The following is a 69,485-nucleotide window of genomic DNA, read 5'->3' as shown; positions in this document are numbered from 1 at the left end:
TTTTTGTTTGGCCAATTGTGTTAGTTGAGGACTTTTATAAGCACACTCTCTTGGGATTTTGTCATATGTCAGTTTTCAATTCTCCAAATTAAGCCCCACATTCCACCTCCCTACCGATTGGCTCATTGATTACGTTGAAACTTCAAACGTAAAGTTAGAAAAAGATAAAGGTAATTCCACCCAACCTTTATGAATGCTCTTGATTGATTCTTTCTATATTTTACCTCTTTTTTTAAATTTTTTTTATTTTATCATTGGGCCGCAAACGAGCCGAGCCGAGCCGAGCTGAGTTTTGTCGAGCTCGGCTTGTTTACTAAATGAGTCAAAAACTTGAGATCGAGCTCGGCTCAAGCCTTAATGAGTTGTGCTTAGTCATTTAATAAATGAGTCTCTTGAATCAAGCCGAGCCTCATTTACCGAGCTGAGCTTTCGTCAAACAAACCAAAAACTCGAACTCGTGAGCTGTTCGGTTCATTCACAGTCCAACGGTCATTGTTAGTGTGCTAATGCTTTTTATATACTGAAAATATAAAAGTTTGTGTAGAAAAATGTAATGAAAAAATGAAGACATGGTTAAAGATATTTTTCTTTTCTAGGTCCTAACGTAAGGTCTTACGTCACTCAGTATCTAGATAAGGCATCTTATTAGTATATTGGAGTCATTGGACCATTGTTGACTCTTCTGAGTAGAGATAAGAACCATGGTGTCTTTGGAGAGAGAGGTTGATGTTTATCATGGCTGGGCAAATGAGCCGAATGGAGTCAAACTGTAGGGTGTTCAAGTTTGTTTAATAAATTATTAGTAATCTCGAGCTCGAACTCAATAAAAATTTGATGAGTTAAGCTCGAGCCAAATTTGTCGATGCTTGAGTCAAATTTGTTCACGAGCCTTAACAAGCCCGAGAAAGCATATATACTTGAGCAGGCATATAGGTTTAGAGATGCAAATAAAACAGTAATGATGTACTTAAAAATATCATACGTGTTAAAAATTATAAAAGCGCAAACATATACAAATTTGTCGTACGTGTAAGAATGTATGCATGTACAAATAATGAGTGTGCACATTGCTATTGGAGCATCACGTGGCCTTTCTCCAATAGCACTTGTTTCCTTCTACCGTATGAGATAAAAAGAAGTTGATTTATTTTCCTTTAACCCTCCTTCCATAAGAAATAATTTTAACTTTCAAGTGTCAACTAAAAAATCAAATAGGACATCAGATGAGATCAGCTTATGGGAAGGATAATACAGCTTGGGTGTTCTGAATAATTATCTGCAATGAATTCTCTTTTTGTCTGTCTTTATCCTTGTCTTTTCTTAATTTCCTTCCTTACAACCGAGGACTATTTATGATTGCTTTCCTTAACTGCCCTTGGCTAGTTTATTCCACCTCATCTATAAATCACAATCTGCCTCTCGGAGTTGTAACATTGAATGATCAGAATTCTGCTCTTCAACGGCTAGCATAGTTTATTTTGGACTACCGACTCTTGTTCTTTAACTCACAGAAGTTATCTTGAAATCGTTTGCTGGCTTTTGGACTGATATATGTAGGGGGATTCACTTGCCTATGCTGACTTCATTTGGATATACTGTGGCAATATCTTTGTGCATCCACTCCAAACTACAAAAGCAACCTCTCCAAATTCTTGGCTGTCCAACAAGCAGTGATGTCAGACATGCATATTTTGCCAACTCTTTGCTGAGGTCCTTCATTGGTTCGTTCAGAGATTTTGTTTTTAATTGATTTTGGATTCACCTTGCCAGTATTTTAACTGATATTTTCATACTTCTTTCCTTCCATTCGACTGTCATCCTTCACACATAATGGGGCCCACTTCATATGCGGAGGGATGCAGAAGATTGGAATTTGACTGCAGAAATAGCAAGTTTCTAGCTTAATGAAATGGGTAAGTTACTTAAATACGACTTTCGTTTGAGCCAAACCGATTTAGTAGTCCTACAGAGATAAAGTGGGAAATGGATAACACAGTATGCAGTGCGATCAATTGTGTTATCTACTTTTCTTAAGCCTGTGAAATAAGATTAGAGTGTGCGGCCTATCGTATGCCAGTGTGCTGGGTGAGGGGATCTTGTTTTTATCCCCATACTGAGACAGCAAACCATAGTACCCAATCTTAGGATTATAAAATGGTGCAAGCGGGTAGGATAGCCGATAGCTTTTCAACTCTTAGAAGTTGGCCCTTGTGGAAAGCTATAATAAGAAGCCAAGGCCCAGCTTATTTCACATTTTCAAACTCAAAAATAAGATAAATAAAAATTAATTTTTTAAATTTTTTTTGCATCGTATAAAAGATCTCATCGAGATCTTCCAAACAAGATCCATATTGCATATTTTTAAATTTCAATTAGCCCATAATTTTTGAGCTTGAAATTGTCTTCTTAAAAAATAAGGACTTATTTTCGGTTCCGGAACAGAGCCTCGAGCCTTTTGAGGTCATTCAATGTCGGATAAAAAAAAAAAAAAAGGTCATTCAATGTGATCTGTAAAAGTCTCGACTTTAGTTGGTGCAGCTTGAGAGAGAGAGAGAGAGAGAGAGAGAGAGAGACCAATAAATAAGAAAAAGGTGGGGGAGTAGTTTAATAAATAAGAAAAGGTGGAGTTGTTGGTTGGGGAGACGTTTCAATTGAGTAGTTGTGATTCACAGGACATGAGCACTTTCCACAGGGATTTCTAACCCCTTTTTGGTTTAAAGAATCCAAAAGGTTACTTTTTGCTTGGCATCTTCTTGATCCTCTTCATGTGACCTTTTGCCCCCGGAATTCTTATATGCAAATTCCGAAATTTTTATGCTTGGCTCCTTCTTGATTCTCCTCATGTGATCTTTTAATCTCTTTCTCTCATCCTATATTTTATTCCCCGGGTTACATCTGTATCTCATCAAATTTGTATGTATATGCATGATTTTTCACCAATTTTCACACCGTTAATCCAATCCATCCTTCAATCTATTGTTCAGACGAATCAGACCGATAGGTAAAACCGTAAAAGTCATCCATTTAATTGTAGTTTCTTCTTCCTCCCTAGTATATTAGTCACCATTTTGCCAAAGACATTTTCCCCTCTATTCTCCTGTTCATAGTGAAACATCTAATGAATGACGATTGAGCGCTTCATTCTTGTGTTTTTTAGTATTTTGGGATAGAATAATTAGTTTCTTTGTTTATGAACCTTTTATCATTGATGATCGATTGCACATGCCTTGTCCATGGTCTCCACATGGAATAAATAATTCAGCGGATTGTCAAGTGGCATATGTTGTTGATGGGGCATATAAATCTGTAACGATGCCTGAGTGTATGTATCTAAACACATACTAGTGGAACTCTCAGGTAGACAAGAGCTACATGCCAAGACATGACAACTAATGTAGGCCTTTGTTATTGTAATAATATAGGTAAGAAGTTGGATTTATATGCATCAAAAGTTGCAAAAGTGTAAGAAGTTGGATTTATATGCATCAAAAGTTGCAAAAGTGTAAGAAGTTGGATTTATATGCATCAAAAGTTGCAAAAGTGTCCAAATCCGTATCCGTGTCTTTTCATAAAATTTACTGTTGATTCACTATGTACATACACTCTGTATGTACAGGTGTATGTATCTCTATTCCGACAGGCTCACCCTAGGTAATATATGAACCCCAACCAGTTCCATCTCCGGCGGCGGATTTACAACCCAAGTTCTCGGTGGTCTCACCGCCACATCCACCACCACAATCCTCCCACCGCCACCACAAACCACGCAAACCCTCCCCCTTCCAGCCACTATGTGCTCAGCCCCTTTCAACAGCACTGACTCCTCCAACACCACTTCCCACGTATCGTTATCAGCGTCATACCTCCTCAGTTCACCCCTTTCCTCGTCCACGACAAACATCTCATCCTCTCCATCCACGGTGGCCGCCACCGCTCCACTCCACCCTGCCAGCATTCCCTCAGGCATGTGCTCCCACTGGTCTTTTGCTACGTCGTAGACGCTGCCTTGTTTGACGCTTTTGCCCTTCACATTCACCATGCAGAGCTTCCCTCTATATCCTATGGCTTGCACATCTTCTCTACTAAAGCTACTGTCTTTAAGCGGCGCCATCTTTTCCCATTTCCACTCTCTATCCTTCTTGTTCATGTCCCATTTCTCCATAGACCGCGCCACCTCACTCTGGTAGTGGGACCCGATCCCACTTGCCACGTAGATTGCGCTTCCCATTGAGCCGGCAGCGCACCACCTGTTGGAACCCAACAGACGTTAGTGGGAGGAAAATAAAAGGAAAATGCATAAAAGAAAATGCTGATTGTTGCGAAAAATGATGTTAACTAAAAAGTATCTGAGGAAAAAATGATGCTGATTGTTTTCTCTGGTTTTTCTTTTCTTTCCATAAATTCAGGATCCAAATTCAGTCTACTGTTTGGGCTTTTTCGGTTCAAGTTATGCATATATGAAGGCCGAAGAGATATAACTTTAATCACAACCTGCGTGGGGTGGGCAGTGGTGGGCCGTAGAACCAGTGATACGAATTGGACAGAGGGTCGAAGACCAATGGGCTAGACAGAGCCGGCAGGAACTGGTCGTCAGTGGCGGCAATAAGGACGAGTCGGCCAGCAACCGTCAGGGATTGGATCGGGAGGGTCCGGGATATGAATGACGGATGGCGGTGGAGGAGGCAGAGAGGTGGTGGAGGGCCCGGCAGCCTCCGCCATGCCGACGAGACAGGGTCTAGAGAAAAGAACTCAATAGATTTAGAGTACTGCTGGTGGTGGTGGATTGTGGGGGAGAGAAGGGCGTAGAGAGAGAAGAAAGGAGGGAAAGAAGGAGAGTAGATGAGGCGGCGCCACGAGCGGCACACGGCGTGGAGGAGTGAAGGGTGGAGGGACGAGAGGCAGAGCTGGGCAAGGTGGTTTGGCAAGCCTGGAAGGAGTAACATGGACTCGTGATCGTTTTCGTTGTGGTCGGAGTTTGTATTCTTGAAATACTTTGTGGGGTTGCAAATGGATATGGCTGTGGAAGTGGCTTCAGCCGTGGCCATGGGCAGATTTTTGGGGAAAACTCTTCTCCAGTTTAAATTAAAGGGTTCTTGGGGTGGTACTCCTTTTATCCAGTTTGATTGGGAACTTCTCCTGTTTGAGGGAGATTGCTTCGCTTCTTGGTTAAGTCCTCGTGTTTGTGGGACCGTTCTTATGCAATTTCTTTTTGTGTTTCAAAAGTTGTTTGTGTTTGGACGGCATAGAGCAGTCAGTCTGTTTAATCTCAATCATTCAAAAGAGTTTTTAATGGATAGAATTTGATAGAAAACTCTTTTCGGAAAGAGTATGTTTGAAATTGTGACCATTAATTATTGAGCTGAACGGTTGAGATAGGATTGTAGAGGCTTTCCTGTTGCAGAGAAGCCGTTTTCAAAAGTACAGTATATGGTTTGGGATACACTCCAATTAAATACTCTAGGACTCGCAATCTGGAGGAGGTGGGGAGGTGTAAGGACCACAGTAGCCTGAGGAAAAAAAGGAAAATTTCCCTCCTTTACCTTTTTGGCTTTTTCTAATTGGCTACACCCTTGGGTCAAAATGGACCATTTATAGTTACCAATTTTTGGGTTATCAGGTTTGACATATCTCTTCCCCTAAATGCATTAAGAGCATCCATAATGGTAATAATCAAAATCAATAATCAAAATATGTCACGTCAGTATTTAATTATTTATTTAGTTCATAATCAAACTTAATAACATCTACCTTCACATTAGTTATTTTTGCATCTCTAACAAAAAAAAACCCCACAATACATAATACATATCTGTCCAATCGCAAACGAGTTCCAATCACGCATCTGACCACACCAAATTATTCGTCTCGATGAGACGATTCCAATGTGGAGTGTTTTTGAGTTATTGAGTTTTGGTTATTGGTAAAAGTTGTTAAGTTTGGTTATGGAATGAATGGAATTTGGTTATTTATTAAAAGAATTACTCCCTCCGTCCCAAAATGCTGGTCCGGTCCGCAAAATGGAGTGTTAAAATTAATACATTTTTTGCAAGAAAAAATCAAAAGTTTTTTAACAACTTACTAGATATCAATGAGTATTTTTAATTTGTGAAAAAAGTTTGAATTTTTTCTTGAAAAAATTGCATTATTTTTAACACTCCGTTTTGTGGACTGGACAAACATTTTGGGACGGAGGGAGTATAACTTTGCTTATTACAATGTAGGGTTTTTTTTGAGTATTGTTATTAAATTTGCTTATCCACTCCCATTTGCTTATTACAATGGAATGCTCTAATAGCTCCTAATTGGCTACATATCTCGTGTGATAATGCATCAGTAGAAGATGCTTCACTCGTCATATCTCTTCCTAAATGCATCACTATTGATATGAAAAAAACTGTTGGAATTTGTAAACATCTCTATAGGACGTGGTTGACATCCTAAATAGTAATGTTCAGTTCGATTGGTCGCACACTCGCACTATTAGTAACACATGTTTAATAACATAGGACGAGTGATGTACCGGTTTAATAGTCGATTCTTGTACATTACAAACTTTATTAGATTATTGGTCATATGATACAGAAATAATTTATTCACCAACCGAGCTAAAGAAAATTCCAACATAAACCAAAATAATCCTGGCTTACTTTTTTCTCAACCTTGGCTTGAACCATAAGGTTGTGACACTTTTAGGGCACTACCACAGAATGAGTAGGCATGCATAACGTTATGATGCTGCCAAGAGTATTCTTTTATGTCTCTGTTTCCACTTTTTTCAGTTCAAAAGACAACAGTTTCTGTCTCCATAGGCGCATGCGTGGGGGTGAGAAAAAGGGTGGCTTTGCTTCTGTCACCAGCTATTTTTTTTTAAAAGAAGTCATTCATTCATCATAAATCTATCGGACAATACAGATTTCAGAAAAGATACAGAAAAAAATCAGAACTACCTAAACTTCGATCTCAGGCACCTACTATCGAAGCAGGCCCCCCCGATATCGCCGGTACTTAAGAACCAATCTAGGTCTAGATAACAGATGATCTAAAAGATCCACAGTTCAAACCTTAAAAACTAAGCACTGCTAAAATCTGAAAGCAAACAACAACAATATCAACTACAAGCTAACTACTCTCATGGACTAATCCACAAGGGTCACCGGCTAGAACTAGAGAGCCGAAACACCCGAACCAGAGTAGTGGAGAGACTCCAAGGCGAGCCTCCGTTGACATAGCGAGCTCCGAACACACCGACCGTGATTCAAATGCGCTGTTATGCCCACGGCGACCATAGACCAGCCTACTTCCAGCCGAACTGTTGCGTAACCAAACCAACACCACCGGACTACCACCAACCCCTGTTACATCATCGAACCACCATCAGTCCCAAACAGAAAAAAACTTGGGGAAAAAAGAAAAAAAAACAAGCCCTAAACCAACCGCACACCTTATTACCTCGTCAACGACCCCGAGCAAGACAGATCTGGACCGCCGTGAGGAACCAAGGACTATGGAATCGCCTGACAAAGCCGCCGCTAGGGGGAACCTTGCCTGACCAAACAACAAACGCACCCAAATCGAGAGCACAGAAAGCCAATCGGCGGGAGACTACTGAGGTGAGGAGGGCGGGGGAAAGAAAAGGAGAGAGGGGGGAGGGGGGAGGGAGAGAGGCGGAGGCCTCCCAGCGGTGGTAGCAAGGGTTTCTACTGTTGGGAGAGCTTTTTAGTATTTACTTTTCTACGAATGCAGTATTCGTACTATCCTTCTGTCACCAGCTACAATCATAACAATTGGCTACCATCATAGAAACAAATTCCATCATAGAAACAATTTTATTCAAAGTACTCTGATCACTTAATGATGATAGAGTAGTTTCCTTTCCTAATCTTGATCAATAGATATGAGTACCCTTTAGCTTGAAACGAATGGTCACCAGCTGGCTCATCCAGCAGCAGTTAATCCTGCGTCGGAGGTTCCTCTTAGGATCAAGCGCTTACAAAACTCGCAGGTAGTAGTAAAGACGCAACTCTATTTTCTTATACTAAAGTGTAGCAAACCCCAAGCGCCACGGTTCGACCCGTAGGATGCTTGCCCGCGGCCTATATTTCCGAATTTAAATTGACGGGAGAAACATTGACATCCTTAATACTAGTAAGCTAGCACGCTAACTTAATATAGACAAACTATCAATGAGAAGGCCACAATTAATTAAGGAGGCCGATATCGATGAAGATTTGTCCCACAAACATAATCTTTGTGTATAATCTCATCTAACATGCATGATGAGGAATATGCATTTGTAAAATCAGAATATAATTAAGTCTTCAATCACATAAACTTCACTGCGCCAATCATCAATCCAAGCTAATTCATTCATACTTATACAGTAACATTCCAATCTCAGTGCTTAATTGGAAGGGTGGGAAATGATATTTCCAAATCTACTGTGATATAAATGCACCATAAATTTATTTTCGTCGTCCAAAGATCATATTTTGAAGTTTCAATTCACTGGACCTTGTGTAAACAAACTATATAACGTGCATTTATAAGAAAGTGGAATAGAAATATGATCTCATTTTCATCGAACTAATACCACCATTTCTGTAGCCATCACAAGTTCTGGGTGATTGATCCATGAAAGGCTTCCCATCATCTCACACTTTCCTGCATAATGGGTCTGTTTTTCGCCAGAAATAAAACGCATCTTCCCAGATGGAAGTATTTTCAAGATGAAGCCGATAGGGTCAACGGCATTTCACATTCCTTGGAGGAGGCAACCGATACATCACCGGCACCGCCGTCGTGGTGGCCATCCCGGCTATTACCGCCACCTCCCTCGTCCATGACAACCACCGCCCCGAACTGCACTTGCCGCTTTCCGGTGGGAGAATTCACCGGAGAGTCTCGCACGGACGATGACGCGCGCTTTGCGGTGGCGGCGGGCGGTCTTCTGCTGACGTCGCGGTTGACACCCCGTCCGTCGTCCCGCCGGAAGCAGGGTTTGATGAAGGTGTAGATGTAGGTGAAGAACCAGAAAACCCATGGGAAGCTTATCAAGATCAATGCCAAGATTGGAAACCAGGGCTGTGAGCCGTTCACATCGGAAAGCCACATAATGAGGAGGATTCCACCGGTTATAGAGGAAACGAAGAACACCCCAGATATGATGGGGACTCTAAGATCTCCATGCCCTTCCTCCTCCATTGTTGTTTTTTCATGCAAGACAATATATCCTCTCTCTCGCTCTCTCTCTGACCTCTTTTCTCTTTCTCTCTCTATCTTCCTTGGAAGTTTGTATAGGGATCTTTTTCTCTCTGCATCAATTTCTTTCTGTTTTTTTTTTTATTTATCCTCTCCCTTGTTTGTTTCTCTATCTAGGGTTTGAGTTGCAGAAATCCAAGGACCCTGCAATGAGGTGGATGAACTCCCAAAAAAGAGCGTTTGAAGCGGGTGGTTTGTTTTGCATCCCAGTGTCTGGCTAAGATTTTATGTAGGAGTTCTATTTTGAATATCAAAAGTGCTACACCTTCCCTTCCAGAATTTAGTCCATTTTTTTTTTTAAATAATGTTATGGATACGTCTACCGGCCACTTTCCAATCACTCATCTCTCACATATGTATGGGCCCATCCCACAATTAAATGTGTTGGACTGACGCATATGTGAAAGAGAAGTGATCGGTACAAAAGTACGTAGCATTGTTTCTTTTGGATGTCATAATCTCGTCTATTTTTTCTAGTCAAGGAGAAAATAGTCAGTCATTTCCCTATGCGCCCTTCCTCTAATATTCAAGTTCTCACACGGAAGTGGAGGGGAAATTACGCGTTGGAAAAGATGGAAGGGTGATTTTGGCCATTTATGTTATTCTTAAAGGATACTTATGGCGCTCCGTTAAAATGTTGGAATCCTAAAAATGGACGAAAGGAATAATAACAATCCCCATACAATTCACCTCAAGATTTGTATATTTTGATTTTATTACTACCATGTCAGAAGTACATTAAAACTAAGAGCAAAATTGAAGATAAAAAGATACATAGCCTTTTGGGCGTGTTTCTTGTCAATTGCATCACACCGACCACTTAGCAATCAGATGTGAACTAATTCTTTTTTTTTTTTCCCGGGTAATGCAAAGTGTTCCAAGCTAATTTGCGCGCCCCTCGAACTAATCCTTACGACCCGTCTCACAACCGTTTTACATGCTTACACGTGCAAACGAGGAAAATCGAATTTGAGACCTAAAGTCTTAGGTCAAGACCACTTAACCAGCTGGGGATAACCGGATGTGAACTTTGACAAAACAACACCACATAAAACACAATCGCATTCGTAATGTCTGTAGAGTCTAATAGTTTACATATATAGCACTCAACAAATCCTTGTATAACAAATCTTGTTATCATAGGTCTTCTGCGTTTTCTTCATTCGCAAATACACGAGTGCTTTGCTCATTTACGAGTTTACGTTTCTTCATCGACTACTTTTTGACTTAATGTTCATTTGATTTGAATTACGGACAAATACAGGGAAGGCATGTAAATCTGAAGTTCTATATCTACAGCAATTACAAGAGCTAATCAAGCCCAATGATGGTAAGCTGTTTTAGAGCATAGTTACAGTCTCAGATTAACAAACACAAGGAGTGCAACATAATGCTAGCGCAGATAATAAAATACCCAGAATTGGCTGGTATACCGTTCACTAGCACTGTTAAATTGGTGACAATGAGACAAGGCTCCAGGCATAACCATGGGAGACGGAATGCAGTGAATCCAGGTAGCGGCTTCCAATTAAGAAGGTCGCTCCAGTCTCGACATTGTGAGCGATAAAGGGGCCTGGGTTGTGAAAGAGACGGAAGACTACCACTTGCCCATTGTTCACCCAAGCTTTTGGCAGGAAACACATAAAATCAGCACGCCGAGAAAACCAGCCCTTGAACATGCCGCTTGATTTATATTTCGGAACATCAAAGTCAAACGTGTAGAGCTTCCTCCATCCGCCACTTATGGGATCAGACAATTCCCATACATTCAATATGGTTCCAGATTCTAACCGAACTATACAAGAAAGATAGTTCCGCCTAACTAGGTAAGAGACAGCATCTTTATCACTGCTATGTGGAACTGTTGGGCCAGGAAACTCATAAAATGTTTCAGATTGTACATCCAAAGCAACAATTGAAGCATACCGGTTGTAAATGAGATAAAGAAATCCGACAGTAGATAGTCTAATATTAGGAGAGTAATTTCGACCAAGATCAGATAACTTTTTACTATCAATCAGTCTCCATGCTTGATCTTTTCCAACAGTAACTACCATCCAATCGAAGAATTGGCACCCGTGGGACAAACAGGTGAACACAACCTTATATTCTCTTGCTAAATGAGAACATGCTAATGAGTAATAAAAATGAGCCGGACGGCAACCAGGTGGAGGTGGTGGAAGAGTTACCTTTTGCTTTGTGAGAGGATTAGCAACACATACCGCTTGATTATTAGTAACATGATTCCCATGAACCATCCTGTTCTGCCCTTCTGTAAACAGTACTAGACCATCACATGTAGCATCAATCCGACGTCGAAATGGATATCCCAACTCTATCGACCTCGTAGCATTCATTTTCCCCACCTCGAAGTATTGAGTACGCGCACTACCATTGTTGTCGACGATCAGGCCAACACTAGAATGAATCAGCTGTTCTTGAATGAAAACAGGGTCACAGACTATGTTATACCACTGCCGACAAACATACCTCATTGAATTGTAAAGAATATCGGCCGGAATCCAAACAAGGATGTTGAATATGATCTCTACAGGAAGGGAAAGTATGATGCTTCTCTTCTTTTCCTTAGTACATTCAGCGGTCTTATAATGTGTGTGACCAACTCTCTCAATTGGAACTTTTCCTCCGGTCATCTAACAAATTATGATACATAAACCTGCCAGATCAGACAAAGTCTTGATCCAAAATTAGAAAACTAAAGCCACTAAGGAGACCAATGATCCTAAACAAAAAATCACCAGCAACTGAGTACTAAATCCATTTCATTGGCAATTAGCGGTCCTTTGAAGATTACTTCACAAAGGTTTGCTAGTTTAGAATGCTTATCAATGAAGTACGAACAAAATGACAAGTTAAACCAACATGATTCTAAAAACCAAATAGTTTTACACATTTAGACAATATGGGTTTCATCCGGTTAGTCTGTGCCAACTGAGAACCAAACTAACACATGCTTCAAGAAATTAGAACCACATCGGACAGTAAAACATCTGGAACCTAACCATAAACTGTTTGGTTTCACAGCTCTATCACTAAATATCTATCTAGTTGGCCATAAATGATTCCCTAGGGCTGCAAATGAACCGAGCTGTTCGTGAACTGTTCGAGAAGCGACTCGTTCAAGTTCGATTCAGGTACCAAACGAACCAAACCTAAATCTCAATTTTAAGCTTGTTTAATAAATGAGATGTACCTAAACCTAATAGTATTCAGCTCAATTAGGCTCGCGAACTAGGAATATATGTATGGATCTCATAAATTTCACTTATAACCTTGAATCCGTATAAACTTTTACATTCACATAATGATAATTTTATTACTTCTACATGTATAAACTCTTAAACGTACAATAAACATAATTTTTTTTTATGTTTTCATAATGTTTTCATAATATTTTTGACTCGTTAACGCTCGCGAACAAGTTCGAATTTGACTCAAATCTAAGGAAGCTTGGCTCGTCAAATTTTCATTGAGTTCAAGCTCGGCTTGAGTTTGCTTAAATACTTGATGAACGAACCTAAAGCTCGGCTCGGTTTGGCTCATTGGCAGCCTAATTCCTACCCAATTACAACCATTCCAAAAGTCTACAAACGATTTCCCAATATTTCTACCAGTCCATACAACTAAATACAAATCGCACGAATTTCTCTAAATTCGTGCTTTCACCCCTCTTTTTTGGTCGGGAAACTAGCGCTCTTCCAAATGCCTACGTCAACGAAAAAAGACTACAAAAGCATCGAAATCAAGATCAACAAGTCGTCATATCCCCTCCCGCATTCAAAACCCTAGCTAGAAGCAACAAACTCAAAGCCCAGCAAACAATTAAGCAAACAATAAAATGGCATTTTCAATAGTATCAAGCAACAAACAGGTGATGGGTTTCTATTACCTTGTTCGACTTCTTCCGCCTTTGGGGGTTTTAATCTCTCTCTCTCTCTCTCTCTCTCGCTCTCGGGAAAAGAATGCTTGGGAATAAAAGGAAGGACCAAAGTGAAAAAAAGAATTCTTCCCAAATCTATGCAATTTCTGAACAAATCATACATTTTGACATTTTGATTAATCAGAGTGTTTAAGATAAAAAATTGAGAAGTGCCCTAGCTAGAGAATGAGGATTCTGGGACCAAGTTGATGCCAAGCTGGCCTCTTTTTCCTTTGTTCTATTATAGCTGATGTGAGTTAATTAAGGCTGCTCTTCTTCTTTTTTTAACGACACTATTCTGTAAGTATATTTTTTTTGTGTGTAAAAATACACTTACACTTGCAGGAGAGTGGCGTTAATAAAAAAGGGAGTAGCAAAATCATTTTCCTTAATTAATGTGCATCTTGAGTCCAGCATATACATCTTTTCGTTTTTTTGGATCACACTTTATACATCAGTGGAGATTAGCAAAGTGTTAGTATGTTTGTCAATCAATGTTTTGTCAAACTACAAGTTTTACGAATTAGTTTTTGAAGATTAGAATCCAAATCAGCTTTGAAAAATAGTTGTATATTTTTTTTGGGAGCGGGGGGCTGCTGTCCCCTTGGGGCAGCTGCGTGCTGCTGTCCCCGAATTCGGGGCTCACTCCGGTCTCACTCTGATGATCAGAAGCGTTCATTTTGTAGAGCTTGTCGAGTAGAACAACTATGCAAAAAATCAGCTTAATTGGTTATCATTAAGTTCCTGATCGGAGCCCATATAACTCTCGGTCCATGGGTTACAGCGGATTTGATCCAGTGTTTCGGATCCATTCTTTTCAAGATAAAAAGGTTCCGATCAGGCACTTAATGATTTCTAATTAAGTTAATTTTTTGCATAATTGTTCTACTCGACGAGCTCTATAAAGTGAACACTTTCGATTATCGGAGCGAGACCGGAGTGGGCCCCAATAGCAGCACGCTGCTGCCCCAAGGGGACAGCTGCCCCCTCTCCCATTTTTTTTATTCTCAAAAGACAAAACAGAAGCAGAAAATGTGTAACAACTACACACTTGTGCAGCCGCCGATGCACCAGAATCAAAAATAGTACTCCAAAAATATCAAAAACACCTTTACATTGCAAGTTGCGGGGTTCTCTATCTCTAACATAGTCCTAAAATAAGCAGCACTACTGTTACCAATTTTTTAAGTTCCAAAATTCTGATGAGTCTCCAGAATAATACTACAAACCAAACTTCGGTGGATATGGAGGTAAATAAACTTTAGTATCGGTCGAGGTCTGACTCGATGAAATTTAGAACTTCTTAATTATATACAAATTCTAACTGTGTATCTTCTACTATTCGTACTTCCTTATTCTTACAAGTAGTAAGAATAACCTTTCTGGATGATTTTCGATCGAGCAACATTAATGGAGTCTGATGAATTATGCTTAGGCCTGGGATCTCGTACTGCAAGACTGTGGTGCGCAACGTGAGCCGTCCATATCTATTTACAATACTTATCAATGATATATTCAGATTCTCACCTTATTGTAGGTACTTTTAGGGCTATGGGGCTATTTCATTTGATTTAATTAGCCCACAAAAATTCTCTTTGAACCGCTCGGATTGCGCACTACACTCTTCTAGTGCACCGACGGGGTCCTAAAACGCCTCTTACTATGTGATGACTGTTTTGGAAGAGCTTTTCTGTGTTCTAGTTACGTGTGTTCTTGTACCTTTGCTCTTTAACTTTCTCTATCGTTGGCTTCAGCTGGGTAACATTTTTTTCTCTATCCAGGCTTGCTTAGATTTTGAGCTACTAGTTAGTATCCATCCCCCAATCTTTCACTTTCTTAATCAGTTCATTTCTCATTTCCTAAGCTAAAAAAAAGTACATTTCTCTTTTCTGAAAAATCAAGTCTTTCTTTTTTGTTAATTTGTTTAAACTTTAAAGTAGGTTATCGATGCAATCAACTATAATAAAAAAAGGTTACTTCGTACTCCAAGTTATTTCGGCCCTATTTGTAATTATCTTGAGAAATATGCTATTAGCAATTTTTCCACTCGATAGATATTTAGCCTACTATTAAAGAAATGAAAAATGTGTTCCGATAAACAGCATACGGGTAGAGCAAGCCCAAAAAGCAATTTACCAAAGTCAATCTTTAATGAAACAATCTGGATAAGAAACCCAGACCATCTTCCTCCAAGTCTAATATGTCATTTCAAAAAAAAAAAAAAAAAGAAGAAGAAGATTTATTTCTGAAAAATTGTCCCTCTCTCACAAAAAAAAGAAAAAAAAAGATATAGAAGTATTGAGTTGTCTGCCAAATGCATCAGTTGGCAGTTTGATTAAAAGACCTTTTTTCCGGTGGAATTCTAAAATTGGTTAATCTTTCACAATTAATGAACTCCTCGTTATCGATCTTTCGCTAATGATCACTTGGCAATTTCAGTGAAAATCTCTGGATAGAGAATTTCCACACAAATTGTGTTTGATCTTTCTGTCAACTGTCCATTAACGACTCCGACCTTAGGATTTGAACTTCCATCTCACCTAGCGGGAAAATGAAAGGAAATTAAGCCCAACACGTCAGTGATTTCTTTCTTCTTCTTCTTCGTCGGACCCCTCTACAAATTCCCCTCATTTTGCACTCTTGTTACAGGGAATTTGAGTTTTTGTAAAGAAGAAAAAATGTTGTCTGGCAGTAAGAGTACTTTCTTCTTGTATTTTTTGCTACTACTAATTGATGGCATTCTCCACTGCCATGCTTGGGGCACTGCCCGCCATAAGTTTGTCGTAAGTGTTCCCATTTTCTGGCCTAATTACTTCTACTTTTCGATACGAAACAAAAAATATAGCGGATGATCACACACAACAATGTGTGTAAGTAACGCATCCTTATCAAACCTTACGTCGAAACATATGCTCGTATTCGGCCTCCCGCACACGTCTTTACGTGTGGCGTTGCGTAATTCAGCATGGTTAAGGAAAGGTTAATTAATTGACCGATGTTGGTGCTTTGAGAGTCTCTGCCACCCCAAATTTTCAAACAAAGCTGCCTTGTGCTAGCAAGCATCAACTAGGAGTAATAATGGAGTATTAGCTAATTTAACTAGTCAACGTTCCACATTTATACTAGTATAGCTAATTTTACCAGTCAACAAGGAGTAGCTAACATAGCTTTTTCGGTTTTTTCTTTGCATTTTGTTTTCGTTTCTTGTATTTTCGGGACTGGCGCGTCCTTTGTACAAGTTTGTTTATGATTATGAATATATGTTTTTTGTTTCCTTAAAAAAAAAAAGGTTTGAAATTCCGTGTGCGTCCGTAATTCCTTATTGCATACTTGCTAATCCTCCCTTTGTAGGTGAAAGAAGCTCCCTACACAAGACTCTGCAAAACAAAGAACATTTTGACGGTTAACGGCCAATTTCCTGGACCAACTCTCTATGCTTACAGAGGAGATGAAATTGTTGTTGACGTTTACAATAGAGGAAAACACAATATCACTATCCATTGGTACATAAAAACATACTTATTTTTTTCTTAACCAGAACAAAATCATTTGTACTTAGAAAAAATCCTTTGTATTGTTGATTTAATTTTGCAGGCATGGGGTGAAGCAACCGAGGAATCCATGGTCGGACGGGCCTGAATATATCACGCAATGCCCGATTCAGTCGGGCGCCAAATTTAGCCAAAAGATCATATTTAGCACAGAGGAAGGGACGATCTGGTGGCACGCTCATAGCGATTGGTCGCGGGCGACCGTCCACGGAGCTATTATTGTCTATCCAAAGTACGGCACCGGTTACCCTTTCCCTAAGCCTTGGGCAGAGGTGCCCATACTACTAGGTATGATGTTTTTTTTCCTTTACTATCCTTGCTATTGTTATATCTTTTTGGCGTGCATAATATGGTCCGAACGCCTGAGTTTTTAAAAAAAAAAATTATCTAACGCACTGATTTATTGCTTTTGGTTAGGAGAGTGGTGGAACAAGGATGTGATGGATGTTATGGAGGAGGCTCTTATAACAGGAGGGGACCCAAACGTCTCTGATGCGTTAACTATCAATGGCCAGCCTGGTGCCTTTTATCCATGCTCCAAGCTTGGTTAGACTTTCTTTGATTAATTTGTGACTATATATATGGGTACATACATGCAACATCAGATTTTAAATGTCTCGGAAAGCGAAAAGAAAAATAAAAAATCTATGAACACAATTTCAAAACACTAATTCCGGACACAACTGTATTCTGAGCCGTTTGATGTATGTTGACCAAGTGTATCACAGTAAGCGTTTGAGAAATTCAATCCGCCTGGCCGGAAAAATGTGTGCTTTTGCCAAATTTTGGCATTAAGTATATTTCAACCAAGTTTGGTATCGTAGGTTATTATCGAGGATTTGGTCTTGTATTTGCAGGAACGTACAAGCTAAACGTCCAACACGGCCAAACTTATCTCCTCCGCATAATCAATGCTGCCTTGAACACAATTCTCTTCTTTGCCATCGCGAAACACAATCTCACGGTTGTCGGAGCCGACGCCAGCTACACCAAGCCATTGACAACAAACTACCTCACGGTAGCCCCAGGCCAATCTTACGACGCCTTGTTGCATGCAGACCAATCACCCGATCACCACTACTACCTGGCCGCCCGAGCCTACAGCAGTTCCTCTGCCGCTCCTTTCGACAATACCACCACAACCGCCATCATTCAGTACCGAAAGAACCACCGTCATCGGTCGCCTTGCTTCCCCTATCTGCCCTACTACAATGACACACTTGCTTTTATCCACTCTGTCAAGGGGCTAAGAAGCTTGGCTAACGAAAGACACCCAATCTCTGTCCCCGTCAAAAATATCACCACACCCCTGATTTCAACTGTCTCGATCAACTTATTTCCGTGCCCAAATATCACGTGTGAGGGGGCAAACGGGAGCCGCCTCGCGGCAAGCATGAACAACATAAGTTTCGTGACCCCATCAATCGATATACTCCAATCCTATTATTACTATCACATTACGAGCTCGTTCAGTACGCGGTTCCCAAATGTCCCGCCATACGTGTTCAATTTTACCGCGGATATCTTGCCACTGGATCTGGAGATATCGAAGAGGGGGACCGATGTGAAAATATTGGAGTACGGTTCGGCAGTCGAGCTGGTGTTCCAAGGGACAAATGTGGTTGGAGGCATTGATCATCCAATGCACATACACGGTTACAGTTTTTTCGTGGTCGGATCAGGACTTGGAAACTTTGACCCGTATAAGGATCCTTTGACATACAACCTAGTTGACCCTCCGGAGCGCAATACCGCTATTGTGCCTAAGAATGGCTGGCTCGCCATTAGATTCAGGGCGGATAATCCAGGTTCGTGCAAGAATTTATTAAAAATGTGTTATGTTCGATTCAAAATTTTGGATACGGCATGACAAGCTAAAATTAAATATGTATCTTAGGTAATAAGAACCAACCTTGTTGGCACAAATATAACCAAAATTCAGAAAATACGAACAAAACACATAAAACGAAAAATACGGATGTTTTTCATTTTTCTAGGTATTTAACTTAATTTTTTTACTCACATATACTCATCAAGTTTTTTGCATTACAGGAGTGTGGTTCGTGCACTGTCACTTAGAGCGCCACCAAACTTGGGGGATGGATACAGTGTTGCTGGTTAAAAATGGAAGACACGTTAATGAAACTCTGCTGCCACCACCGCCTGATATGCCTCCTTGCTGAAGCTTTTATAGGAAGGAATACCTCAAAACCTGAAATACTCTACAATAATGATCATTGAATAACACTGTGAACCGTAATGATCTGTGTGCAGCAAGTTTGTTTTATCAAAGCATCTTGTAATTGAATACATTCTTGAATAGCGTCTTTGGCTTTTGATTGTTTCCTATTTATTTTTTTCTTTTTATAAGTCAGTCGTATTGATATCATTTCGTTGGTAAAGCCCAACGGCTCCATTCTACAACTCAAAATAAGTACTTATTTTTTAAAAATGCAATTTCAAGCTCAAAAATAATGTATTTACGCAAATAATTTTTCTACCAATATGGATCTTGTTTGATAGATCCCATCAAGATCTTTTATACGGTGCAAAAAAAATTAAAAAATTATTTTTCATTTACATTATTTTTTAGTTTGAAATGTGAAATAAGCTATTTATTTCTTAAGAACGTTTCTGAAAAGGGACCTTATAGAGGGGTTCACCTAAAATACAAAACATGAAAAATTAATGCGCAACAAGATAGACAAATCACATCCAAATAAAATACTCCCTCCGTCCCAAATTGGATGACAATTTTTGAAATCTGTGCCAATTTCAATTCCCTATATCTTTCAATATGAATCTCAAAAAATATGCAATATGGATCTTGTTTGATAGTTCTCGATTAGTTCTATTATACAAAGTTTTCAAATTCGTGAAAAATATTATAGATCGAAAGATATAAACAATAAAAAATGGTACAAATTTCAAAAATTGTCATTCAATTTGGGACGGAGAGAGTACCTCTAATCTCTTTCATTGAAATATGAGCAAATGCATACTGCAGAGTAGAACTTGCACACTTAGGCCCCGTTCCGGAACGTAGAATAAGTCCTTATTTTTTAAGAAGACAATTTCAAGCTAAAAAATAATGAGTTTATTAAAATTTAAAAATATGCAATATGGATCTTATTTGAAAGATCTCGATGAGATCTTTTATACGGTGCAAAAAAAAAATTTAAAAAGTTATTTTTTATTTATACTATTTTTGAGTTTGAAAATGTGAAATAAGTACTTATTTTTTAAGAAGGTGTTCTGGAACGGAGCCTTAGGCCCCGTTCCGTTCCGTTAAGGTGAATAATTACAAAAAAAGTGGTGAAAAATTAGCTTTGGGCTTTAAACCATTTAGGCCCCGTTTCGTTAATGAAAAAAAAATGCAGAGTTTTTAAATAAACATTTATGTTTTAAATTAAAAATAATGGTACCGTAAAAGAACGACTTGTCTCGCATAGTGAAAAAATAAGTACTTGAAAAATAGGAGTCCACGAAACAAGAAATTTTTTAGGGCCGGGTGAGTATATTCCACGTGATACCCGCTCGGCACATCCGAACCATCCAATACATTTTTAGACGGCTGGAATTGAAACTCTTCCTCTCCTCTCATCCCAGTACTTTCTCTCTCTAAATTCGAATTGTCCAAAAACGCAATGGACGGCTCGAATGAGTCAAGCGTGCAGCAAGTGGTAACCACCCGACACTGGAAAATTTTTCCTGCGAAACGGGCCCTTATTATACCTTTGCGAAAGTCCAGGCCTTCACAACCAGACTCGCTCGTGTGTTTAGAGGAGGCAGATTGAATGGCAGCATCAACGTCGGCGTCGTCTCCATCCACTTCAAATACCGCCGCCGACTATTCCACTCGCGACCTTGTTAAGCAGGTATATACTCTCTCTCTCTCTCTCTCTCTCTCTCTCTCTCTCTCTCTCTCTCAAGCAGAGTTAGATGCGTACATACATACATGTGTATGTAAATTTGTTTCCTTTTTCCCTTTTCAATTACACAGATAATGAGCCACGAGGTTGCTATTGCGGAGCTCAGCAATCTTCCCTCGTCAAGGGTTTGTCAAATTCCACACGCTTATAATAAATGATTTCCTCTTTCTTTTTCTTGTCTCGTGTTGTAAATGTGGTGTATGCATATATGATGTGATGCTTGCTTCTTGTGTAAACCCACACACACCGACATAAAATTTTCTATACGGCACCATTATTGTGGCTTCGAGAACAGTGGAAAGTAGTATTAGCTCTGGAAAATTGGCACTCTAAGTATTCTTGGTCGTCCTGTTCCAAATAGGATGCTAGGTTGTCAGTTTAACCTAAGTTGAAAACAGGGTTTTGTCGATTATTGTCGACAACACACCGCAGATTGGGCTCTATAGGAAATTTGTCTATGGATATTTTAGTAACCGACTAACCGCTGGTAGACTTTGATGTCGAAAACACAATGCAAATTGGGCTCCATAGGAAATCTGTCTATGGATATTTAGTAACCGACTAACTACTGGTAGACTTTGATGTAAAAAACGCAGCGCAAATTGGGCTCCAAAGGAAATCTGTCTGGATATTTAGTAACCGACCAAACGCTGGTAGACTTTGATGGCCAAGTTGTACTAGTTATGAAGTCATTTTGCTTAATTATTATTTTTTCTTTAATTAATTCAATTGTCACTTAACTAGGAATGGACTTTTGATTAACATCTACAAAATTTCTAATATTAGGCAGGGGAAAGAAAGTGAGGATTTATAATTAATGATGCACATTATGAAGGAGACCCTGCACATTATTCCAAGAGTAGTACCTTTTAACAGATAAATTTATAATGTTTCTTCAGATTGGGGGATATGTTTACTTTGTTCTAGTGTTTAGAAGGCATATGAGTAAATATTTTAACCATTTTAAAGAACCCCCAACAAACTCTGAGTGTGTCAATGTCTTTGACTCTTCACAGATTTGGGGGGTATTGTCTGAGATCTGTGTGGGCTGTGAAAGGAATTGAGCATGAGGTCTTTTGTTTCTTGAAGAGAATAGTAACTTTTGAGTATGTCTCAACATGGACTATGTTTGTGTTCTTATTCTCTGGACGAGTCTGTAAGGAGTTATTTTTTCTTTTCTCAGTGAGGTACTGAGGTTTTATTTCTGAAAGGGGAAGGCCATCGTATAATAGAGCTCAAGAAAAGCCTATGTCGGGAAGCAAAGCAAAAGGTAGCAATCTCTAGCTCTAACAACCAACAAATACCAAAACGTGGGCCTTATAGAAGAATAGAATTCTCTCAACCGGTGAGTCTAGATCAAAGGTAATAAACCCCTCACAAGTCACAACCTGAAGGCTTAGCATCAATTTTTATTGCAATTTCTTCTTGTTCTCCGTGTACTTGTAACTGCGTACAAAATTACAAATCGTATTCCATAGCTGAGTAGATTGTCAAGGTCCAGGGGATTACCAACATTGGTAGCCACTATAAATCAACCAAATCTGAACCCACGTGCACAGAACTGGTACCCTCTGGTTGCAGTTGGCTGCACCAACCCCACATAAAGAGAAACTTTTGGTGCCAAAAGAACCACAAAGTCATGTGTCAAAATAAGAGAAGAAGACCCACCTCATAATCATTTGTAGTTTACTTCTGCACATACTAAACTTTTTTCTGGATAAAGAGAGAGGAAAGGTTATGTGCAAAGGAGAGGAGGCCCAGGGGTTTGGGCCAACCTCAATTCTTACCAGCTATCCTTTGATGGAGAGATTTGTCCTGTGGATCCTTCTGCTGCTAATTGCTCAATGATCACTGTTTTACAGTTGTGTCATACATATATAGTTGGCTAGGCTTTTCTTTGCCATGTTGATCAATAAGTTCACTGAGAAACGATTGCATTACTTGATACAGGCTGTCTATCAGAGAAATGGGAACATTTTTTTTCGAACTTCTGTTCCGAAGGCAACCACATTTGAACAGAGTGAGATTTTCCTTCTGCTCTCCTCCTTATAAGTGCTTTTCAATGCAGATTTTGGTGCATAGTTATCTGATGCTCGTGGGCCCCCTATTATTTTGTAGAACCCATGTGCATCGGAATTGGACACATCTGTATTTGTATCTGTACACTTTCTTTTCCTGTAAATTATGTCCTCATGTGTTTGTTTTTTGCTTGATAGGACAACTTGATGCAGCTAAAGCTAAGCTACAAAAGTTAAATTCAGCTTGATTGTGATTAGAGCTCTTTATGGTCTGCCAACAATTGTTGTTGGGAAGGGTCTTTTCTCATAGAGATCATGCTCTATACTACTCTTTGAGGTTGTCATTTTTGAACAGATACATATGTAATGTACCTTTGGTTAAAGAAGTTCTGTGAAGTAGATAAAGATTACTTGAGCAATTAATCCTTGACAAAGAAATTCTCGTTCATTGGTGAGAGGAATCAGGCTTTGAATTGAGGATCATACATTTCCCTTTTGTTATCACCTCTTCCTTTACCCAAACGTGGGTGTTGACAGTTGATGGTTTATCCAAACGTGGGTTTTGATGGCTTCGTCCCTATTACTTACCTTTGTAGGTTTACTCCCATGTCCTATGCTTAGTCACATAATCCTTCAAACACGCTTTCACTGATTTTATCAGTTCGGGTTTCAAAGACGCTTTCACACTCATGCGCGCGCGCACAGCTTATGTGACTTAGGTCCTACATATATCAGATATCTTACCACGCCAAAGCCATGGGCTTAACAACTTCAAGCGTCAAAAGGAATTGAAGCTTTGAGTCCATTTCGATCTGATATAAAGTTTAATAGTCTCTTATTCACTAGCCCACAACATTAGCCAATCAAAACAAGGACAATGGATAAAGTTAGTTAAGTGATCATCCACCATGAACAAATCGGTCTCTCTCACGGTTTAAGTTACCAAATATCCGAAGCCGGTCGCCCAACGTTCCTCATCCTCGGAAGCCTCCTCAAGGCTTTGTTTGCGTTCGATTTCTCAAGGGAAAGGTAAAATTGAAAGAACATATAAAAGAAATAAAGAATTGGAGAAGCCAAATTTATTTATTTGGAAAGATATATTTTGGAGTTTTAGATTCATTTGAAGAAAAAGGAAACATAACAAAAACAACACTAAAAGAAAATGAAAAAAAAAAGTAGATTAATTAATCAAATTCTGATACTGTAGTCGTTTAGTATACAAAGAAATTCAAAGAAATCCGAGAATAAGATTAAGATTAGTTGATGGAAACCAACAGCTCGAATAATATTCCTTTTACGCAATCCCAAGAGCCTTGCATCTAAAGCTAAATTCATCTATTTACAACTTCCACATTATTCAGAATTTGTAGCAAACTCTCAGTTCAAGTAGTTAATAAGGTATCAAACATAGCATGCAGATAGTCACTGGATGCTTATACAAAGTAAAATGGAGCAATGGTTCATGTGAAGGAGAATTACAGAAGGCTTCACTCAATTGCTTGCCCAGATCTTTGGAACATCATTATTGCAAGAGTCACAAGGGATGCATAGACCGCATTTGGTAACTTCTGCACCACCTTCCCTACAACTGGGACACCTTCCGTTGCCCTCTTTGTCAATAATGCAACTGTTGGAGCCACTGCCAACGTAATGATCAGTCCCTGACTGACAGTGCTGAACGTATCGGCTGTTAACTCCTTAATAAATTTTGCAAACTCTTCGCGGTTGAGTTCTCCATCAAGGTTGATATCATGAACCTGAATGGAAGCAAAATGAAATGTGTGAATGCGAAAAAAGAGAAAAATGAAGCGTGTCTATGAGTCTTCACGAGGTAGAGGAAGTTTCAAGCTAATATGCATTAGACTCGGATATGGCTTTCAGGTGTGGCTACGTGTGTTGCAATCTTCTAATCACCATTACAACAACGGTGAGTGAGACATGGCCGAATAACCACAAAAATCTTATATGACTATATTCCATTTCCTAGAATAAAATGGCAAATGGAAGTAGAATAAAGCAATTTTATACATAATGGATAATGACTGCATCTATTTCAACAAATCCTATGCCTCTCCTAATCAGCTACCTCTCACCATAAGCAAGAACTATGCCTGCGTGGTTCAATGAGACCGCCCGGAAAAAAAAACTAATTTAGCTCTCCGAGTGTCCAGTGTCTAAAAAGGTACTACACAGAGGTAGAAGACTCCACATAAACGAGGTTTCAGCCTTCAAAGATCATAATATCATGACAATTTGCTATCAACCTAAGTCGCGATTCTTATAAAGAAAAGCACATCTCCTATATCTCTGTGCTTTCATTGCCATATTTTCAAAGGTGATTAGTTCGCACAAGCCACATCCTTTAATCCTACAGCATCTATGGTTCCTCGAATAATGTGATATCTCACACTCGATAAATCCTTAATCCTTACCCCTCTTATTAAGACTGCAAATTATTCAGTGACCCAGCGTGGTTCCCCCTTCACAGTTGCTTCCATTAAACAGAACATGTACCATCGTGTCACGAGAAAAAAATTACATTAACACATTGGATCAGATTACCTGAGTTGACACATTCTGATGAGGTAGGTGTGAATGCTGTCTGGACATGTTGAGGACATTTTGTTAATGATGGCATCTGTATCACATTGCCTTCGTTGCTGAAGGCCGTTTGGAATTAACTTGCTTCATTTTCTAAGTATGATATGTTGATGACTTCTATCTTTTCCAAATACCATCATGTCACGAGAATGACTAACATGTCTCCAATGTCATTTGACGTGAGTGGTGAGCCCAAACGAATCTTGTGTCGCATGTGTACCAATGTAATCCAAGGTATATAAGCGTGAGGGAAACTTCAGGGATGGGTAGGGTGTATGTCTCGAGCCTGCACTTGGCAGGTGCTACCGAGTGGAGTGAGGGCCCCAAAGTAATATAAAATACATAAGCATGAGGACACCTTCACTTTAAAAGTTAACTTTTAGGGTGAGTTCTACCCAAGACTATGTAACAAGATCACCCTGTAGGGTGACACCTAAAAAGCACAACAAAGAAGTAACGAACACTTGCCAACCAAGCACCATTCATCATGATTGCGACCACAACTAGACAACGAATTCGACAAAAGAGGAGTGAAAATTTAATGCGTAGTCTGCTTGCACATTAACTACAGCCCTTTGTAACGAAACTACTATGGAATGTGTAATTCATCAGACTACGAGAACATACCTGCATCATGGCTCTAACTTGCTCTTTTGGAGGGGGGTCAAAATGAGGCCCAGGCAAGTGCTTGTTAATATCACTACACGAAAACAATCTATATGAGACTTCATCCAAAAGCAGCTGAACAATACAATTTTCTTTGTTTTTTGATCTACTCTAAACAATAAACAAATGAATTCTTTTGCTAGTATTTTAACAAACCACATAAATAGGTAGAACACATTACTTGAACACAAGAAGCACAGCAATGTACAGCTCTTCAAATGTCAAAGTAGCTCTTCCGGAATCATTTTTGAAACGGTCAAAAGCACGGTCAGTTATCTTTCTCACTTGTTTCTGCCTCCACTCCTTACCTGCACAGTGACATACTATCATGCATGTGATCATTCAAGTCTCTGTTAAGTTATATGAATAGGTATTCACAGTTTATTTGCAAGCTACACAAAGCAAGAGACAATGACTAAAAACACAACCAGCGAACTGATGGTCCAATCTCCAGGCAGTAACAGAGTTAAAAGAAGTTTCAAATTCAAGGAGTTATTATGCCAAAATATTTAAGTTGCCGTTCCAGAGTTAGATTTTTCAGCACTGAACAGCCTTGAAGGACATTTTATATGCCTTGCCTCCTTGGTGAGTTCCGAATAAATTGAAGAAAAAGTTATAATACGAAATAGACGGCAACATAAACTAAACAAATCCCAATATCTAAATTCATGCTATTAACAACATAAAGAAACGGGAGATGAATTTTTCTGAGATTAACAAATTTGCGAATCCCCGTAAGTCTCTTCTAAGGGGTTTAAGAAAGTTGCAATACATCAAATCCGGATTCGAATCCCTGTAACACGGGCTTATCTGGAGGAGAAGCGATGGTACTGATCGTGACTGATGACGTTTATAGACATATGAAACACTATCTGATTGCTTATGTTGTTCTACATGCTGTGTTTCCAAATCAAAAGCACTACAAGATTATAAAGTTAGCAGCAGAATATATTCAATTTGACTTCCAATAACCTAAATCAATTTGATTTCCAATAAGCTAGTAAATCTTTGATATTCAACTTTTAGTTTTACCACAAAGCACCTGAGTTGAACTACGATTTTGAGCCTAATACTAAAAATTACGTAATAGAAAGACCCAAATCAACAGGATACATTCTTTACCAAAAAAAAATCAACAAGATACATTTACGAAAAGAACAACCCAGGTAATTAAAAACGCAATACTTGTGGACATGTAGCAGTATATTCCTTGCCTTCAGATTCAGAAATTCTTAGAAAACTCAAATTCAAACACAAACTAGAGAGAGAGAAGGGTGTAAGGTTCGTATTACCCTGGAGTTTCTCTAAAACTTGTCCCATGACTCTGGAGCACTGATTCAACAATAACTGGGCAGTGGGTAGCCCTCTATAGCGAGAGATATCAAGAAAATTATAGAGAGAGAATTAGTTGGGAGAGAGAGAGAGACCTTGGAAGATTGTTAACTGAATCTGGGTGGGGAAGTTTCGTATGCTTGGCATATACTTAACAGCCTAACTCCACCATCATTCATGTGACATCTGTAGCTTTATATGGTTGAAGATTAAATCAAGGGATCGGAATGGGATAGAGTGGAGTCGACTCAGTGGGCTATCTAATTATTCTGAAAATTATCACAACAATAGTGCATTTCTTTATCTTCTTTTAAAAATAAAAATAAAAATATTCCTTGCTTCTCGAGCATTGCTCCAAACCTCACAATAAAATGTGAAGCTCATTTTTAAGAAAAATAATTTTCACACTCTTTTTGTTTATTCATATGAATTTACAATATTATCCTTGAGTGTACGAAATAGTATATTGAATAAAGACAATAAATTTAAGTGGATAAAGACAAAAAAAAAAAAGTGAATTGTAAAAAGGGAAGTGTGAAAATCAATTCCCCATTTTTAATCGTATGAATCCTCACATTACTGTGAAAAGAGTCGAGCAATGCACTAGAGGAACATAAAACAATTTCTCCCATTTTCTTGATTATGACCATCAATAACATAGTACTTAATTAACTACATTTGTATTTCGTTACAACTTCTTGAATAATACTAGGGTTAGATAGAGGGGCATATTATCACTTTTGTCATAAGTATCACATATCTAGCATTGGTAGAAAGATGTGCATATTTAATCAAATAACGATGACATAATATACATGACCATTTGTTATATGAGATTTTGGATGGTAGGATAAATTAATATCAAGCCAAAACATATTGTTGAGAACAATATTGTAAACAATTAATGGAATTACCATTTTCGAAAAAGATATAGCCACAAACCACATGTTTTCCATACGCAAGCATTATCGGTTGGATGGGTGCAAAGAGAGGATTTTTGAAGTGTAGAGTTGTAGTCTAAATAAGCAATTCTTATAAGGGGCAGAGTTGTAAACAAATTTTCAGTGTTTTTTGCCCTTGCAATTTTCACAGAAAGGCCTCCACAATCCTCGTTCAATTGGGGGCCAAAAACAAGCTAAAAATATTTATTAATACTGAAAATATTTTTAACGAATATTAATTATTAAAATACGTCATTGACCGTCATTTTCCCACTTTGCAGGATATATAATCTAACCACCTGTTGATAAAAAAATATTGAAAGGGTTTGGACATTTTTCAATTTGGACCAATTTGCCCCTTAATTTTGCCCTATTGCCCCTCCAGTCATCAAGCCACGATGTCAAGCCACGTCTCCTACTCCAATGCTTCCTTCCTTCACAGAGAGAGAGAGAGAGAGAGAGGGGCCTAAAATCAAAGGCGTTGGTCTCTGGTTCTAAACGAAGAAAGAGAGAAAGAGAGAGAGAGAGAGAGAGAGAGGAGGAGGAGGACCAACGAACACCACCAGTGCGTCCGCCACCGCCACCGCCGACCAGACCACCACAACCACCACCGCGACAGCCGACAACCGCCACCTCCGTTAGCGCCTTCCCTCCGCCGACAAGGTCTGTCTGTCTCTCTCTCCATTGCTCCTGTTTTTCTCAGATTAGGGTTGTGGCTAAACTGAGATCGATTGTTTAGAACTTGTTCATTCGATTGTTTGGAATTCGAATTAGGGTTAGGGTTAACTGGGATTGGGGATTTTGAGCCAATTTGGTAGCTACGGTGAAGGGTATAGATATTCTATTATATGTGATTTCTGGTACTCAGTTGATTGAACGGTTCTACGTAGTTCAGAGAATGTTTCCCCCTAATCATGTTTTCGATGGTGATATGCTTTCTGGAACGACATCAAGTGTAGTTCACCATGCTGGTGTTTTAGAAGGCTGGTTTGGAGTCCACTGGTGGGCGATTTGGCCGATAAAGATTAAAAAAGAAAAGAAAAGAGGTGAATGAGAATGCAAAATAATATTAGACCAGCTCTATCCCACTTTTGCTATCTCTTTTCCACAAAGTGAATGTAGTTATGTAGCGGTAGCACTTTACATGTTTGATGAAATGTTTGAATGGTTTTCTTTGCATGGTCAGAAAAATACAAGATTCTTCCCACAAGAAACTTTTGCTATCTATTTTCTACAGAGTGAATGTAGTTATGTAGCATTAGCACTTTGCATGTTTGTTGAAATGTTTGAATGGTTTTCTTTGCATGATTAGAAAAATACAAGATTCTTCCAACAAGAAGGCTGTGCATACAATACAAAAAATTGATGATAAAGATTCATTTGAAAGCACAATAATCAAAGTAGCTATTTCAACTGCTTACGTTTTCGGCTATATTGAGTGTTTGGCATTCTCTTATTTTTGATTTGGTTGTGTATGCATTTGAATTTGTGAATTCTGAATTTAACTTTTTCGGTGGTTGTGGTTGTTTTTACATGAGAGAGCTACTCTTTTGTGTTTAACTTGGCGTCAAGTATCATCGTATGAATTTCAGTTACACATTTGAATCGATTTGTTGAGATGTCAAATTTCCCGGTAGAAAGTCCAATTGACAATACTAATAAAAGATTCGGCTATTGTCTCATGGATTCTTTCCAATGGAACTCTCTGACTCGGTGACATACATCGAACTACTAGGTTAAGGGAATACCCATTTGAAATTTGCTTCAAAATGAAGCTTTGAAGATTTACCACTTTCCAAAATCATCCTACAATAACGTTCGTACTTTCTGTTATCAAACTGAGCAAAATTGCCGGGCAATTCTCCTCGCAGTTTTCAAATGCCCTGGGAATTTGACAATGCAGACAACCAGACAATCAACTCTCATTTTGGACAGTTTGACTCTTGATTTCCCAGTCACCTAACCCGTCTTAATACTATAGTCATGCTGGCATTTTCTTTACCTTGACAATGCATCAGTTCAATGGATGGCAGAAACTTTGGCTTTGTAGCGGCCAAAGTACTAGAACAGAGAGGTGTGAATTTTAAGGGTATTGATGAGATGAACTTTGGCGTGGACCTCAATGCTACTTATCTCAATCAAACCACTTTGGGAGATGGAAAGAAGATGGTTTATTGGTCCTTTTAAGATGGAAATGGATTTAGTTCAGAAATGGCTAGAAGAAATAGGTATGTGGATCATGGATGGAGATTCTTAATGCAGGGCTGTTGTTTGCCACCAGTTGTAACAACTGGCTGCAAACTGTATGTGTTCTATCTGTTTGGGCAATGTTTGACATAGTTAATCTGTATTAATTTTCTTTCACATCCTTTTTATGGGGTATTTTCATTAATTTCTCTTCTTCGCTCCGTTACTTTTTTTGGTGTGTATGATTTGCAAATGTCTATTTTAAATGCGATAGCATCATCTAGCATATAAACAAATCTTTTGCTTCAGCTATTACCAATAGACAACAAAGCAAATCTTTTGGTGTGGGTGATTTGCAGCGTTGTCTATTCACCAGACAAATCTTTTGCTTCAAAACTTAGGAATTATTAAGCATTTGTAAATTTATGTAAATAACTTTTGCCCACAGTTCTCCCTCCAATTATTCCAGTTTAGTTATTTCATATCATGCCAATTTATTCACCAAAAAAGAAGCTCACGGGCACGAAATCCTTGTGCGAGCACGCCGGCATACACCTAGTCATTCGTAAAGGAGAAATTTGAGCACAATACTCCTCTCCAAGGTTCGTACTCTCTACAGTTGTCCTGTGTGTTGAATCGATGTTTGAACTTGACCCAGTTTGATCTTGTACTGGGTCTTCAACTTTCCGAGTGTGGTTTTACTTTCACAAAATTCAGTCTGTTATTGAGTTTAATTTTTGAAGTGTTTAGAATTTTGATTTCTTCCAGCTTCGCAGCCACTAACCCAAGGGGTTGGCCTGGGGTCTTGGCGTGGGATTTAGGTGTATCTTAAGGTCTAAGGTTCAATTCTCCTTGCCAATAACTCTTGGGCCACCTCACCCTACGTTTAAGCGTGTGCGTGTGAAACGGATGGAGGAGGGGCTGTAGGGACTAGTCGGAGGTGCGCACAAGCTGGGCCTGGACACCCTGCAAGGGCCTGCATTACCGGAAAATTAACTTCGCAACCACTGGTAGTTACAAAATGATGTTTTTATGAAGTAAAGGCACGCGTTTTTTTTTTTTTTTCCTTTCTTTTTCCTGCTTTGGGTCGTTGGAGTCAATTTTGTTGGGCCCCTTCTGGATTTCAATTTTTTTTTTGTGTGGCCACTATCTTAGTTTTGAGCAGTCGTTTGGGACCATGGATTGTACTGAAGAAAGGGAAAGACTTTGAGTCCATAAATCTTCAGCCGTCGCATTGTTTTGGATAATTCTGATTTTGGTCTTCTTTTCTCGGTTGCTTCAGTTCCAATAGTGACTGTTTATGTCCTGTGCGTAAGAAACCACCACTAAACCGTGCATTTCTTTTTAGCATCCTAGACTCGATTTACTCCTTCGAAGTTCCAACAGATTTACCCCTTCCACTAAACCATACTGCCGAACTTCTTGTTGGGGGTTAATTCTCTAGGTTTTAAGATGTACGCCAATGGGACAAGTTAGTAAAGTAGCTACGCTCCTGTGGGGGTGATTTATACTTAAAAAATATTAGCTACATCTTCTGCTGCCCATGCCGAGAGGATCTTTTATGTTCTTTGAAATGGCGAGGCAAATATTAACAGGCTAAAAAGAAAGAACTTCTTCCCGCTCTAGAAGTAGGAGCGGCACATAAAGCAAGACTAGCATTTTGACCATTATCAGTGTTGGATTGCCGGGTATATAACTTTTTGAGGCTTTTGAATAGTCATAACTCATCAGTATCATTCTTGGACTGATTCTCATGTCTTGGATTGGGTAATGTGGTGGATTATGCTAATGGTGTTTCCTTACTCACTTTTCCGCTTATGCTTCTGTTGCATTGCTTCACTTGTTTCATCAATGTTGTTTTAGCAAAATTATGTACTTATTACTACATTGTGGGTGCGTGCTGGTAGAATATCCCCGGTTATGAACTAGACGGTTAATGGATTTGGGTGATACTTGAGATTGGGGAAGTTCAGGTGTGACAAAATACATAGTGGTTGTAATGTGGGGTCACATTTTCGAGCTATTGCAAATGCTGTAGAATTTTGTTAAGTCAGAAAAAGCTTTTTGTGGTGAATATCGTGAAATAAGAATATGCATGAACATTGCAATAAATGAATTTGATTTGGCTTCTTGTTATGGGTTATGGGGATGCATGTGATGTTATTTGGATGTATTTTTCGTTGGACGAGGAAATGTTGTTGGTTGATGTAAATCCCTATTCTCAGTGAATTGATGATTGTTGTTAAGAATTAAACATTGTTATGCTGTTTTACATTAGGTGTAAATTTCTCTTCAAGGGATAAACTTGCGGTCGAGATGATTGAGGTACTTTTTGATGATGCTATTAAGGTGGATCGTCTAGATCCAGATGGTAAAAAGTTTGACAAAGGTATGTTTATGGAAGCATCATTATTGGTTCCATGTAGTTTCTGCTTTTTATCTGTAGATCGTTAATGGTACCTGCAACTATATTAGAAATGGTGGAAGAAGCATCTCTGTGTGTGTTGGAATTTTATTGTTCTTACTCATCTGTGAAATCTTGGCAAGTGCAATTTTTTTTTTTAACCTACTCCTCTGAGAGAAGGAATTTATAAACATTTCACCATTCTATTCAAATGGCCTTCAATAGATGAGGCAATCAGTCATACATTATATGTGATCTACAAAACTTTTGGGTAAAATGCTCGGAATCTGGGGACACTGCCTTCCGCTTGCACCCTCCCATTCCCCACCCCTTATTGAATGGAAGATCAGACCTAGAGATTGGAGTGTATGTCTTCACCTGCAGGTTAGTATTGACTATTTCTTGTCCATATTAGATGGTCTTTGTGGGGTTGGTAATCCCCTATCTTGGGTTTAATCCTCTTTTTCAATTGAGAGTCACATGTTGTTAGGGTTACTGAATTTGCATGTTACCTGATGTCCTTAGAAAACCAATTTGCTTCTCACTCACGGACATAGTTTCTTAGCTCATCCGGTCAGGTCATCTGGGCTTTGTTTAGGGCGCTACCCAATTTTGTAACCTTGGTATTTAACTTTGAGTGCCTGTATAACCAACTTTCCTTAGCACTATTGGACCTGGTTTATCAGCTCATCTCTTTTTTTTTTGATCGGCGAAAGTCAATGTTGTTAGAATAGTTAGTTAGCACCTTTGAAGAGGAGTTGAACTCCCGACCTTCCTTTCTTCGGCACTTAAGTCCACCCCCCTGATGCCGTTTGGTTGTGCCTCTTTATTAGCTCATCTCTTTGGGTCTTATAACGGTACTACCCAATTTGTGAAGCATGGTATTTAACCGAAGTGCATATATATAACCTCTTTTTAAGCACTTGAAAATTCTTGGCCAGGAGGGCAGTGTAGTAGGGGCTAAGATGGCAGTATATCCTCTTTCCTTTGTGCTGGTGGGCCGAACATGGTCTGTGATGGAACATTTCCTTTTAAGATTGGGATTGGAATAGAAACCTAACTCAGGTTTGGTTTGTGGAAGCTTTTTATCCTATCTGCCCTTCTCACCCTGTTCTTTGTATCCTGCCTACATGGTTCCATCATTGTATTGCTTCATGAACCAAGGTGCAATGTAAAGTTGTCTGATTAGTGATAAGGCGGAATCTCGACTTTCAAATTCAGAGTCAAGCATGTTGATGTACAAGAACTATTGATTACTAATGGGAAAACTCTCAATTGGTGTAATGCTTATTACATTCAGCAAGAACACATGAATCTGAAAGGTGACAATTTTAGTAAACTTAAGCCAGTATAAGTTACCTCTTCTTCCAAACAATTTCTGATGTGCTTTAAATGCAACAACTAGAATCTTTCAGGTTGCATGAAGTGCTGTATAGTGTCTGAGATTTTTCATCTTTGTATGCTTTTATCGAGGTGTTTCCATAGTTAGGTTTTAAGTGGATACAGCATGATGGATGATGAATCTTTTTTTCTGATTTTCTCATACTCCACAATCTTGACATTGCTTCGAGGTAATGCTTGTGTAATGTGGCTAATGAAAATAATGCGTTGCATAAATGTGTGTCTTTTAGTTTCTCGCATTGAAGCACAGAGCGAGGAAAAAGATATGCACATACAGCTAGATGTGAATACAGAAGTTTATCCTATTTGTGTCGGGGAGAAGTTTAGAATGGCATTAGCTCCAACTCTAAATTTGGATGGATCAGCTGTGACTAGCTATCTACCTGAGGTAATCTGATCCTTATAGGTTATAGCTATCTCTCGTAGCCTTTTTCTCTGTTCAATGGATGGCCTGTTTGCACCTCCAATATTTTTCAGCTTGTAGGTACTTGTTAATGCTATTCAAGTTGAACTCAAATTGGTGGACACCATGACATGACAAAAAGGATAGTTTAATCATAATTGGACTGAAAAATACTTTAAATAACTAAGATTTGCATAGGTCTCGCAGAATCTTTCTTATCGTGATGATGTGACATCCTCTCACCAACCGATTGGATGAGTTGGGTTATTTTACTTTGGAATCTCAGGAACAGGACTACATGGTCATTCGGTTCATCTTCCTTCAAAGCAATGCACCTACCATCTTACATGCGTTGGATACAGAATTAGGAGTATCAAGTTGTCCAAATTAAATGCATCAAATTCGTACGAGTGATGCTACACAACCTAACAAATAGGACATACATAAAAATGAGATTTTGTTGATATTGTAGCTCATGTTGAACTCCTTATCCCTCTCTTGTATTTTCTTTAGACGAGCTATATTTACTTTGATGGTCAAGACTCAAGAGCCTTAGAATATGCAAAAGCTCCGCCTTTAAATAGATAAGAAATGGAAAACATACTTCTGTGACGTGCCTGGAATTGTCTCCAATCCTCTCTTTTGCTCTAATTTTCCTGAAGTATTGAAAGCCTAATATCATTAACAAATGTTACTCTACTCCAATTTCAGGGCAAGTCAAAATCACTTGCTGACAAATTCGAGTATGTCATGCATGGATTGTTGTACAAGATGTCAGAGGATGATTCATCTGGAACTGTGAAAGTGTACGTAATAGTCATTGTGCTCTTGTTCAAAATGTCATAGTTAATCATACAACATAAATGGATGTGCCGCTGTAAAAATTATATACTTGTATCTGATACAAGACATCAACTATTTTTCTTGATGAAGATATCTTTTCGTGATAGAAATTAATTTGTCCAAGCGGGATGGCAATAATTCTCCGTCTATTGGTTAATTTTTTTGTTTTGTTTTTTGGGCTTCAGGATTGCATACATTTCTTTTGGTGGACTTCAACTGATGCTGAAGGGGGATCCGAGTCATATGAGTGAATTTAAGCTTGATCAGAGGCTGTTTCTTCTTATGAGAAAGATGTGAAGCAAATCTAAATTCGTGAGGTTGCTTCTCTTGGAAAAGAATATCGGTGTCCAGAACTAATGGTGGCCATAACTTAGTTCTTACTAGTGTTTGTCTTAACCTTCTACTGTTCATTTACTTTTGGACGGTGAAACTTCTCCCAGACTTGAACTAGTTGTTTTCACAGGCAGACATTTTAATAGACCTCTTTTGCTATTCTTGTGATCACTCTTTTGCCCTCCGTTGTTCCCTCTTATTTCTGGGGTGGGAGAAGATTGGAAAACATGGTTGGGTATCATCTTCAAAACGATTATGAAGATTTAAAATCAGCATTAAAAAGCGTTGCACATAGAGCCTGGGAACCTGAAGAGTCTGCCTCCAGGTGTAAATAAAAGAGCTGGTTAGTGTGGATTTCACCTTACATATGATTCTCTTCATTCAATCTTGCATACCACCAACTATATATATCATGCGGTACTCTATAGGGATAAATGACTCAAATGTCATTACACTAGTTTAGCAATTAAACAGCATTATTATCACACGGAGGCATGCAGACGTAAGTGTTTCCTAAAAACAAACACACTTCAGAAGCAAACCATAAATAGAATTAGAAGTCCAACCCTCAAACTTTATTCTGCTTAACTTCTTCCTTAGTAGTAGGTCAAACTAGAAGTCCAACCGTCAACTTTACTCTGCACGAGTTCTTCCATAGTAGCTTGTATCCCGCCAACATATTGACGCTCGTCAATCACATTCCCCACCATGTCTCCAACGGTACTACTTACACCTTTTACCCCGCTGTCTTTTTCATCCTTCAGGCTAGAATTGCTTCTGTCTAGCTCCTTCGGTGTGTCAAAGTGCAAAAGCAAAAGCCAGACATGGGTGAGAAACTCTCCCCCATGTCGAAGCTCTTGAATGTGGTTCTTCACTGGGCATTTCCTCGCGGCATCGCACAACATCTCAACCCACATGTTGCCCATGATATCCCACCTCTTCGGATTCTCCTTCATATCTAGAACAAGTTCTTGTGCCCTGTTCACAAGTGTGATATTGGTGGTGTTGCCCTCGTTCAATACCACTCCTCCATAAAAAAGTTTCTTCATATCAGCAGAATCTTGCATAATCCTGTTGTATTTGTTGCAGAAAGGAAATTTATCAAGACATGCAACAAGCAAATACATCATGTAGTCGGAGAGGTTTTTGGCCACTTTTAGCTTCACCTTATCCTTACCAAAAATTTTAGGATGATCCGACTCGTAGCAAACTTCGGTAGCAACGTGCCAGATGACAATACTTTGACCAAGTTTTAGTTCAATACTCCGCTTGAACTGCTGCCCGCCATCATACCTTAAAACGGTCCTCTCACCTCTTTCCAATTCTGAAGTGGGTAACTCGTCAACATTTGTGACCTTCTCTGTTGAAGTCTGCACCGTATTAACATTTGCGGTTTTCTGAGTTGATGTCTGGGAAGTATCAATCTGCGTAACTGTATTTGTTGAAGTCTGCAAAGTATCAACAACTGCAGCTTTCTCTGATTTCTCACGAAGGTGACGAATGATTATATCTTTCAACTGTTTGTCTGGACTCTTCTGTAAGCTGAATCTCTTCAACATTTTTTCCCTGCCAAAAAGCCACTCCCACTTCGTATTGCAGACAAGAGGCCTGTAGTTTTCGCAGAAATCCCGCAAATTGAATTGCCCCATTAACCCAGACCACCTCTGGCTTTTAGAGTTTAGAATTTCGTGTGGAAAGAGAACCCAAGTAGCCCACTTACTTCCATTCTTATATGCCCAAACAATGGCCCAATCCGAAACAAGTTGCTCAATAATGCCAGCTATCTCCAGAAAAATGGCTCCAGCTAAGAGAATGATGGTTACAATATGATCACCTTCCAAATACCCGTGAGGCTTGTCGCACGTGATGTATATCACAAGCACAGAAACGATCAATGAGAAGCTAAGAAATCTAAGTACGCTTCCCCATACAGTAAAAATAGTGCCTACCTTGCTGAAGAGCATGTCATACATCAAACCCAACTCGATCTCAATCAGTTTGAAAGCATCAACACTACCCTTTTTAACTGAGTCACGGAACCTTGCTTTCAAAATTCCCACTGTCCTCGCATCAGTCTTGTAACTTGTATTATGAGGCAATAAGGTTTGGAACCAGGAATAGGCTAGGAGCACTAGGTTTGCAGTCGGTCCCGAAGCACTGATTGTGTCAATTTTTTCTAAATCTAACTTAATAAAACCCTTGTAGTCATGGGATCTTGACCTGACTACCCACACTCTCTCTCCATACTTGATAATACCAGGAACAAACACCAGCAGGGCCAGAAGAGACAATCCTTCCTTATTCCAGGTTACTATCAGGGCATAAGCTGTTCTTAGGCCTTGGGTTAAGAGTCCTATAAGGTGTCTCATCCACAACTGATTTTCCTCAACGCGTAAGACGGTAATGGTATCCGGACCCCCGAGATAGAACAAGATCAGAGGTGCCCACATCACCCTAAGCGATTCTTCGCCCATTGTCTTGTTGGAATGCCCCTTTTGCTTGATGGAATTGTGCTTACTGTTATCGTCCACTTTGATCTTGGAGAGCTTTCCAAGAGCAATTGTTGACAACAAGTCAGAAAATAAGTAGAGTAACCAAATAGTCGCAATCATCAGCAACAGTGACTTATTCTTTCTGCGGAGTCGTCCGAAGAAATGAAGGTATAACTGAGCAATGAGGATGTAGAGAATTAGAATCCTCAGATCCCATTCTTCCCACCATTTCCTCAGGTCTCTCATACCATTGTCATATGAGTTCTTGTTGAACTCGCAAATCCTGTAGCACGGCATGGTTCTTTCTTCACTCTGCTGCCATGAGGGAAGAAAACAAAAGTAAAATTGAAGCAGTGCTAGCGCATTAACTTGAAACACTGACTTGCCCAGTATAGTTTTATGTTTTTTTCAACGGCTTTTTTTTTTTTTGAATGGCGACTATTGTTGTATGGTCACACTATATAGGTCAGGCAACGACGATAGAGGGTATTTTTTCCTGTGAGGTCCCGTAATTGTTACTTATCATATCATAGCTAACCCATGCATGGTTTGAAATATCGGTGATACATAACAATATCGGCTGATATGTATCGGAATCGGTACCGGTAGGTTACAGCCGATGTTGCAGTGTGAAGGAAAATCGCATTAGTATTGGTGATACTTAACGTCTGCAACGGACCCATTACGGGCAAAATATGGCCGTTACGTGCGTTAAGGTATCGGTAATTTTTTCCAATTTTGTGCAAAAGTTTTAATGGCCATTTGTTTGCGGGATAAATGTTGGAGGGATATAGCGGAAGTGAGGATATTATACATGGGGTTGATAGATGGGTAATTATTCAGAAGGGGGAATATGTATATATATACTTGGTTTGTTTTGTGGTTGATATGGATGGATTTGGGTGGATGGGTGATTGAGTTTAAAGAGGAAAATGACATTTTTATAATTAAAGATTTAGGCTCTGTTTAGAACTTAGTGAAAAAAAAGGAAAAAAATGGAAAATTAAATTTTTTTCCCTTCTATTGTTTGGTTGAAAGAGAAAGAGTGAAGAAAATAAGATTTTAAGTCTAGTGAATAGTAAATTTTACCTCCTATGAGGAACTGATATATATATATATATATATATATATATGGAACGGTTCAAGGGACACCAAAAAAAACACTTAAAAAAACACCCCAAATCTCAATCTCATAGTTTCCGATCAAATTTTTATAATCCGAACCGTTCAATATGTGCAGAATGTGATTTTAAAGGTGCCCGCGAGAAATTAGCAAAAAAAATGACTGGGAAAGGCTTTGATTTGAGCAGTTTTTATTTGAACCGTTCAATAAAAAACTGTTTGAAACTGTTCGGATCAAGCCCTTCCCGATCATTTTTTTTGCTGATTTCTCACAATTACCTTTAAAATCACGTTCTGATCACATTGAGCGGTTCGGATCATTAAAATTTGATCGGAAACTATGAGGTGTTTTTTTAGGTGTTTCCGGAACCGCCCCGATATATATAAACATGTATCCGAGCCATCTTATATGTATCTTGACTAATTACGGGGACCAATTAACCTCAGCATTCACTAGCGGATCTCATTTAAAGCCAAAAGCTAAACTCTTGTGGACGGGTCCCAAAGATAATCCCCTTCTCATTTAGGTAACAAAACAAGCATCGGATGAGGCCGGGGCTGAAGGACTAATCCGGGGCCAAAGACCTCTAAAATACATTCCCTAAGAGCTTTCCTTGTGGCAGATCAGAGAGGCAGATTAATTAATCTGGGGCCATGGATAATCTTCTTCCTTTGACCCCTAACAAGCAGGCCTGCTTTGAGCAAGTGGTGAACCTGCATGCCTCAGGTAATCAATAAGCAATCAGTTGAGGGATATATCGCAAGATCAGTTCTTGGCAGCAAACCAAACGGGTGTAACGTCGATGCCTCACGGTTGGTAATGGAGTTGGTAATCTATGGCAACGTCCGACTGGTGATACGCTGAAGATTAAGGTGGACGTACGGAGCATGGAAAAAGGAATCGTTGAAAGGGGGTTTTGGTGCCGTGTTTCGAAACAGTCATTGAGGCTTTGTTGCTGCTTCTATGGGGCCGGCCTCTTCGTGGGTTCTCTAGCCCAGCAGTAACTGAAGCCATGGCGATTCGAAGGGGTACATCTTTTATTGGGTTTGCAGCTTAGTTAATTCGCGTTTGGTGATTGTGGAGAGTGATTCTTAAGCTGTTGTTAACATCATGCTCGATGGTCAAGTGGTGGAGAGTCAGGATCAGCTTGGTGTTATTCTTCATTATCAATACTGTGGCAAGTAAACGAGTAGTTGGTAAGGAGGTTAGTCTTTGGACCGAATCTTCGTCGTCGTGGTTACTTGGTCCCTTATAAGAGACGTGTGCAAGAACTCAGATTGATTTTCTAATATTATCGTTTTTGGGAAAAAAATAAAAACGGCTTATGGGCAAAGTTTCTAAAAGTTATTCATTGTCTGTTTGTCCTAATGTTTTTGCCCCCTATTGTACTCAGGATTAAGCCTCTCTTTTTTTTTTTCTTAGTAAAAAAGGTAGGTTAGATTGAAGTAGCGTAGTGATCTTCCAATCAACTGGGGGAATCCACCGGACCTAGAATGTTTGGATTTCAGCTATAGCTAACTTGGCCGGGGAGAAAATATTGATCCCTCACAACACCACGGGCTTCGTTATCCGCCCCCGCCGAAGAGGAAGTTATTCCAATCATTTGGTCACAAGAATCGAACTTAAGACCAGTGGAAGAGGAGCAACCTTTTGTTAGCTGCTCCAATCACTAGAACTACTACCTAGCTTGGTGGTCTTAGGATTAAGTTAACATTCTAATGTTTGCTACCATTGCTTCAATACACCTAATAAAAACACGCACTATATGCACTGAATAAAGGGTTCAGATTGCAGCACGTCATCAAATGTTAGCTTATTTAACGAAAAACATACATGAGCTGGACAACAAATATCATAAAGCAATTCATAACTAAATTTCACATGCCACTACAAACTTAGACGAAAGGCACAAGCGATCATAAGAAAGCCACAATCATTTGTAAGAAAAAAGCAAACGTACCACAAATTCTTCTAAGCGACGGTTCATATGTCTTAAAGACGTGCCTAGCTACAATGTCTCATAATACTTGCCACAAACAACTATAACTAATGCGAGAACTATTCAAAACACTAGGTCAGACCAATGAGGTTCGATCATAACTTTCAACCATAAAACTCATAACTTATATTGTAACCAATCGTATAAGCTAAATCGACTTTTTAAAATCGTTTAACTTCTTTATGATTAAAAAACCAACTAATAAATTGATTGTGTCCGTAGATAAAACCAATTGTGCTAGAATGTGCAATGCAAAAAAAAAAATTGTGCTAGAATTTGTTTACATAACCGAATTGTAAATGATTGAAGACTTTTGACAACAAATTCTATTTTAGTCAAATAATCGTATACAAATCGATCGGAATATAGGTCATCACTGAAGAATTTTACAGAAAAGAGATAAGATTCAGAGAAGAATTCAAGAACCCTAGAAAACAGTCAAGAACAGATATTTTCTCTCTATATTCCTTGTTCGATGATTACAAAGCAGATCTCCTCAGAGCTCTTTAATATCCCGCAACCCGATCTACAAACCAACTTACAACAGAAAAAGGGGAGCACGCCCTTGCCAGCTCACTTTTTCTAATCAAGACAATTAGTAACTAACTAAGAGCATCTAATCAAAACCAATAATTAAAATGTGTCACGTCAGTATTTGATTATCCATTTAGTTCATAATCAAACTTAACAACCTCTACCTCCACATTGGTTATTTTTGCATCCCTAACCAAAAAAACCCCCACAATACAAAATGCACATTTGTTCAATCACTTTAATTTCAATTACGCACCCGACCACACCAAATTATTCGTCTCGATGAGACGATTCCAATGTGGGGTGTTTTTGAGTTTTTGAGTTTTGAGTTTGGTTATTGAGTTTTGGTTATTGATAAAAGTTGTTAAGTTTGGTTATGGAATGAGTGAAATTTGATTATTTACTAAAAGACTTGTAACTTTGCTTATTACAATGTGAGGTGTTTTTGGAACATTATTGTTAAGTTTGATTATCCAAACTCATTTGCTTATTACAATGTGGATGCTCTAACTGACTAACCACTAACAAATCACTAATCCGTTCCAGAAACCTTCTTAAAAAATAAGCAGCTTATTTCACATTTTCAAACTCAAAAATAATGTAAATGAAAAATAATTTTTTAATTTTTTTTGCATCGTATAAAAGATCTCAATGAGATCTTTCAAACAAGATCCATAGTGCATATTTTTAGATTTCAATAAGCCCCTCATTTTTTAACTTGAAATTGCCTTCTTAAAAAATAAGGGCTTTTTTTGAGTATCGGAACGGGGCAAACCAAATTAAACTGTCATTAGTGAGTTTTGCTAACAATCACCACCTCGATCGATTTATTTACAGAGCGTATGCAACCCGGGAGAGGAGCCGAGCCGCTAAACATTTTGTTTTCTGCGATATTGAGCCAGTCACGATATTTTCGTGAGACTTGCGATATAATACCGATAGGAGTTGATATCATGCGATATTTATCCAGTATAGACGATACAAATGATATATAGATGGTTTGGGGCGTTAAGTTGATTTTCAGACGTTATATAAACGGAACACAGATATATTTGCAAAAATTGGACAGATTAGACAATAAAGGTGATACATATTAGGCGATATCAGACTTAAGAGATGATAAATTGGTTTCCAAAAGAGATCTAGGCGATATTTTGACGATAACAACTCATTTCAAGACGAGATAATGACTTTCGAGCAAAATTTTGCCTACTTGTGGCCACATAACTGACGAGAAATCAACGAAGGAAATGAGAGCGGACCAGAATCGGACGCAATTTTTCGGCAATAAACGTATTTTTTTTGTGCCAAAATGGTATGTAGGAGTTGTATTATACAAGAAACAACCGAGTACATCAACGATCGAAGTTGGATATCATTTCAAAGGGAGTAAATAACCAAACAAAGAGGCCTAACTATCCAAGATTATCACTAGATCCTCGCACCAGGTTTTGCCAGTGAGTCGGCCATTACCGATGTTATGGCCTGGCATTTTTATTTATTTATTTATTTATGTTGTCATTTATTATATGTGTGTTTATGATTGGGTTTTAATTAATTATTTTGCGTGCGCTATGGGTGTTGTTGATACCATCGTAATCCTTAGAGTATGAGATTATTTTTTGGTAAAATAGTGGTACCGAATTGTAATTCTATAAATTTGTGTTATATTCTATCTAAATTCTAATTATCTAATAAGCTATTTTTGAGGGTGAGCGTGATTATCAATGGGTAGTTTAAAAGGGTTTCCCTTGGTTAGGTAATCACAAGTTCATTAGGGTTAACATTGGAGATAAAAGGCTGGAGAGAGAGCAGTGGCCGCATAAGGGTATCGGAGTCGTCTTCCGACATGGTAAGTTTCGGTAAAATTCTTGGTTGTTTACTAACTTGGGATCAATACCATTCATAAAGGGGCAGGTTTACTTGGATGGATATTATTTTATGTTGATTTGGTGGGTAGCAGCTTTTGAGAAAAGGAGAGAGGGTCGTGCGTGCGTGCCTGTGAAGTGGTGTAAAGCAATAAGGTTTCCCGATGATAATAGCATCGGTTCTTTCTTTGAGAAATAAATTCAACCATCTGTTTTTGGAGGATTGGGTTTAGAGCTTTGAAGTATTAGGATTGGTGTGGCTTGTGTTTTGATTGTCTTGGGAAAGGAACAAGTGGTGTACGTAGAAAAACAGTTTGTTTGGAGTTGAAGATTAAAGCTTGGGGCTAGGCCTGTCAATGGGCCGGATCCGATCCGGATCCGACAGATCCGGATCCGGATCCGAATCCGATAAGACACAATCCGATCCGGATCCGATAAGACTCAAATCCGATAGCGAGAATCCGGATCCGAATCCGAAAAATCCGGATCCGATCCGAAAATCCGGATCCGATCCGGAAACTTTTTTTACTTCAAAAATTTTAGCCAAAAAAAAATATTTTTTTCAAAAAAATACAACTTTTTTTTTTCAAAAAAAAATTATTTTCAGAAAAAAAATTAAAAAATTAAAAATAAAAAATAAAAATAAAAATACAACTTCTTAAACATTTTTTTTTTCAAAATAAAAATTTTACTATTTTTTTAAAAAAAATTAAAATTTTAAAAAAAAATAAAGTTCGGATTCGGATTGATAACGGATTTAATCCGATCCGATCCGGATCCGATCCGGATCCGTATTGAATTACCGGATCCGGATTATCGGATTATCGGATCGATGTTATCGGATCCGGATCCGGATCCGGATCGGATTTTTCGGATCGGATCCGGATCGAATCCGGTCCATTGACAGGCCTACTTGGGGCTTTGTAGTTTTGGTGGCTTAGAATTATTTTAGTTTTTGTATTTTTTTTAAGGCAGTCCCATATTGCTATAAGTATGTTGACACTGTTAGTGATAATATTGCTAAATGATTCTTTGTTCAGGTTAGGCATCTTTTTGCGCGTCCGACTTGCATTATTTTTGGACCCAGGTGAGTGGTTAAACATGTACGTATTTGCGAACTTCCCCGTATCCTTTAAATTGTAGTTTTGAGAAATTTACTATTGAAATTGGGAACATGTATTTGTTTTATTTGGTTCTTGAAATTGGCATGCGGATTGGTGAAACCATTTGTTGATCGAATAATCTTTTGGTGAGAACTTTGTGGATATTGATGGAAACATATTTTGGAAGTCCAGGGAAATTAATCCTCTGTGTGCGGGTGACTCTGGCCATTAGGGAAGAAACCGGATTAGGCCGGTGACCCTAATGCTCAACGGTTGTTATTAACCGGATCATTCTTAGGAAAAAGTTTCACAGGCTGCCTGCGCTCATGGTGACTCTAAGTTTCGATATTGGATCCAATTATGAGACATTTATTCACTGGCATTTGGTACTATTGGTTTTGGTTGTGGTTCCCCATTATTGTTGGAGATTGGATTGAGAACACCATTAAGACTTATCAGATGAATCGTTAATTGGATTAATGGATTATTTTGTTGTTCACCGCATATGCCAAATTTATATTGTCATGGTAAATTATTTTCATCCATGTTTCAGAACTTTATTCTAATATACATGCTTTGCTATTCACTGAGCTCGTCAGCTGACGGATTTATTCCAACTCTATTTTCAGGCAAGTTGGGGTTAGGAGGACTCCGGCGGCATCTCGGGGTCTTCTTTTAGTTTGATCTCCTTAGGGTGTCTCATCATATTTTTATTTTATTAATTGCTTTCGCATTTGAAACATTTTGTCAGACATCTGGATTCTTTTATTACTGTTGGATCACTGGATTTATTTGGTTCATGGGATGTTTGTGCCCCATTCTTTTTATGGAATTTATTGGTTGGGGATGTTCTGAATAAAAAAAATGGTTGACTGTTTGGTGGATCCTTGGTTGGGAGTTTTTATAAAATTCCTTTTTAGGCTGCATGTTCTACGAGCTTTGGTCTTGTGGTTCATGGCCGGTCACTTCTTATTTTGGGGTGTGACAACCAACCTCCAAACAGAGAGAGCAACAAACTCTCAACTGCGGTAAAAACAACCACAAGATCCAAGATTAGAAACCCTACACCCAGAAACCCCCATAAAAGGGATAGAAATCAAACCAACAAATTCCAACCCAAATCAACATAACCTAAAAATAATCGAACCAAAAAAAAAAAAGGAAAAAAAAATCCAGCCGAGAACTCTGTCGTCGAAAGCCGCCGCACAGGATCCATCGGCTTATTCGCCGGATAAGCAAAGTCTAATCATCTCTTCTTCAAATCTACACCAGATTGGCCCCAGCATGCACCGAACGGAGGGTGGTGGTGGTGAGGGTGGGGGGAGATGGAGGCGGATGGAGGCGGAGCTAGAGTGGATGGGGGGAGGCGCAAGTGAAGCATGAGGATGCTAGGATGTGAAGAAGAGGAAGGCCGGAAGGAGGAGGGGAGGTGGAGGTGAGAAGTGATGGCCACCCCCACCCCCAAAGAAGCAACCCTAGAAGGAGGAAAAGTTTAGAGGGAGAGGCTCTCGGGGGTGGGTGTTGTACATAATTTGCAATAAACGTTGTTGAAGCAAGATTTTGGCAATTTGTGCTCGAAATTAATTAAAACGGCGAGACGTGAAGAAGACACACAAAATTGACGTGAGTTTTTGGCTCTACAAATCGTTGAAATGCATAGACGTGCCAATATAATGGTGGGACATGCATTTGCGTGAAGAGCTCACTAGGCTCAAAGTAAACGAGACGGACCGAGATTTGATATAATTTTGGTAAGATGAACATGATTTTTTACGGGCCAGTAAAAAAGAGATATTTGTCGTCCCGATTTAAGACGTGATGTGTGGACGAGAGACAGCCAAATTAAATCTAAATTTAAAGACAAAAAATATAGCGTAAATCATCCTATGTAGGTGACACATATATATATATATATATATATATATATATATATATATATATATATACGGGGCAGTTCCGGGGACCCTTAAAAAAACCCTCCAAGTTCCCGATCGAATTTTGATGATCGGAGCCGCTCAATGTAATCAGAACGTGATTTTAAGAGTGCTAGCGAGAAATCAGAAAAAAAAAATGACCGGAAAGGATTTCATCCGAACAGTTTTTTATTGAACTTTATTGAACGGTTCAATAAAAAAACTGTTCAAATCAAGCCCTTTCTGGTTAGTTTTTTTGCCAGTTTCTCACAAGCACCCTTAAAATCATGTTCTGAACACATTGAGCGGCTCGGATCATCAAAATTTGATCGAAAATTATGAGATTAAGATTTGGAGGATTTTTTTAAGGGTCTCCGGAACCGCCCCAATATATATATATATATATATATATATATATATATATATATATATATATATATATATATATATGAGGTGTGTGAGATTTGTGGGGGAGGGGTGAGCTAGAGAGAGAAACTCGCAGTAGTGTGTGGAGCAAGAAGAATTACTTTTGGTGACCAATCAATTTTCGTCGCTAAATAATTAAATTTCGTTACTAAAAGTATTGGTGACGAAATATATATTTTACCATGTTTTGTCACCTATTAGCGGTTGTCGCTGCAAGTGTAAGGTAGTTTTTGGTGACGAAAAATGTTGTCACTAACATAAACCTTTGGAAGGCGACCAAACTAGAAAAATAACATTTAACTCAACTGTAATTGTTGGCTACTAATATTCGAACCCTCAACCTTTGGTACATACCTTAACTGATCTCTTTCCCCTAGGCCACTTAACATTTCATCAGTATTTTTGCTAAATTTAATATGTATCATCATTTTATAAATAATTTGTAATTACTGCATAATACAAATATATTACATACATCATATATTATTTAGTCTAAATAATATGATTTTTTCAAAACAAAAAATAAATTAGCCTTAGATTTGGTGAAAATACAAATTTCGTCGCTCAAAGGTATCTTTTCTCCAAATGTTACCTTTTGGTGAGGAAAATAAGATTTCGTCTATGAATGGATACTATTAGGTGACGAAAGATTAATTTCGACGCCAAATAGTATGTTTCGGCGACAAAATTCTTTTTCGTCACCACAAAGATTCTATTTGGTGAGGAAATTCAAATTTCGTCACGTGATTTTGTCACAAAATGCCATTTTCGTTGTAGTGGTGTGTGCGTGTACAAATTTCAGGATATAAGTTAACAGACATACTAATTTTTATATATAGTGTACGTGATAATCCTCTTACTACATTAGAAATCTCTACGAGAGCTTTTGTTAACTTGGAAAGTCTTTGATAATTGTTCCAAAAGTATATAAGCTGAGGTTAGTAGTATATATTTCCAAAAACAACAATGCTACTCACACAAAGTCCACATGTATGTAAGAAGTTGTGTAAGTTATTATGTTTGGATTGTTGTGTGAGTATCATTTTTGTTCAAAAAATGCTAGAGGCACATCACCTAAAGACACATCAACCACACCCTTCTCACATACAGGTGGATCCCGTTCCAACGGGACCCACCTGTATGTGAGAGGGATGTGGTTGATGTGAACGGGATCCACCTGTATGTGAGAGGGGTGTGGTTGATGTGTCTCTAAGGTGTTGTGTCTCTGCTTGTGTGAAACCTGAAATGTATGTTAAATTCATCCATTTTTTAATTGTTTGATTCTCCCCACTCCATCCGCCCAAAGGTGACACAGATATTGAACAACATAAGTAGCAAGTTGGAGCAATAGATTCACTTCTAAAGCAGCAGAATGTTGGAGAGAGAGAGAGAGAGAGAGAGAGAGAGAGAATACATACCGAAACACTATTAGATCTTCAGAGGGTGGTAATAGGAACTTAACAGGGAGTGTATATATATAGACTAGAGATCGACTTACAGAGGCTCCATGCAATCACATTCATCCGTTTCGACAATTAATAGTTGAGATTTGTTTTTAAATTTTGACTGGTAATAAATATTTCTGACCAACAATAGGCAATGTTATTTTTAATCCGAAAAATCCAAAAACTTTTGGACGCACGAGACTCCATAAATAAGTTTTTCTCATATATATATATATATATATATATATATATATATATATATATATAAAATTCATCAGAGCAACAGGAGTACACAATTTATAGGTGAGGATCAGTGATTTTATTTATTTATTTATTTATCTATAAATGGCATAGTATGAAGAAAACCTACACGGAGTAGTTGAGCTCCAAGAGGGGTGTGGAACCGGGAAAATGTAATGGTACAAGAAACATATTCATAAAAAGGAATTGAATGGTTCAGCTTAACACTGGACGATTCAGATTCATATCACACAAATGTAAATTTGAACCGTTCAATTTCCTTACTTTCATGCAAATATTTCATGAGCACTATCAATCCTCATGAAACAATCTACAATAAATAAGGCTCCGTGTGATAGTTGAACCTCTCTGAAACAGAAATTAATTTTTGGACGTTCCCGTGCTTTACAATTTTATGCTAAAGTACATAGTTTGTAATGTCTGTGTCAGGTTGATAATGGCCATGTACTTGATTGGATTTGTACAGCATGCAGGGGATCCAATGTCACAAACTCCATTCGTTCCAAAATGTTGATACTCTTTAAGAGTGTGTTTCAATTGATTAATCTTATAACGGTTTTGCTATTGTTAGTTCATTGGGCTGACAATAAGCACATTATAAAATAAGAGAAATACGTATTTCTATATATTTTTTACGCCATTTAATATACATTCACACATTTACTATTATTAGCATATTATGCTGATTTTAGAATTTTTCATCTTACAATCTATAATTTTTAAGTGATTTTTAAAACTTTGTATAAAAGAGGTCATTGAGATCTATCAAACAAGATCCATATTTGATATAAAAAATATAGCCAATTCTTTGAGGTTTCTAAAAAAGGAAAAATGATCAAGAATTTGAGACGGAGGAGTACTAACAATATTTTTCAAGAAGACAATTTCAAGCTAAAAAATTACGCGTTTATGCAAATAATTTGTGTTAACCCAAATTTTAACTTAAACATTAAAATATGATAATTAGAAATTTATTATAAAATTCAAACACGACAGTTAGATTCGGAATGAATTTTAATGTTAACGGTAATTTTTAAATATTTTCAGAAAACGAAAACCGGACAACGTAACCGATTTGTGGATTATTACTTCGTCATAACGAAAGGAATCTAAAAAAAATACCATTGAAACCTAATTTTTTTGAATAAAGACAAAAATAATAAAGACAAAAATAAGCCAATAAGCCAATTTTTTCGTCTTTATTAAAAAAAATAGATTTCAATCGTAGTTTTTTATTTTTTAAGATTCATCTTGTCATAAAAAAGCAATAATCCTCAAAAAATTGACAAAAAACTAATAAATGCAAAAAAAAAATTGAATAAGAACAAAAAATAAGCCAAGTGACTTATCTAGAAGAACAACCTCTAAATATACAGACTATCTTCCAAAATTTTCACATGTCGGCAGATATTGCTTTGGCCAAATAGTTTTCTATACCCTTTTCATTAATGCTATAGATATAAATTATTACTAGAATTGTGGGTTATGAATTATTTTGTCGTAGCTAGATATTTTCCCCAAGCCAAACTAGATGCTTTGGGCACGGTATTTTTCTGCCAGCAAAACTCATCCGGTGCTTTAATGCACAGACAAGTAGTTTTTTTTGAAAGGCACAGACAAGTAGTTGGTGGTGAAGTTATGGTAGAATAAATTATAAAATAGTTTAATATAACTATTTTTCTATTGTAGTAACTCTTCTATAAATACCCACAATATACCCAAATTGTGTAATTGTCCAAGCGTCATACTCATTACTACCTTTGTCTATTTCCTTCTTCTTATACGCCCATCACCACCACCACTCGAACCAACTCACTCTTCACACGGTCCCTAATCTCTCTACGCGCGACAACTCTCACTCCCTCTCTATCATGGTTTTGATTTTGAAAAATGCTCGAATGCGTGATTTGAGATTGGAGCCGTCGCTAAGGATTTTCATGAGTCGTGGGGTTCCAACATAAATCAATAAATTGTGTGAGCGGTAATTGTGGTTTGCACTATCGAGGTGAGTACGATATACCTTGATTACGGGCTTGTTTTTCTAAAAAAGTCATTGGCTTTCCCGCAAAAAATGAGCCAAATAAACCCACATAAAAACAAAAGGGAAAAAAACCGAAATGGTCCCTGTAGTTAAGTGTTTGTGTCAACTTGGTCCCTGTAGTTGTAATTGACTCGATTTACACTCTGTACTTTCCATTTTGTTCCAATTTGGTCCAATTGCTAACTGTCGTTAGTCCGCCGTTAATTCTTTTAAAACAAGACAAAAATAAGCCAATAAGCCAATTTTTTCGTCTTTATTAAAAAAAATGAATTTCGATGGTAATTTTTTACTTTTTAGGTTCCTCTCGTCATAACGAAGCAATAATCTCCGAAAATTGACAAAAAATTAATAAATGCGAAAAAAATTGAATAAGAACAAAAAATAAGCCACTTGACTTATTTAGCTGAACAACGCATGAGTTCATGTAATATTTTGACTTTTGGATATGGTTCTTTATCATGTTGTGACTTTTGAACATGGTTCTATATGCATTTTTAGTACTATGCAGAAAAATAAGACATCTCAGTATTTGTTCACAAGTTGAACAGGTAGACAATACCAGTGGTTATGTTACCTCATGGCTGTTCATAAAAATGCTGAATTGAAGGGCAACTTTTTGCAGAAAACTATAACCAAATCTCTTCTTAAGTGCCTCCTTATTAATGGAGAATGAAAGAATGAGTTGTGTTTTGGTTCAGAGGTATATTAGGTAGGCCTATGCAAAAAATCCGTTCACCCGCGGACCCAACCCGACCCGACTCGAAGGGTCTCAGGCGGGGTCGAACATGTGGTTCGGAAGAGTACAGGTTTATTTTCTGTTAAAAATCAGATTTTGGTTCGGGGTCCAGGTTGGTGTGTTTCTTACTCGACCCGACCAATTCATAAAGATTAATTCAATTTTTACGTAAAGAATCGGGCTCGCGGACAGTTCTTACCCCTTTTCGATTCGGTTTGCGGGCCTAAAACATTTGTTACCCGACATGTTTGGTCGAGTTCGGGAGCAAACCTGACCCGCCCGAACCGTGCACATCCCTAATATTAGGGCAAGAGGGGAATGAAAGAATTACTGTTTTAACCCTAAAAAAGGGAGCCATTTGATTTTGTTGTTAAAAGGACTAACGGTGAACTAACGGCGGTTAGTAATTGGACCAAATTGAAACAAAATGAAAAGTACAGAGTGTAAATCGAGCAAATTACAACTACAGGGACTAAGTTGACACAAACACTTAACTACAGGGACCATTTCAATTTTTTTCCCAAACAAAAATAAGCCAATAAGTCACTTTTTTCGTCTTTATTCAAAAAATATTGGATTTTGATCAAAATTTTATACTTTTTAGATTCCTCTTGTCATGGAGATGCAATAATCCCCAAAAAAATGAGGATAAGCCAAGTGATACGAAAAAAATTTGAATAAGGACAAAAAATAAGCCACTTTGGCTTATTTGTCCGAACACCACGTAATATTCTTTCAATTGTTTTGTAATTGTTTATTATTTTTATAAAATGTTATATATGTTGAATAAAACTAGACATATTTCGCTTCGCTCCGTTTGGGCCACTGACCTATTTCTAAAACACTTAAGTATCTCTTCATATGTAACATATGAGCCACAATTCTAACACTCACACAAAAAAGAAAAATCGAAAGCAAAATTTTATCTGGTTGGACTCGTGTAAGACTTTTTGTTATAAGAGTTAAAATTCTTTGCATCTTAGGTGGAAAACCCCATGGTTTCCACCACGAATTGTGACCCCAACAGTGTATTTTTTTCAGTAATATGAACCGTTCATTTTGTAGGGTCCACAGAGTAGTACATTCACACAAAAAATCATATTTATCGGATATGAATAGGTGTATCAAAAATTAAATTTTCCTTTACAAACTAGACCGTTATGGATAGTTTAACTTAAACTTATCGACTGATGATTTTTTAAACCTAACTTCAATTTTTTATATACATGTCCATGTCCAATAAAAGCTAATTTTTGTGTGAAGATATACTACTATACGAGCCGGCCTACAAGATGAACGGTTCAGATTACTGTTATATACGCACGATAAGGCACACAATTGATGGTGATGGAAAGCCCAAGTTTTTCACCTAAGGTGGATAGAATTTGCACTCTATTTTTGGACATTGCAATAGACCTCTTTTGCTATTCTTGTGATCACTCTTTTGCCCTATGTTGTTCCCTCTTATTTTTGGGGTGAGAGAAGACAAGAAACAATCATTCTACAACCACAAATACTTACATAAACATTCACACAAATCCACACATATTCACATTGGGACCCACGTACACTATACCTTCAGTGTGTGTGGAATCCATCAAAAGATGTTTGTGTGTGTGTGGTTGTAAAATAATAGGATTGGAAAACATGGTTGGGTTATCATCTTCAAAACAATTCTGCAGATTTGAAACCGGCATTAGAAGACATTGCAAGTAGAGCCCGGGAACCTTCTCCAGGTGTATATAAAGAGAGCTGGTAAGTGTGGATTTCAACGTACATACATTTCTCTTCATTCACTCATCCTGTCAAATGTTACAATAGTTGATCGAGCAATTACACAGCATTAATATATCACAAACTGGCATTCAGACCAACCCGTCCTGAAATTTTACACTGTTATTACCTAAAAGCAAACACACTTCAGAAGCAAACCATAAATACAAACATTACTACAATTTTACATAATTTCTCTCCCATTCGATTACGAAATCCAATCAGACGTCCAACCCTCAACTTTATTCTGCTCAAGTTCTTCCTTAGTAGCTTGTATCCCTTGAACGTATTGACCATTGTCAACTTCATTCCCCTCAATTTCAAGTAAGGTGCTACCGGCACCTTTTACCCCGCTGTCTTCTTCATCCTTCAGGCTAGAGTTACTTCTCTCTAGCTTCTTCGTTATGCCAAAGTGGAAAAGCAAAAGCCAGACATGGGTGAGAAACTCCCCCCCATGTCGAAGCTCTTGAATGTGGTTCTTCACCGGGCATGTCCTCGCAGCATAGCACAACATCTCAACCCACATGCTGCCGATGATATCCCACCTGTTCAGATTCTCCTTCATACCTTGCACAAGTCTTTGTGCCTTGTTCATCATTGTGGTATCGGTGGTGTTGCCTTTATTCTCAACCCCTTTCGGTCCAGACGATACCGATCCTCTGGTGTTGCCTTTACTCTCAACTCCTTCCAGTCCAGACGATACTGATCCTCCTCCATCGAAAAGTTTCTTCATATCAGCAGAATCTTGCATAATCCGGTTGTATTTGTTGCAGAAAGGAAATCTATCAGGACATGCAACAAGCAAATACATCATGTAGTCGGAGAGTATTTTGGCCACTTCCATCTTCACCTCATTCTTACCAAAATTTTTAGGTCGATCCGACTTGTAGCAAACATCGGTAGCAACATGCCAGACGACGATACTTTGTTCAAATTCTAGTTCAATACTCCACTTGAACTGCTGCCCACGGTCATACCTTGAAAGGGTCCACTCACCTCTTTTCACTTCTGAAGCCAGCAACTGATCACCAACATTTGCAACCTTCTCAGTTGAAACCTGCGCCGTATGGTCCGTTTCAACATTTTTTGTTTTATCTGGGAAGTATTGACATCCGTAGCTGTATCCGTTGAAGTTTGTCGAGTATCAACAACTGCAGCTCTCTCTGATTTCTCGCGAAGATGACCAATGATTATATCTTTCAGCTGTTGGTCTGGACTCTTCTGTGAGCTGAATCTCTTCAACATTTTTTCCCTGCCAAAAAGCCACTCCCACGTCCTATTGCACACAGTAGGCTTGTAGTTTTCGCAGAAATCCCGCAAACTGAATTGCCCCATTACCCCAGACCACCTCTGGCTTTTATAGAATAGAAATTCGTGTAGAAAGAGAACCGAAGTAACCCACTTACTTCCATTCTTACATGCCCAAACCAAGGCCCAATCCGAAACAAGTTGCACAATAATGCCAGCAATCTCTAAAAAGATGGCTCCAACTAACAGAATGATGGTTATAATATGATCACCTTTCAAATGCCCGAGAGGCTTGTCGCACTTTATGTATATCACAAGCACAGAAAAAATCAAAGAGAAGCTAAGAAATCTAAGTATGCTTCCCCATATGGTAAAGATCGTGCCTACCTTGCTGAAGAGCATGTCATACATCAAACCCAACTCGATCTCAATCAGTTTGAAAGCATCAAAACTACCCGTAATTCTAAGTGAGTCACGGAACCTTGCCACCAAAATTCTCACTTCGCTCGGATCACACTTGTAAGTTGTATTATGAGGCAGCAAGGTCTGGAACCAGGAATAGGCTAGGAGCACTAGGTTTGTATTTGGTAGCGAAGCACTGATTTTGTCAATTGTGGCTAAATCTAACTTCACAAAACCCTTGTAGTCATTGGATCTTGACCTGACTACCCACACTCTCTCTCCATATTTGATAATACCAGGAACAAACACCAGCAGGGCCACAAGAGACAACCCATTATTATTCCAGGTTACTATCAGTGCATAAGCTGTTCTTAAGCCTTGGGTTAAAAGTCCTATAAGGTGTCTCAGCCACAACTGATTTTCCTCAATGCGTAAGACGGTAAAGGTATCCGGACCCCCCAGGAAGAACAAGATCAGAGGTGCCCACATCACCCTAAGAGCTTGCTCGCCCATTGTCTTGATGGGATTTCCCTTTGGCCTGATGGAATCGTCCTTACTGTTATCATCGACTTTGATCTTGGAGAGCTTTCCAAGAGCAATTGTTGCCAACAAGTCAGAAAATAAGTAGATTAACCAGACGCTCACAATCATCATCAACACTGACTTACCCTTTCTACGGAGTCGTCCGAAGAAATGAAGGTATAACTGAGCAATGAGGATGTAGAGAATTAGAATCCTCAGATCCCATACTTCCCACCATGCCCTCAGGTTTCTCATACCATTGTCATCTGACTTCTTGCTGAACTCACAGATCCGGTAGCACGGCATGGTTCTTTCTTCTATGCTGCAATGAGAAAGAAAACAATAGTAAAATTGAAACCACTGAACCACATTACTAACTAGTATAGTTGTATGGTTTTTGAGCGGCTCTTTTTTCTTGAACGGTGACTATATATTTGTATGTTCTTGACAGTATATAGGTCAGGCAACGACGATTGTGGGTTAAACTTTTTTCCTCTGCGAGTTCCCGTGATTGTCACTTATCGTATTATAGCACACCCATCACCCATGCGTGGTTTGAAATATTAGTGATACGTAATGGTATCGGCTAATATGTATTGGTAGGTTACGGCTGACATTGCAGTGTGAAGGAAAATTGTATATTTATCGGTGATACGTAACGGCATCGGCCGATACGTAATGACGGTGAGGTCCGGTTACGGCCGATATGGGCCATTATGGACATAATACAGGCCCTAATCAGCAAGTTCTAGTCTTATTGGAATTTATTTTACCGAGTATGGGAGTCTCTGAGATCACGCTGTATATTTCATTGTCCAGTAATTTATGTAAGATTAAGAATTCCTTTGTTTCGTGTTTCAATAATGGATTGAATGCGCAAAAAAAAAAAAAAGAAGAAGAAGAAGAAGAACACCAAAACATAATTGAAATACAACAACAAAAGCAACCCAATAGCCCAAATCCTCGTTAGTCAGCATGCGAGGTCATCACCCAAATATTGTTTTCCGACCTAACAGACTCGGATTATCACAGGGGTAGGGAGATCCGTAATAGCAAGTGGGGTTAGCACCAAAACACTGTCATTTGAACATACAAACGCAGATCTATCGCCCCGAAACTGGGCCGGCCACAAACTCCGGCGAAGAAACCTAACACCTCAAGCAGTCCAACTTCGAACCTTTGAGCACTTCTAACTATGTCTAACAAGGGGCAAAAACTTCTGAGTGGCGCGAGCCCAAGTATATCTTGACTCAATCAAATTTTGTTCAAGTTCGTTTAATTAGTTAGTTAGGTCAGGGAGGACTTCGAACTCGCTTACTTTAATAGCCACTTGTTTGCGGGATAAATTTTGGGTTGGATATAGGGGAAATGAGTACATGGTTTATTCAGAAGAGGAATACACACACGCATACTTGGTTTGTTTTGTGGTTGATATGGATGGATAACAAGTTTAAAGAGGAAAATGTGATTAGGCAAAGAGTTATCAGGTCAGCTGGCATTGGACGTCGTTACAGCTAGTTCTACCTATATAGTAGGGGCCACCTGTATAGTACTCCGTAAGTTGGTATTAAAGTACAACCCTAGTTCTAGATATATAGTACGGGCCACCTGTGTAGTATGAGCATGATTATGTGTTGTACAGAACTAAGTGTTACACCATAATTACTTGGGAATTAGTTGCTGTCCAATACAACAAGTACGCTGCTTCATAAGGAGGGAAGATTGTGAAAATCTAGTCCCGCATCGGTGGGAAGAGGAAATGATTTATATATAAGTGATTCCGACAAGCTAATGTATGACTTGAGATTAGGGGTGGCAAATGGACGGATTTATGTCAAATTGGATAAGTTGTTAGTGGATTAGGGATTTAATGGGTCATTGACCCATTTAGACCCATTAACTATGATTGTAATTACACATTCCCAACTCGACCCATTTATTTAAAAGCAAATTCGACCCGCCTATTAACCCGATTACATATATACTAGTAAAATTTAAAATGACTAAAAATAGTTTCAAAATCTTCAAATTCTCCCAATTCTTCCTCCATCGCACCTCTTCAAATTCTTCATGCAAAAAAATTGTTTCAGAATTAGCCCAGGGAAATAAAATTCAAACAACAGAATTTCCTAATTTTTTTTTTTTTGCAGAGAAGAACAGACCCAAATTGAAGAACCAATTTCCTCTGGTTCGTCCAAAAAATCGATACTACCAATTCCCCCTTTCGTTTGTGTGGTCAGTGGTGGACTGGAAGTTAGCCATCTCCTTCCCAAGTGCAGATTCCCAATTTCAATGGGTTCTCGTCAGAGAGTCTCCTCCCCAGTACTCTCTCTCCTCTTTTCTCATCATCCCTTGCTGTTATTACTCTTGCTCATCACCGCCACCCGCCCCACCGTCGCCGCCTTGTCGTCTTCCAATTTTCCATCGGTTTCCGCCGGAGCATCTGAGGACAAGGGAAAGGTCGCGCTCGATCTCTACTATGAGACGCTCTGTCCTTATTGCTCCAATTTCATCGTCAACATTAGACTTCACATGCCAATCTTATTGGATTATACTCATATGACTTATTGATGCCTTGTTCTCTTTCATTTTCAAAAAGAATTTTTCAAAAATACCCCTTAGATTTTCTCTACTTCTAAAATTTCTCTCTCTATCTCTCTTCACTTATTATCCTTACTATTTTTCAAAAAAAAATTCAAAACACAAACCATACAAAGCATGAGTCATTTAAGTTAACCCAATTAAAATTCAATTAAACCTAATTAATAAATGAATTAGATGAGTTAGACCCATCTTGACCCAACTAATAAGTGGGTTGGATTGAGTCTATTTTTTAATGAATGGGTTTAGGTTTAATTTGTCACTCTTGAGATTAATTTTTTGAGCCACATAATTAGGCTAAAGGTTAGCAGGTCAGCTGGCGTAGGTCGTTACACAGAAAATTCTCATAAGCAATGATTCAGAAGTTTAAAAGATGTGTGTAGCTACAATGTCTCATATACTTGCTACAAGCAACTATAACTAATGCCACAAATATTCATAATGCTAGGTCACAAGTGATTGGACAAAAATTCACATAATATGCATCACTAATGAATGATCATAACAATGTGTCGATAAAAGTTACAAGGAAGTATTATTGTCTTCAATACCAGAGACTAATGAGGTTCATAACTTTAGACTAATGAAATTCAAGACTTACACTGTAGCAAATCATTTAAACTAAATCGATTAACTTCTTTTTTTCAGCCCATTCGAAAATCGATCAGCATATATTCTACACATCAATAATTGTTTGTGAGAATCTACCAAGAGTCCTTTGGCCCAACGGCATTAGGCGTGCACTTAGGTGGTAGGGGAAAGGAGGCTAGGAGTTCAACTCCTCCTTCAAGATGCTAATCTAACTATTTCAATAATACTAACTTTTGCAAAAAAAAAAAAAGGTTTGGGAATTGATTGTTGCGAAGTTTGTGATGAATTTTGCGACGAATTTTTATCGAGAGTCAATTCGCGAAATTCGAAACTATGGAATCCTGTACGTGGCCTGTTTATCTAGGTAGAGAAGTTAAACAAAGTTGTTTCGTGGAACGATCTTTATGTCCACAGATGAAATCAATCGTTCTAAAATTTGTGTGGATAACCGAGTTGTGAGTGACCGAAGACTTTGACTATAAATGCTATTTCGGTTTAATAATCGAACAAAATGGATTGGAATTTAAGTCATCACCACCTCGATTGTTTTATCTGCAGAATGGATATGACCCGAGAGAGGAGCCCATCCCATCCGTGATAGGTTATGTTTTTTGCGATATTGAGCTGGTAACGGTACTTTGCTAAACATGCGATATAATCACGGTATGAGCTGATATCAGACAATATTTATCGAATATATACAAATGAGATATTATAAGCTGATTTGACGCGTTAAATTGATTTTTGAGATGATAAATTAACGGAACAATTATAGATTCGCAAAAATTGGACAAAATTAGACGATATGAAGGTGATAAATTGACGAAATCAGCCTTAAGAGATGAGATCTTGGTTTCCAGAGAGATCTAGGGGATATTTGGACAATAACAAGTCTGATAAAAAGACTTTCGAGCAAAATTTCAGGATATTAATTAATGTACTACATGACAATCCTCTCACTACATCACAGGAATCTCTGCGACATATGCGAGAGCTATTTTTTTGGACAGTAGTATATAAACTTCCTTCACTTCGGTCCAAATGTGACAACAACATTACTCGCAAGTACTATTAAATTCACTTCCAAAGCATCGGAATATGGAGAGAGAGAGAGAGAGAGAGAGAGAGAGAGAGAGAGTACATACCGCGAATTACAATACTTTTTGACCGTCTGAGGGTGAACTACTGGAAAGCTGTGAGACTTGGAAAGTCACTGGCGAGAGAGAGAGAGAGAGAGAGAGAGAGAGAGTATAATTTAGCAGTGCAACGGGAGCACATCTAATTTATACTAGTAACTAGTAGGAGTTGAGGATTTGTGAAGGGTAACTGTAACTGTAAGGAATACACTACTACGTACGTATTAGCTAGTACTACTAGTAAAAAATCAATGAAAGGATACACGTGTGAGAGTATCTTTCATTTTTTACTCAAATTTGAACTCAAACTCGAATAAGTAGTGGTCCAGATTCCTCCCTTAAGAAATAAGTACTTATTTGTAATTTTTAAGTTTAAAAATAATATGCTCTCTGAAAAAAAAAATATGCAATATGAATTTTGTTTGATAGATTTTGATGAGATCTATCAAACCCTGCAAAAAAAATTTAAAAATTATTTTCGTAAGCTCATTATTTTTAAGTTTGATAATAGGTTCTTATTTTTAAGTATTTATTTGAGAAAGCGGAACGGGGCCTAAAAATCATCTAAAACACCACTCCACTCCTTACTCAAACTCATACCAAATTTGAGTTTTACTCAAATTTTGAAGGCTATTTAATTTATCCCCCTCAAATTTACAACTATGCCATTAATGAAACCTTTACTCAAATTTATGTCTAGATTTGCATTTGCCCATTGGATTGCTTCATATCAAATCAAGTTTTTACCAATAGATCAAAAAAAATAATAAATCAAGTTTTTACCAAATTTTTACTGTTCTTTGGGTAAAAAATTGAGTAAGGAGTGAAGATACTCTTAGAAATATAAAAGAAAATATATTAGTCCAAATGAATTTGTTTTAAAAGTATAAAACTTTGCAAATACATCAACTTCTACCGTTGCTCTTGACCATCGAGCATTCGAGCAAGGTTTCATTAAACATAGAAAACTAAAACCAAGAAAGTTAATAGATTTTAGAGCTAATATCTTGGCATTTTTTTTTTATTTCCAATTTACTTGTTCATTTGAAATTCGTGCATGAGAGTAAGATCTATCAACTGAAGTTTTATTTTATTTTATTTTATTTTTTATCGGCAATAAAATTTTATTATAACTCGACAAAGGGTACATAGAAGGGGCCTACTCTAGTTATACAAGAAAAGACTTGAATCATAGAGAAGGCCAAAGAAAATAAGGGAGGAAATTAAAAAATACATCCACCGAAAGATTGAATGAAATCACTAGGAGATCGATAAACAGAAACAACCATTATCACAATCAAGCAGCTTCAGCAAGAACCCTTGAGACATTTATCTGGTAGGTCATGGAGAGGCAAAATCCGGCATCATGTCGAAGTTATTTACTGTACTTTAAAAGTCTCAGAAAATGAAAATTTTCCCTCTAATAAAGGAAAGGTGATACTACGTTTTAATATTGAAAAAGACAAGGAAGACATTGGAGATCTAGGTGAAAGAGACGAGGGTGGAAGAAGCCAGAGGCCTGAAGGGTAAAGTGAAGCTTTTAGCAATTGAAATTATCTCCTCTTTCATTATTTTTTTAATCGGCATCTTCTTCTTTTATAAAGTGTTCTTTTTATTCAATCCTTCGTAATTACAAGTGGGCCAGGGACCAATACTTTTCACAGTTTGGAGGAAATATGCTGGAATACCACCCTTTCTACCATTCTTTGGTCTATCTGGAAACCAAGAAATGATCTTATTTTCAAAAATACAATTTCAGACGTTGGTAAAATGGTTGTTCTTATCAAACTCATATTATCTATTTGGGTTAAAATAAGGTGCAATCTTGCTTCCTATTCCATTGAAGACTTAATGCCAAGTTTTAGAGGCTTTAGAGATGAGTTTTCGGATTATATTAAAAATCACAAATTTTTCATGCAATCAACGCATGAATTTAAAGATACGAAGAACATACAGTGAAATGCCCATCAAGAGTAAAGAATGAAAGTAACATACTGACATTGAACCTATCAAGATGAAATAATCAAAATTGAAAACTATAGACTATTTTACTGGAAGCTCATGCTTTCTCACCGAGAAGTCTTTCTCAAGTAGCTAGTAGTCTTTTTAGGGTAGGGTGGGAAATAGCCTCGCAGAGAATCGCCCCAAGGCGGATCACAACAACCGTATTGGTACTTTTCAAATCACGATATTTTGTTGTGCTTTTGAACCGCAAGCGAAACCACTTGGGTTTGGGAAATAATTTTTTTCTTTTATAGAAATTGAAAACAATAGTAGTAGTTGGGTTTGTTGTCTTACCTTTCATACTTTTTTTTATTTCGATCTATTAACCTTGAAAAAATGAGTGTAGGCAGATTGAATCCAAGTACTACGAGTCATGAAAGACAAGGATCAAGCGGGGATCATCCATTCACCCCTTTTATATACACTTTGCGGCCTGTTTGCTGGGGTAGATCGAAGAGAATGTGATAAGGGTGGGTTCGAGATAAGCTAAGAATGGATCTTTTCTCATCCGGTGTGTTTGGTTCGCCCTTAGCACCCGGAGTATTATTTATCCTTCGAATAAGGTAAGAATCCTGCACGTTCTTAGCTTAATTATCTCACCCCACACCCTATATATAGTAAGCTTATCTGGCCGGGTGTGGGCAATTACCAATGTGCCCTCAAAGCCCTCGAAGTCCAAGTCCTTTTTATATTCCCACTGCAAAATTATGGAAGGGTGACTAAGTAATTTCTCATATGATTTATTTATTCACCCACTTTCATCCCCCCACATTAACTACAGTATCGAAATACTCCCTCCGTCCCATTTTTATTGTCAATTTTCGTTTTTCGTATCGTTCTTTCAACGCTTATATCTCTCAATCTACAATGTTTTTCATAATTTTGAAAACTTTGTATTATAGATTTAATCGAGAACTATCAAACAATATCCATATTGCATATTTTTTGAGATTCATATTGAAAGATATAAACGTTGAAAGAACGGCACGAAAAACGAAAATGGACTATAAAAATAGGACGGAGGGAATACTACTCTTTACATTCTACTTTAAACATGCCATACGGGAATACGTGCAATTTCAAATCTCAAAAAAATATATTGTTACATATTATTATTTTTTATTTTCTTACAACAAATTAAAGTGCTGATTGAGAACTTTAATTTGGTGTAAGAAATAAAAAAATAATAAATAAATAAATGTTTTCTTATTTGAAAATGCACGAATCTCCGTAAAAGACATTTAAAATGCGACGGACGGAGTATTTCTTAGCTAATCATTCATTCTTTACTGATCTCATCCACCACTTCTCTATCATTCTGTCTCCCACATAACCTTTAATAATCGGCTTGTCAAATCAGCCACAACTCGATCAATTAGATGAATTAATAGTGGCCAGCAAAAAAAGATGACATTAACATCTACTTTACCAAAAAAAATAAGGAGCTTAATACCCAACTCTATGTCTTCTTCTATGTACTTTCGCTTTTATTTCAAATAATAATTGAGAACTGCATGTGCCTTTCAATAAAAAAGGCGAACTGTTATTTTCACTCATGTTTTTCCATTTTTGTTCTTATTCTTCAGTGATTTATCTAAAAGTTAACTCTAATCTTTATTACAATTTCAAAGATTAAAAGTTAACTCTAATAAAACTTCTAAAGGTGTCGTTGTGCTGGAGACTTGTTTTGTTGCACGGTTAGCAAAGATTCTCCAAGTTATGCAGCTTGCTCTATCTATATACTTCTTTTCTCCAAGCTATTCAGCTTTGGCGACTTTAATGGGTGTTTTATTCAAAAAAATATTCACATTTGTTAGTTTTGCATTAAATTTTTGTAAATTATTTGGTTCGTCTAGATGAGAGGAATCGAAAAAGTAAAAAATTGTGATCTACCCTCAATTTTTTGGATTAAAGCCAAAAAATTTGGCTTTTGGCTGGTTTTTGTATTCAAAAAAAAAAAAAAGTTTGGACCACAATTTTATACTTTTCCGATGCTCTCAAAACTAACTAATAATCCACAAAAATTTGACGCGGAACCAACAAGTGCAAAAAAAAAAAATTGAATAAAAACAAAAAAAAAGTCAATTAGCTTATTTAGCCAAAACACTCCTAAGTTAATTGCTAATTTTATTGATATATAAATTCAGTTGCAGCACGCATCCATAATGGATTCTGAATGAGAACGCGGAAGGGTGAAACACGTATACTTGTTAAAAGTTCGTTATTGAAAAACATAACGTTAAAAAAATTATGCTCCCCGCATTCTTAAGCTTTAGAAGGGAATTGATCGATTTTGTCATTCTCTTTTTGGTTAATGTCACTCTCCTTCTTTCACAAAACAAATCATCTAATAAATACATAAATGGGAATGACATTAACAAAAAGAGAACTGACAAAATCACTCCCCTTTTAAAACTATGCATATAATTTTAAATGAAGACACGTGATTTGGACAATCTCCGTCATTCTCGGAGGTGTTAATTTTTTATAATTACTTGTTTTTAAAGAGATCGAGCATCTTTCATTATATAATTATATATACATAGCACTACCATATAGAAAGACTTTTGACCCCACATCTTTGTAAATGATATACGCTGTTGATTTTGTCATTTTTATTTTTGTTAACGACACTCCTCAGCAAGTGTATTTTTATATAGGCTGTTGATTTTGTCACTTCATTTTTTGTTAATATCACTCCCCTGCAAGTGTATTGTGTATTTTTGATGTAAAAATACATTTGCAGAAAAATATAGTTAACAAAAAGAGAATAGTAAAATCATTTCCCATAATATAATCATATACTCCATATGATTGATTAGCTAATTAAAGAAATAAAATAAAGATCAAGGGTTCTTAGCTTTTGTAAAAGAATGATTTCTTTTTTCTTTTTGAATCATTGTGTTCCTCCTTCTTTAATTTCCTTTTGGTCAGGATAAGGTTTCATATAGATTTTTGCTGTCAGTGTCATAGATTTTTGCTATCAGTGTCACAATTTATTTATCATCTTTCCTGGGCCTCCTTTTTTTTTTCCTTTTCAGACGACAAGACTAATATTAGTATGATAGTAAAGTTGGATTACTACAACGTTGGGTTGACCGTTGCACTATCAGAACGAACACATGACCTTACCCTCAAGACTGAGAGCCCGTTCCGGAACGATAAATAAGTATTTATTTTTTAAAAAGATAATTTCAAGTTTAAAAATTATGTGCTTACGTAAATAATTTTTCTATTACTATAGATCTTGTTTGATAGATTTCATTGAGATCTTCAATACGGTGCAAAAAAAATTAAAAAATTATTTTTTATTTACATTATTTTTGAGTTTGAAAATGTGAAATAAGCTGCTTATTTTTTAAGAAGGTTTCTGGAACGGGACCTGAAACCCAAAGGATAGACCAGGGGTCTAAAGCCTAGGGTCGAGTTATGCCAATATTTTTTATTAGTGTAGCTTCAGCTTTTGATTAATCAACTAAAATTATTCAAAGAACTGTAAATATATGATTTCTTTTTATGAAATATTTAGATAGTGAGTTTTGAGAAGCTCTACTAATAAGATACTTCTTCATTTATATATATATATATATATATATATATATATATATATATATATATATATATATATATATATATATATATATATATATGTTACTTGATAATCATTTTGTTTTTATTGAAGTGGTAGAAGAATAAAAGTTCTGAATTACATCAAATGGGAGATAAACATAATCATACTGAGTCCAACTCATAGCCTACTAAGGGAAAAAATAACTCCGTTCAGAGGACGAAAGAATTATCAATCTTTATTTCTGAAAGACATTGACCCTATGATCTCTCCCATGAATTAAAGTGAACAAGGGTGATCAATATATTGATCTAACTCCTGTAGGTTAATAATCATTTCATTAACATATATAGAAATTCAGTTACAACACACATCTATAATTTTTTTGGGTACTGATGCCGTTTTTGGCCTTATCCTCTATGATGTATCCTCTTTTATTCTCATATTTTCTTTGTCGAGAAAAAAATAAAACTAGAGACATTCACACCCTACTATATCAACTAGTAAAAAGTCCTGCATGTATGATTCTTTTGCATAGAAAAAAAAAAGTCGTGTATGATTTTGTATGACAATACAAAAGGCATGTTTTTGTTAGATTAAAACTATATTTAGTACCTGGTGTGATTCGTCTCCTAAAATTAACCGTTGTGTGTGTAAACTAACCTAGACACATGAGTTATAAAAAAAACAAGATTAAAACTCTATTAAAAATTATATTTGAAAATTATGAAGTAGAAAAGGCATATAAATGTAGCTAGCGCTCCTCACATTCTTCTATTTCAATTTAATTTTTTTTTGCCAACTAATAACAGATGATATTATAACTCAAACCAAAGATTAATCAAGATGAAAACTCACAAAGGACCAAGTAACCAAGACTATACTCTAAACCAACTAAATCTTTTCCTGCAAAAACAAGAATTAAACAATTCAACTCGAAGAAACCCAGTCGAGAGAAAAACTCACGGCAAAAAACCGGAAAGAAAACCTCCACAAAAGAGAGAAGAATAAGCAAAGGATCGCAAACTAACAAGAAAATGAAGAAAAAACCTCACCATCATCATCCAACATAGATCTTCAATTCTGGCGATCCAATCATACACAAAAGCTCCACACCCACAACTGCACATCTAAACCTCACGACCAGAGTGGCGAATATGATGGGGGAGGTCCAGTGGTAGAGGAACCTTGGAGGCCAAGGTGTTAGGAGGCGTGAGGGGAGGATGAGGGTGGAGAGTGATGAAGGAGGGGAAAAGAGATACCGATTGGAGGCCGACAGACAGAAAAACTCCATAGGGGAGATCGCCCCCCCCAAGGTGGAAACCCTAGGGCTCCGGAGGGGAAGAAAGAAACAAAGAGGTGTAACGGTGTTGGGGGGGGGGGGGGGGGGGGGGTTGGTTGTGGGTGTCTATCTCTGTTTTAATTTAATTTAAGCTCCTTAATTTCTAATGAAAACACGTGAAATTGGAAAGCTTCTTTTCATTGCCGGAAGTGAAATACTTTTTTCGAATTGGATTTGAAAAGGTTAAGCATCTTTCATTATCCAATAAACATATATAGAAAGAATTTTGACCACACTTTTCTATCTTCCACTGAAAAAAGAATGAGCACCTTATTTCCATCTAAAGAAAGTAGTAGTACGTAGGAGTAGTAAAAAAAGACCAAGACGTACCAAATGTCTGGTTATAGTAATTCCGTCACGATTACTAACACTTGGGAATAGCTAACATACTGAGGAGTGGAATGTAATATCATCATCCACTCAATTTCATATGCGAAATTAATTCCCCCCAAAAAAGAAGATCACGAGAAAGAAAGAAAAAAAAAATTGATTTTCGCATATCAAAAGTGGAGTGACAGAGTGAGGGATGTTTTTTGCACTTCACCTTTTGAGTGCGAATAATAATTTGAAGAGTGTGAAAATCAAGCTCCCGAAGAAAATTTATGATACGTACTTCAGAATGTGTTATGAGAATGGAAAAAGTTATACTCCTAATAGTTACTCCATAAATTTTTGTATTTTCTACTAAAAATATTGGTACGTAGGCATCTACTCTTGGGGTTTAATTAGTTAATTATTACAGTGAAATCCTAAATACCCTCGTCAAAAAGACAAAACATATTTTACGAAATGTAACCAATTAAAGTAGTCAAATCATAGTGCTCAAACTAGGGATGGCAAGTGTACCCGCCCTGCCCCCGAACCCGCCCCGCCCCGCCCCGCCCCGCCCCGAACGGGGCGGGTTTTTCACTCCACTTTTGGGGGTCGGGGTAAAATTTTCAAAACCCGCCCGGGTTCAGGGCGAAAGTACCCCGCCCCGAAATTACCCGACCCCGACCCGGCGTGTGTGTGTATATATATATGTATATGTATTTATTTTTATATGTATATATACTTATATATATGTCCTTTAATTTTTTTTAGCATTAATCCAAAAAACAATGTCTCTTTACTGTCAAGTAGTCTAATCAAATTTTAAAAAGAAATAAAAATTGATATTTATTGGTGTTTAGTGGATTTTCTAAAAAGTTTTCTTCAAAAATTTATGATAAATCCTACACATAAAGAAATGGAATGAAGTATCCAAAATATTGATTGCAATTAAAAGTTTAGATAAAACCGCGATACCAAAAGACACAAAAATAATTTCAAAACTTTTACTTTTTAGATTATTTTTATTTTTATTTTGCATTTTTTTAAATTTTTACGGGGCGAGGCGGGGCGGGACGGGTAAACCCGTTCCCCGATCAGGGCGGGGACGGAGGTACCCCAAAAAAACCCGATCGGGGTCGGGGCGGGGCCGGGGGCGGGTAATGATTTTCGGGTCAGGGTCGGGGTATGCAAAAGCCCGCCCCGCCCCGCCCCGTTGCCATTCCTAGCTCAAACCTGACTCCTAAGCCAGGAATCCGAAAAAAATGAAATAAGTATTACTCCCTCCCCCTTTAATTTGTTGCGCATATTTTGACTTTCACGTAATTTAAGAAAATATCATAATTACATTGATTTTGTGTCAATTTTACCATTTTACCCCTTTGTAACTTATAACTTTTTATCAACTTTCCTTGTCATGTCATTGAGAGAATGGAGATAAATCTAATTTGCTTCACTTTCCTTTCAAATCAAGTTCAAAATTTGAATTTGGTAGGGAGAAATGAGGGGTAAAATGGTAATATGGACATCCAAAATTGAAATTTTTTGAAACAAACACATCAATTTGGGACATCCCAAAAAAGAATAAGGGCACAACAAAGTAGGACGGAGGGAGTATGTGTTTCGTGTGTCATCAAGTTAATTTTGGGATTGGACACTGCCCAGATTTTTTACTTTCCCTAATGTACATTCCACATAAATAGTAAAGTCACCGAATCCAATTGAAAAGCATTTCAGTAGATTTTTCCATGATTTATAGACACGTCTATCATTTTTAGAAATTTTCGAAAAGCATTTGTCTTCGAGGACTGGTTTTTTTTTTTCCTTCTAAAACTCCATGGGGTCCTCTAGTAGATCAACTTTGTGAAGTGACTATGGAGAGACATTAAGTTGTGTTGCTTGTCCACATAATACGTACGTAGGGGGTTACAAATGCGTGAGCATGAAAACATCCTTAAAAAATCTATCAAACTAAAATTTTTGAGTGCGAGGATTTAGGCTCCGTTCCAGAAAGAAGAAAAAGTACTTATTTTTTAAGAAGTAATTTCAAGCTCAAAAATAATGAGTTTATTAAAATCTAAAACTATGCAATATGAATCTTATTTAAGATATCTCAATGAGATCTTTAATACGGTGCAAAAAAAATTAAAAATTTATTTTTCGTTTATATTATTTTTGAGTTTGAAAATATGAAATAAGTACTTATTTTCTAAGAAGGTGTTCTGGAACGGGCTCTTA

At 37.8% G+C, this 69,485-nt stretch overlaps 10 protein-coding genes across 15 annotated transcripts in view; 3 read left to right on the top strand and 7 right to left on the bottom strand.

Moving 5' to 3' along the window:
* LOC131334205 (glutathione S-transferase U7-like) overlaps nt 1–127 on the bottom strand; it is an 854-nt gene extending 727 nt beyond the window's left edge. Inside the window, exon 1 of the mRNA XM_058369122.1 lies at nt 1–127. This exon is cut by the window's left edge and continues 727 nt beyond it. The gene's annotated coding sequence lies outside the window, so the exon portion shown is untranslated.
* Nucleotides 128–3,495: 3,368 nt separating this feature from the next.
* LOC131334202 (F-box/kelch-repeat protein SKIP25-like) lies at nt 3,496–5,138 on the bottom strand. The gene is made up of 2 exons (XM_058369116.1): nt 4,492–5,138; nt 3,496–4,247 (listed from the first exon to the last, which is right to left on the bottom strand). Exons 1-2 carry the CDS (start codon nt 5,043–5,045, stop codon nt 3,629–3,631), a joined length of 1,173 nt encoding a protein of 390 aa, XP_058225099.1. The 5' UTR covers nt 5,046–5,138; the 3' UTR covers nt 3,496–3,628.
* A 3,583-nt stretch (nt 5,139–8,721) lies between these two features.
* LOC131332562 (uncharacterized) lies at nt 8,722–9,201 on the bottom strand. The gene has a single exon (XM_058366870.1). It carries the CDS (start codon nt 9,199–9,201, stop codon nt 8,722–8,724), a length of 480 nt encoding a protein of 159 aa, XP_058222853.1.
* Nucleotides 9,202–10,477: 1,276 nt separating this feature from the next.
* Nucleotides 10,478–13,452, bottom strand: LOC131334200 (F-box/LRR-repeat/kelch-repeat protein At2g27520-like). Of its 4 annotated transcripts, none has more exons than XM_058369115.1 (3): nt 13,169–13,416; nt 11,749–11,912; nt 10,478–11,646 (listed from the first exon to the last, which is right to left on the bottom strand). In XM_058369115.1, the coding sequence occupies exons 2-3, from the start codon at nt 11,910–11,912 to the stop codon at nt 10,707–10,709; spliced, it is 1,104 nt and encodes a 367-aa protein (XP_058225098.1). In that variant the 5' UTR covers nt 13,169–13,416; the 3' UTR covers nt 10,478–10,706. The 4 variants fall into 4 exon arrangements, with proteins under 4 accessions (XP_058225098.1, XP_058225097.1, XP_058225096.1 ...); XM_058369114.1 differs by having other exon boundaries at nt 11,749–11,935; nt 13,169–13,415; XM_058369113.1 differs by having other exon boundaries at nt 10,478–11,935; nt 13,169–13,452.
* Nucleotides 13,453–15,833: 2,381 nt separating this feature from the next.
* Nucleotides 15,834–19,069, top strand: LOC131334199 (laccase-15-like). Its single transcript, XM_058369111.1, has 6 exons — nt 15,834–15,981; nt 16,550–16,701; nt 16,793–17,037; nt 17,167–17,295; nt 17,607–18,557; nt 18,802–19,069. Exons 1-6 carry the CDS (start codon nt 15,877–15,879, stop codon nt 18,930–18,932), a joined length of 1,713 nt encoding a protein of 570 aa, XP_058225094.1. The 5' UTR covers nt 15,834–15,876; the 3' UTR covers nt 18,933–19,069.
* A 1,431-nt stretch (nt 19,070–20,500) lies between these two features.
* LOC131334206 (uncharacterized) lies at nt 20,501–23,200 on the top strand. The gene is made up of 4 exons (XM_058369123.1): nt 20,501–20,627; nt 20,753–20,806; nt 22,632–22,701; nt 22,898–23,200. The coding sequence occupies exons 1-4, from the start codon at nt 20,547–20,549 to the stop codon at nt 22,945–22,947; spliced, it is 255 nt and encodes an 84-aa protein (XP_058225106.1). The 5' UTR covers nt 20,501–20,546; the 3' UTR covers nt 22,948–23,200.
* Nucleotides 23,201–23,926: 726 nt separating this feature from the next.
* LOC131334203 (uncharacterized) lies at nt 23,927–27,582 on the bottom strand. Of its 2 annotated transcripts, none has more exons than XM_058369119.1 (4): nt 27,259–27,582; nt 26,148–26,274; nt 25,928–26,000; nt 23,927–24,456 (listed from the first exon to the last, which is right to left on the bottom strand). In XM_058369119.1, the coding sequence occupies exons 1-4, from the start codon at nt 27,284–27,286 to the stop codon at nt 24,187–24,189; spliced, it is 498 nt and encodes a 165-aa protein (XP_058225102.1). In that variant the 5' UTR covers nt 27,287–27,582; the 3' UTR covers nt 23,927–24,186. The 2 variants fall into 2 exon arrangements, with proteins under 2 accessions (XP_058225102.1, XP_058225100.1); XM_058369117.1 differs by having other exon boundaries at nt 27,394–27,576.
* Nucleotides 27,583–28,639: 1,057 nt separating this feature from the next.
* Nucleotides 28,640–35,981, top strand: LOC131334204 (DNA-directed RNA polymerases II and V subunit 8A-like). Of its 2 annotated transcripts, none has more exons than XM_058369120.1 (5): nt 28,640–28,902; nt 32,705–32,815; nt 34,462–34,619; nt 35,346–35,440; nt 35,663–35,981. In XM_058369120.1, the coding sequence occupies exons 2-5, from the start codon at nt 32,743–32,745 to the stop codon at nt 35,772–35,774; spliced, it is 438 nt and encodes a 145-aa protein (XP_058225103.1). In that variant the 5' UTR covers nt 28,640–28,902; nt 32,705–32,742; the 3' UTR covers nt 35,775–35,981. The 2 variants fall into 2 exon arrangements, with proteins under 2 accessions (XP_058225103.1, XP_058225104.1); XM_058369121.1 differs by lacking the exon at nt 28,640–28,902 and adding an exon at nt 30,992–31,028.
* A 205-nt stretch (nt 35,982–36,186) lies between these two features.
* LOC131334198 (uncharacterized) lies at nt 36,187–48,716 on the bottom strand. Its single transcript, XM_058369110.1, has 2 exons — nt 48,687–48,716; nt 36,187–38,617 (listed from the first exon to the last, which is right to left on the bottom strand). The coding sequence occupies exon 2, from the start codon at nt 38,597–38,599 to the stop codon at nt 36,407–36,409; it is 2,193 nt and encodes a 730-aa protein (XP_058225093.1). The 5' UTR covers nt 38,600–38,617; nt 48,687–48,716; the 3' UTR covers nt 36,187–36,406.
* Nucleotides 48,717–53,515: 4,799 nt separating this feature from the next.
* LOC131334197 (uncharacterized) lies at nt 53,516–60,137 on the bottom strand. Its single transcript, XM_058369109.1, has 2 exons — nt 60,034–60,137; nt 53,516–56,018 (listed from the first exon to the last, which is right to left on the bottom strand). Exon 2 carries the CDS (start codon nt 56,000–56,002, stop codon nt 54,527–54,529), a length of 1,476 nt encoding a protein of 491 aa, XP_058225092.1. The 5' UTR covers nt 56,003–56,018; nt 60,034–60,137; the 3' UTR covers nt 53,516–54,526.
* Nucleotides 60,138–69,485: the final 9,348 nt, after the last annotated feature.

The sequence above is a fragment of the Rhododendron vialii genome, chromosome 7a (genome assembly GCF_030253575.1).
Source record: "Rhododendron vialii isolate Sample 1 chromosome 7a, ASM3025357v1".
NCBI lineage: Eukaryota > Viridiplantae > Streptophyta > Magnoliopsida > Ericales > Ericaceae > Rhododendron > Rhododendron vialii.
Note: the sequence above shows the minus strand (reverse complement) of the source record. Positions and strands in the feature narration are given on the sequence as shown.

What these genes read in the sequence shown, in the direction of transcription:
- LOC131334202 (XM_058369116.1), bottom strand. Translation starts at nt 5,045, where the DNA reads ATGGCCACGGCTGAAGCCACTTCCACAGCCATATCCATTTGCAACCCC. An exon ending in CCACTGCCCACCCCACGCAG is followed by an intron (nt 4,248 to 4,491) that starts GTTGTGATTAAA and finishes GGGTTCCAACAG; the next exon opens with GTGGTGCGCTGCCGGCTCAA.
- LOC131332562 (XM_058366870.1), bottom strand. Translation starts at nt 9,201, where the DNA reads ATGGAGGAGGAAGGGCATGGAGATCTTAGAGTCCCCATCATATCTGGG.
- LOC131334200 (XM_058369113.1), bottom strand. Translation starts at nt 11,912, where the DNA reads ATGACCGGAGGAAAAGTTCCAATTGAGAGAGTTGGTCACACACATTAT.
- LOC131334199 (XM_058369111.1), top strand. Translation starts at nt 15,877, where the DNA reads ATGTTGTCTGGCAGTAAGAGTACTTTCTTCTTGTATTTTTTGCTACTA. An exon ending in CTGCCCGCCATAAGTTTGTC is followed by an intron (nt 15,982 to 16,549) that starts GTAAGTGTTCCC and finishes CTCCCTTTGTAG; the next exon opens with GTGAAAGAAGCTCCCTACAC. An exon ending in CACAATATCACTATCCATTG is followed by an intron (nt 16,702 to 16,792) that starts GTACATAAAAAC and finishes TTAATTTTGCAG; the next exon opens with GCATGGGGTGAAGCAACCGA.
- LOC131334206 (XM_058369123.1), top strand. Translation starts at nt 20,547, where the DNA reads ATGGCAGCATCAACGTCGGCGTCGTCTCCATCCACTTCAAATACCGCC. An exon ending in CTCGCGACCTTGTTAAGCAG is followed by an intron (nt 20,628 to 20,752) that starts GTATATACTCTC and finishes TCAATTACACAG; the next exon opens with ATAATGAGCCACGAGGTTGC. An exon ending in GGCAACCACATTTGAACAGA is followed by an intron (nt 22,702 to 22,897) that starts GTGAGATTTTCC and finishes TTTGCTTGATAG; the next exon opens with GACAACTTGATGCAGCTAAA.
- LOC131334203 (XM_058369117.1), bottom strand. Translation starts at nt 27,445, where the DNA reads ATGCCAAGCATACGAAACTTCCCCACCCAGATTCAGTTAACAATCTTC. An exon ending in GCTGTGCTTCTTGTGTTCAA is followed by an intron (nt 26,001 to 26,147) that starts GTAATGTGTTCT and finishes GTTTTCGTGTAG; the next exon opens with TGATATTAACAAGCACTTGC. An exon ending in AAGTTAGAGCCATGATGCAG is followed by an intron (nt 24,457 to 25,927) that starts GTATGTTCTCGT and finishes GCTTCCATTCAG; the next exon opens with GTTCATGATATCAACCTTGA.
- LOC131334204 (XM_058369120.1), top strand. Translation starts at nt 32,743, where the DNA reads ATGATTGAGGTACTTTTTGATGATGCTATTAAGGTGGATCGTCTAGAT. An exon ending in TGGTAAAAAGTTTGACAAAG is followed by an intron (nt 32,816 to 34,461) that starts GTATGTTTATGG and finishes TGTGTCTTTTAG; the next exon opens with TTTCTCGCATTGAAGCACAG. An exon ending in TGACTAGCTATCTACCTGAG is followed by an intron (nt 34,620 to 35,345) that starts GTAATCTGATCC and finishes CTCCAATTTCAG; the next exon opens with GGCAAGTCAAAATCACTTGC.
- LOC131334198 (XM_058369110.1), bottom strand. Translation starts at nt 38,599, where the DNA reads ATGCCGTGCTACAGGATTTGCGAGTTCAACAAGAACTCATATGACAAT.
- LOC131334197 (XM_058369109.1), bottom strand. Translation starts at nt 56,002, where the DNA reads ATGCCGTGCTACCGGATCTGTGAGTTCAGCAAGAAGTCAGATGACAAT.